The sequence below is a fragment of the Mya arenaria genome, chromosome 16 (assembly GCF_026914265.1).
Source record: "Mya arenaria isolate MELC-2E11 chromosome 16, ASM2691426v1".
Lineage (NCBI taxonomy): Eukaryota > Metazoa > Mollusca > Bivalvia > Myida > Myidae > Mya > Mya arenaria.
In genome coordinates this window covers 41,535,483-41,607,571 of record NC_069137.1, presented here as the reverse complement: position 1 = coordinate 41,607,571, position 72,089 = coordinate 41,535,483, and the positions used below count along the sequence as shown (strand labels likewise).

General features: G+C 33.9%; 1 protein-coding gene and 1 long non-coding RNA gene across 2 annotated transcripts; one reads left to right on the top strand and one right to left on the bottom strand.

Moving 5' to 3' along the window:
- Nucleotides 1-14,750: 14,750 nt before the first annotated feature.
- Nucleotides 14,751-24,235, bottom strand: LOC128221852 (procathepsin L-like). Its single transcript, XM_052930474.1, has 9 exons — nucleotides 24,188-24,235; nucleotides 22,248-22,387; nucleotides 21,169-21,274; nucleotides 20,243-20,401; nucleotides 19,471-19,594; nucleotides 18,440-18,540; nucleotides 16,961-17,121; nucleotides 16,061-16,171; nucleotides 14,751-14,989 (listed from the first exon to the last, which is right to left on the bottom strand). Exons 2-9 carry the CDS (start codon nucleotides 22,382-22,384, stop codon nucleotides 14,890-14,892), a joined length of 999 nt encoding a protein of 332 aa, XP_052786434.1. The 5' UTR covers nucleotides 22,385-22,387; nucleotides 24,188-24,235; the 3' UTR covers nucleotides 14,751-14,889.
- Nucleotides 24,236-28,718: 4,483 nt separating this feature from the next.
- LOC128222494 (uncharacterized) lies at nucleotides 28,719-38,232 on the top strand. Its single transcript, XR_008259157.1, has 3 exons — nucleotides 28,719-28,828; nucleotides 35,025-35,180; nucleotides 36,198-38,232. It is a non-coding gene; the product is annotated as an uncharacterized LOC128222494 (long non-coding RNA).
- Nucleotides 38,233-72,089: the final 33,857 nt, after the last annotated feature.

Here is a 72,089-nt window from a genome sequence, read left to right as displayed (position 1 = left end):
AGACTGAAGACAAAACGAATATTTTTCTCGTTGACTTTTCTCTCATGATAATAACCAGATATGGGCCTTCTTCCTTCACCGCTCCCGGTTGTGTAATGATTAAGATGTTTTGAGTCGTTGTTAGATCTGATTTAATCTATTTGGCTGTATACCTTATTCAATGGTGAAATTAAGCTTACTGCTTAGGCTGCTAATTTGAACTTTGCATTGTACGGGAGATGTCACTTTGTCAATCTATAACGCAAACCTTACAATTTCTTCCAGGAGAGCATGATAATAAAGAATATGGTTTCCCCGTGGTTTGTTGAGATTTATCAGTTACAAACAGTGAAATTTTTTCACTGTTTTGAAATTTTAGCTCTCTTTCAATTCAACGTTCAAACGTAAGCGCACACAGTGCTAGGGTACAATTCTACGAAATGGCGTTACGTTTGTTTTTTACAATTTGGCAGATTTTTTCTGAAGAACCACGATTATAAGTCATTTCATATAATCTTAACACATATAAAAAACTAAACAGAAGAAAAATATGTTTGTGTCATTGTCAGATTTCATTAGATTCCACCGAATAACACCAAAAGTGTTATTTTACGAGTAGCGTTATATCCCATATATTTTACCATTTGGGACCAGAACGTATTCCATATAGCTAACATTGCAGCATACAGTATTATGAACATCGTTTTAAAATTGCAGAAAACCCTGATTACACATTAAAGTTTAATTAAATATAAAACTATTTCCCAGGGAAATATAGCGCAATGATGTTCTATTATCCAGAATATATAAAGCTTCGTTTATGTCTTAAATTGAATTAATGCTTTGTTTATGTTTGTAATCAACACAACATTATTTTATTATTTTCTGGCACGAGGCTTTCGGGAAATAAAAGGCTCGAATTTTGTCCTCTTTGCTAAGTTCCTGGTGGATTTTTTTAAGTAATAATCCCTTTTTTAAACTACAATTGTTATATAGCCAATACATTTAAGATTGCTATTTCAGAATTGTATAGCTCAGTTTATAAAATTACCAGTGCATACCCACTAAAAAATCTCTAGTTCAATGACGCACTTGAATTTATATCAATTGTCAGAAAGAAATTAGATGCATTTTAGTATCAACAAAAAACATACATGGTAGGGCACGTTGATTATCCTGCGCTTTCATAATTGCAATAAGGTTCACCGAGTGAGAACCAGAGAAGTGATTTTGCACGAGTGGCGTGATAACCTCTATGCCTTACCATTTTAGACCAGTATTTGACAACCATGAATTCATCAAGCTATTTTCTTAGCATGCAAAACCATGATCATTGTTTTCAAATCGCAGCTTAATTGCCTATAAATTAAACTGTATTAAAAATCCTAGGAAAGGTAGCGCAATGATATTCTCCGAGTTTTATTTTCCAGAATGAATTGGGCTTTTTTTGTGTCTATAAATGAATTACCGCTTGGAACATGTTTGTAATCAACAAATCGTTTTTTTATCATTGTCAGGCATGGGGCCCTCGAGCAACAAGAAGCTCGAATTTGGTCCTGTTAAATAAGTTCCTGGTGGTTTCTTTCTAGTAAAACTCCCTTTTTATTAAACAACCCAGGAAGCAGTTTTAGATACATTATTGCATTAACAAAGGCCACACACGTTAATGGTAGGGCATGTTGATTATCGTGCGCTTGAACAATTGGAATAAGGTTCACCGAGTGAGCACCAGAGAAGTTACTTTACACGAGTGGCGTGATAACCTCTATGTCCTACCATTTTGGACCAGTATTTGACAACCTCGAATGCATAGAACTATTATCTTAGCATGCAAAACCATGATCATCGTTTTCAAATCGCCGTATAATTGACCATAAATTAAACTGTAATCAAATATAAAACTATTCCCCAGGAATAGTATCGCAATGATACCTTATTGGTTAATTACTTTTATGTATGTTTTTTTTTTGTGTATGGTCATTGATATCATTCGTGTTTTATTATCCAGAATTGATGGAGCTTCGTTTGCGTCAATAAATGAATAATCGATTGGAATATTTTTGTAATCAACTCAGCCTTTCTTTATTATTGTCTGGCACGGGGCCCTAGGGCAATATGAAGCTCGAATTTAGTTGTGTTAAAGAAGGTCATGGTGGCTCCTTTTAAGTAATTATTCCTATTATTAAACTGCAATAGTAATGCAACCAATACTTTTAACATTGATATTTCAGAATCTTATTGCTGAGTTATTAAAATTACAAATGCGTTACCCACAATAAAATAATAAGTCAAATGACGCACTTAAATTTATATCAAATGCCAGGAAGCTATTTTGTAAGATCCATTATTGCATGAACAAAAGCCATACATGGTAATGGTTTGGCATGTTGATTATCCTGCGTTTTAATAATTGCTATATAGTTCACCGAGTGAGCACCAGACGAGTTTTTCCACGAGTGGCGTAATGCCCTCTATATCTTACCAGACAGGAAATGTAAACAATATATTTAAAAGTTGGTATTAATCTACTCTTCTAGTTTATTGAAGATACCAAAATATATCTGTATACTGCTGTTAGTTTAGAAGTAAACCTCCACGTTTCTCATTTTGAATCAAGAAATCGATGATTGACAATGGTCGGACACGGGACCTGGTGGTTATTTGTTTACAGGAGTAAAGTCTTCGTTAGCAAAGCGAAACTAATATAAGGTTCACGTTTGCGTTGAATCAACTTGAATGTTTTTGAAGAGGACAGTGCCAGTAATATATATTATATAATATATTAAATGTATTATATGTCATAATTATTGACCAACCAAAGGTTGTATTTTCGTTTCATGGACTGTTTCAATGCAAAAACTCATGCCTATTGTAATGGATAAATGCACAATGCTTATTTTCATGGATGGCTTTTATTTCGTAGACCTCAGACTTATAAATACTACGAACAAGCTTGACTGAGTGTTTACGGAATAGTTCAGGGATATTAAAGCTAAGAATACACCAAAAGCATTACAAAATGATGATGATGATGATGATGATGATGATGATGATGATGATGATATGTATTTTAATCGGACCTTTATACTAAATATGATTCCGTTGCGTGTTAAAGATAACCGATTGCTTTTACTAACATTTGTACATATGAGTTGCCAAGCTTCTTGTAAGATGTTGGTTTAAGCTGTCGGTGTCAATGCCAAATCGAGTGTTATTACAACTGATTGGATTAATTGGGACCTTGCTTTATATACCAGAAATACAAGAGACATTCGTAGTGCTGTACCTGTAGTACATTTAAGTTACAACCGGCTCTCTTTTCGATGATGAACTTTTTGGCATTATGCAACAGGTATTGCGAGGCCCTCATTTTATTTTTTCAAATCGCCCGTGTGACATCAGCTATGTTTTTCGACGACGAGATAATCATATCACTATGACAATTTACAATATATATCAGAAACAATCGGCATAACCTGAGCAGGAAAGATTGAGGTTTCTGACAAGTGATTGTAGCCATTTGTTCGTGCTCAATCAATCCGAATTCCACCAGAAGCGAAAATTTGAATACTGCGACGAACACAATTATCTTACAGTTACAATCGACTCTGTAAAGTACATCCGCGTGACCTAATGCAGGACATGTTACGATATCTGTTGTTCTAAATCAATTCAAATTTCTCCAGAGGAGACAATCTCATTACAATTTCAATTTCAGTTACAAATGGAAATCTCTGATAATTATGTACAATTGCATGATTTCATGCAAACACGCTTGAAATCTTCCACAAATAAGACAAGTATAATGCTGTGACCACTTAAATCCTTCAATTCCAATGGAATACTTAGATGTGGAACTGACTGACATTATGCAAAAACGGTTCGTGAGTTTTTAGAAAGGATTGTGTATTGTCTAAATGACATGTCATTCAAACCCATCGCCTTCTTAAAAGTACTTGATATCGGAACTTTATTGATGGATGCTTGAACTTGAACTGATACACCCTTCGGATGGAATGTGCTTGGAGTCATACGTCTTGTGCTTACAAACTATAGTTAAATAAATAAATAAGTCAAATTTAAGTCAATTAATCATGTTTCACAATAAATAGAAAGCCCTGTCAGGCTGCTGCAAGCAAGTTTAACTTTGCATCAAAAAATATTTTCGCTGACAGTAAATAATAATCAATTTACCAATACAAGAGTAAAGTTTTAACGTATGAAATCATTTCTGGCATTCTTATATGGAACGTTTCCAAACTATTAAAATGAAACAAGGTGCAGTCTATTCTGCTGAAAGAGACCCGGCTTCCTTTTATTGCCTGAGTTTGATTACTAGTTTAATTATTTCTTCAAACAGTAAAAAACTTGTTTCAGAAATAATGTTTGAACAGTGCTTCATCAGGCACCGATTTTGCGAAAAGGTTGCTCAAGGTGTTTTAAGAAACTAAACTCTCAAAAAATGCCTTCATTTTAAGCAAAATATTGCCTTCCGACATAGTATATGTGACGTAATTTATCACGTGGTTTACATACACCGAGTCGATAATGCGCAAAAGGCTATACTCTGGTTAAAGTCATTATAATGACGACTTGAATTTGGCTTGATGTCTTCGAGGTTGTAGCAGATTCCTTTCCTCAACAGGAAAAGGTTCCATTGATTTGACTGATAATGCTAAACAAATCTTCGAACAAATATCTTGTCACAAATATCGAGCAGTAAATACTCGAATATGCAGGATACATTGAAGCGGATTAAAACGAAAGCAGAGCTTATAATGTTTCTCTCGGGGAAACTGATAAGCCTACTTTGATATTTGTTTTCATTCACATCGTACCCCAAGGTGAATAACACAACACCCTGATCATAATAGAATCAAGAACATACTGTTCATTTTGAATCTTTCACACGACATCTTCCTGTAATGATTTTAATAAAACGTCACTAGAATCCTTTACATTTAAGTCAAACTAATCTAATTAATTGCAAAATTTGATACACAAATAACTAGTGGTAAAATAAGTACATGTATATCAGTTTTATTCATATTTTTAAACTCAAAGAAGGTTATGTAATGATTTGCTACGATGGAACAGATACCTAGAATTAACCAAATCAGAAAGCGAAACCTTACTACATATCCTTTTTAATGTGACACTCTTATTCAAATTCAATACATACACATGTATAACAAATATAAATTTTGAGTGATAAACCTTTAACTACTTACTAAAAATGGCATTTATGGAACAAATTAATCACTGATAACAGTATTGTAACCGTGTTTTTAATAGCTAAAAACGCAAAAAATATTAAATGATTGGTGAGTGCTAAATTATTTACTGTTATCTACTATCGTCTCATAAGGTGGAAAAACCGTGTTGTCTGCACCCTTCTTTTAAACTAAACTCGGTATCCTTCATAAGAATCATTGTTTTCGAGATTTATTCATTCCTTTTTTATATATTAAAACAATTGTATTATTTGTGTTAATCTTTTTAGGCGTAGGAGGGCATCTTTAACTACCTTTACTCGCCAGTTGATTGTTCAAGTATTGCACTGATGGCCCCACGGGAGTTATTCCATCCGTTATCAATATACACTGGTGCACGTTAAAGAACCAGGCAAGCTCTAACCTGTGTTACATGATATCTTTGGACTATGCTCCAAAAACCTAAAATGACTAACAATCTTAATGGAGCATTCGCCGAATGGGCAAGGCCCGATTGTGAGTGTAAAAAGCTTACACACACACACACATCATGCGAAATATAAGAATTTCTCTCGATCATACATATAAAGAATATACAATGGAACGTATAATAATTGTTAAAAAGACGGGAGTTTCGCGGCGTAACACTAAATTTGAGGAAATATTTACTTCTGTAGTTTTTCTTTGTTTATTTGTTATTAAAGTAAGATTGAAATATCTTTCAAACAACACATTCCTGTATTTTAATTAACTTCATAAGAAACTTATTAGAATATGTAAGAATGCCTAAAGCTATGATTTTTATTAATGATAATATAATCAGTTAGAGCATCAATATAGATATTTATACTATCTTAATTGCCTATAGATTCTCGTTGATTTTACAATATATATGATAATAACGTTTTCAAGCTATTATGACGACATTTATACGTTGCATAACATAATTGTTATTATAATTAAAACTTAATTAAGAACTAGGTATGTGTAGATTCCAATTATTTTGGCCTTTATGATTGTCGGGTTTAGTCCTTTATCGACTGAAAAGAAATTTGCCGAAATTAATCTAGAATTTCAAAATGATACTCGTATTTAAAATCAATATAAGCACATGCATAAGAAACATAGATTTTGAACTGCCTCCGTAATAATGCATTTATAGAAATTATAAATTACTTTTAACAACATTTGTAACCGTGTGTTTAATGGATGAAAATGCACAAAAAGTATATGACTATTTGGTCCGTAAATATTTATAGTGATCAACTATCGTCTCAAAGACACATATCGTGTTTTATGCACCTTTCTTTCAAATTAAACACGGTATCTTTTATAAGATCCATTGTTTTCGATATTTATGCATCCTTTTTGATGCTGCGACAAAACGCACGTACATTTAAAGTACAGTCCAACCCCGTTGGCTCGAACTCTCAGGAACCGGCGAAAATACTTCGAGCCAAGCGGGAATGCTTACATTCAGTATAAAGAAGTCGATTCTTTCATCCAGTTCGACCCAACGAATAATTCGAGCCAAGCAAGTTTGAGCCATCGGTTTTGGATGTAAAGGACCGATTTCTATATACTGAATGTAAACTTTCCCGCTTGGCTCGATATTTCCGAGACTGGAAGTTATTTAGCCGGTCTCTAGGGCTTCGAGCCAACGGGCTTCGACTGTAGTGCAGAAAATGTGCTCGATTTAAACAAACATTTCAAGTATTTCAGAAAACAAAATTAATCGTAAATCGATGATAACAATTTAAAATGCAATATTTTTGAAGCTTTTCTGATGCCATGCTTTATTGAAGAAACATCTCATTTATCAGTTTTAATACAATGCCTATGTGGGGATTCTGCAGCTATATTTCAACTCGTTTTTGACTTATTCCAACTTTACAATTACTTCCATTTATCTTGTCATGTTGCTGCAAAATTATTTTCTGAAAAACAACTTTTATTGGTGTCCGTTTCGTTTTATGGCGTTGATCAATTATCAATTTTATCCTGTTACATTGCAAACAAATTGATCAAAGAAGGAAATGACTTTCACATTTTGCCTTATTTAGATAGTTGACCACGTGAAGTTCATCTACTGTCAGTTCGTAACGTCACCGCACTAACGGACTTCTTGTCACATTATATATATTAAATAATAAACATGGCCTACATTATATATTTAACTTCTTTTCAACAGAATGTAATTGAAACCGCTTTAATGGGGTGCCGTTTTGACTGAATATGTAAAAAATATAATTGATATGGCGCTATTTTAAATGAGGGATTTGTGGCCACGTAGCTATTAATTAAAATTAAACATTCATAAAGGCCCATATTATCTCATATCTTTACTAAAATCATATGCGTTTTAGGTAGTGATGTTTCGATGATCGATTATAATCGAAAATCGATTGTTTGGACCTGAAATCGGCGACAATCAATAGTATTTAGTTAAAAACGATTATCGAAAAAAAAAATTAAAAAAAAATAGTAAGTGTTCAGATGTTATCTTTAACAAAATGGCTACTGAAATCCACAATGGGCAAGAAATTGATTTTTTTTTTATACAACAACACTTAATAACTTATATTATATAAATTATAGACATAAGGTATATGCATATAATGATTAAGAGTTTAATACTGTACATGAATAAAACTACAAAAGTTTTTTTAAAGGTACTATCTAGTATTTTAAAAACCGATTGTACTATCGATAATCGGTTACTTTAGTGGTACCGATCATCGATAGTAAAATTGCAACCGATTCCCAACACTAGTTTTAGGTGTTTTATCAAATTTAAAGTCAAATGAGTTTAACATGATAATGCAATAAGATATTTTGCATGAACCTATATTGTGTGTCTTTAATCTTGAACGTTGTTTTTATTATCATTTTCAGATATTACACACTGGACCAGGAGTGTTTCCCTAAAATTCATTCTCGTTTACAAAACTACAGAATTTAGAAATTCATCTGTTGTGAGCCTATTTTTTTAAAAAGTATGCCATTAAATTGTTATGTTTTATTGTATTATAATTACACCTCAACTTCCATTCCTTAAATGAACTGCATTTCGGCAATTTCGTTTATCAATCGATGAATGCAACATCTTCGGATCGCAATTTATAACATAACAATATACATGTTATCGGACTCCACACGCTCTGACCAGCCCAATAGCGTACATACCCTGATAATGACATCAATCATGAAATGCATTCCTTAATTAGTACTTTTTATGGTATAGAATGAATTATATATTCATGTAATCTTTTGTGTATTAATCGTGAAACAATCTACAAAAAAACACACCTCAACTTCCATTCCTTAAATGTACCGCATTTGAACGCAGTTTGGGCGGTCAATGTACGCGTGGAGTCATTTGGACTCCATACACTTAGACCACCCCAACTGCGTTCATACCCCGATAATGACATCAATCCCGCAATCAATTCCTTAAATAAACACATACGCACAGATATAGAGACAACAACATTACGATTGTCTGGCTTTCTTTAAAAACTACTTTGAGGAAAATTTATTTCAGAAATTCATTGCTCAATTTCTAATATTGCCAAGGGATTAAAACAATAAAAGCCTTAATTTAAGGAAACTCGTCTGATTGTATATCAAATGTCAGGAAATCAATTTGTGTTTTAGATTCACGAAAGCGATAACAAAAATCCATACATATTAAGTTGTGCTGATCATCTAAAGTTTGAATTGACAATAATTTACTAGTTTAATCATGCAACGTCTAAAACGTCTACAATGATATTAACTTAATAACGTCGATCCCAGATGGCTCGAACTCGCTTGGCTCAAATTCATGTTGGCTCGAACTAGATATAAAAGACCGATTTCTTTACACTATGGGTAAACAATCCCGCTTGGCTCGAATTTTCTGAGGCTCGAAGTTTAGCCTATGGGGTTCGACTGTAGATATATAATTTCACAACGCGTTATCTTTTTGAAGATGTGATAAGGGCTTCCATCCCAGTAACCCATCTATTTTTTGTATAAGGTTTGTTTAACAATATTCAGCATTGTGTCAGGTCTTTTAGTGTGAAGTTTTAAGGAAAAAAATGTACAATTTCATGTTTCTGTTTGTTCATAATAGCGTTGTTTTGGGTAATGGTGTGTGCTTAACTTATGCCAATTTATTCAATGATTACAGTCGAAACTCTTTGGCTCTATATTTCAGGTACATGCAAAATACTTCGAGCCTGGCAAATATCGAGCCAAGCGGGAATAATTACATGGGGTAAAAGCAATATTTCCTTTACATCAAGTTCGAGTCAACGAGGAAATCGAGCCAAGCGATATCGAGCCAACGCGTTTCGACTGTATACATAGCTGTACAACACGTATCTTACCTTTATCGGCCATACTTATGGAAACTCAAATGCATCCCATACAGTTATCGTGGTACCATGCTAGATAGTAACAATCATTTTGAATTAACATGACCATACGTATATTCACAAATCCAGCACAAACCTTTATTGATTACAATAAAACTCTCAGTTTATTGATGACCTAAGCGAGGTAAACCTGCACAATGCAAGGAAATAACAAACCTTTTGAATTGGCATGACCATACGTAAATCCACAAATCCAGCACAAAACTTTATAGATCGCAATAAAACTCTCAGTTTACTGTTGACCTATGCGTGGAAAACCATGTAATCAAATATAAATTTATTTCCAAAGGAATGGGGTTTGTAGCACAATGTTCATCTTCTCGGATTGTCTCTCCACAATCAGACAGCTATCATCCAGAATCGATGGACCTTCATTTGTTTCGAGTAATTCCTTTAAATGAATTACCGCCGGGTGTCTGTTTGGAATCAAAACATAGTTATTTTGTTATGGTCTAGCACAGGACCCTAGAACTTTGAGCTATGGAAAGCTTGCAGAAGGACTTAATGAACAAAGCCAGCATTACCAGAGATGTACGGGATTTAATGGTATGCACGACTATTTTTTAAACCATTATAATAATGACGAAATAAAAATGGTCTTAATGTACAAGGCCAGAGTTACCGGACTTGTACGAACTCTGTGTACACGACTATTGTTTAAACCATTATAATAACGGAATAAAAAGAACTATACCAATATGTTTAATGCTTGAGCAATGCTTTATTAGGGTAATTTTGATGCTGAATGAATAAAATGAACATAGCGCACGAATGAGTTTACGTTAATTATTCAAGTTCGTCCGTCCCTTTTTCTGGTTTGATGGACTATCGTAAGTAGATACTCGGCGGACTGATCAAATGAATGGTAATGTCATTCGGAGCTCCTCGGCCATATTTATTGTTGTAATGTATATCTGCCTTAGCAGATACCTTTTTGATTCATTACATAAATATCTGGTTGTTTTTTGTGTATGGTCATTGTTTATTCAGGGTCCATAGTAATCTTCATTTGGTCGTATCGTCTGTGTCGTACACTAATCACAGATACACCGAACACCGTTAGCTCGAACTCGCTAAGCTCAATTTTTCTCTTTGGCTCGAACTGGATTTAGAAAACTGATTTTCAATGACTGAAGGTAGGCATTCCCCATTGGTTCGAGTTTTCCGAGGCTCTAGGAATGTTCGCCGGTCCCCGGGAGTACGAGCCAACGGGATTCGACTGTTATAGTATATGTTTTGCTGCAGCTCGTTTTCCAAATGTTTTGATGGAGCTTTATTAAGAGTAATTTGAAGACTAATTTGCACACACATTGTGAATAATTTCTCAACATTTACATACTCTCCAATCAAGTAACCTTAATTTGCAACAAACAAGAAAAACATACTTTACAATTTATTTACATTTTATCACAGATATTTGGATCAAGCATAAATTCAAATTCTTTTGTAAACCAAATTATATATAACACTCCCATTGCATATGATGTCATAAATATGATGAGACAAAATAACATCATATCTACACCGTCGGGAACGAGGCTTGTGTTGCGATTCCGCACATGTTCTTGTTGTTTCTTGCCATTTCGACATAGCCCATGTTTCCCCAAGATTCTCCCCAGCTGTAAAGAAATTAACAGACGTATTGTAAAATAATGATCATACACATACACCAAAGCATTACAATTGGCATTTATACATTATAGAACATATTCAATCAATTTTCGGTCTGATTCCATTAGTTTTCACCATAGTTGGGATTAGAAATATAATGAGAACTATTGTGATACGCCATAATTTCGAAGTCTCAAATATAAACCCTGTTAAAAACACATGACAAGAGCCAAAAATGTACTGGATATATAAACGTATATATATTAGCACCTTTACCCCGTAATCATTAAAAGCACATTTAAATATAATGTTTTAATGTACTAGTACATATATATATTATCTAATTATTCCCTATTTATTAATTCGTATCAAGTCAGTGTGGTGTTAGCTTTAAGTCGACATAAAATCTTTATGGTACCCTATTATACAGTTTTGACATATCACGTGGTTTGTGACTTCACATTTGGTTACTGCAGGAAGCAAAAAACATTTAGATTCAGTTAGGATTATCGCTATAAGTTTGTTATGTTCATATCAATTTTAACAATACATAGCACAGACTAAGTGTAAACAATGTGTCCTATCTTCGGTTGCTGAGAGATATGTTGAGCATTTTATAGTTTCATTAAAAGACGTGAGCAAATGCTCAGAATGTATAAATTAGTGTTTGTTATAGCGAAAAGCAAATTGTGTTACTGGTCCAAACAATGTACAAAAAACAATCTACAAAAAAACACACCTCAACTTCCATTCCTTAAATGTACCGCATTTGAACGCAGTTTGGGCGGTCAATGTACGCGTGGAGTCATTTGGACTCCATACACTTAGACCACCCCAACTGCGTTCATACCCCGATAATGACATCAATCCCGCAATCAATTCCTTAAATAAACACATACGCACAGATATAGAGACAACAACATTACGATTGTCTGGCTTTCTTTAAAAACTACTATGAGGAAAATTTATTTCAGAAATTCATTGCTCAATTTCTAATATTGCCAAGGGATTAAAACAATAAAAGCCTTAATTTAAGGAAACTCGTCTGATTGTATATCAAATGTCAGGAAATCAATTTGTGTTTTAGATTCACGAAAGCGATAACAAAAATCCATACATATTAAGTTGTGCTGATCATCTAAAGTTTGAATTGACAATAATTTACTAGTTTAATCATGCAACGTCTAAAACGTCTACAATGATATTAACTTAATAACGTCGATCCCAGATGGCTCGAACTCGCTTGGCTCAAATTCATGTTGGCTCGAACTAGATATAAAAGACCGATTTCTTTACACTATGGGTAAACAATCCCGCTTGGCTCGAATTTTCTGAGGCTCGAAGTTTAGCCTATGGGGTTCGACTGTAGATATATAATTTCACAACGCGTTATCTTTTTGAAGATGTGATAAGGGCTTCCATCCCAGTAACCCATCTATTTTTTGTATAAGGTTTGTTTAACAATATTCAGCATTGTGTCAGGTCTTTAAGTGTGAAGTTTTAAGGAAAAAAATGTACAATTTCATGTTTCTGTTTGTTCATAATAGCGTTGTTTTGGGTAATGGTGTGTGCTTAACTTATGCCAATTTATTCAATGATTACAGTCGAAACTCTTTGGCTCTATATTTCAGGTACATGCAAAATACTTCGAGCCTGGCAAATATCGAGCCAAGCGGGAATAATTACATGGGGTAAAAGCAATATTTCCTTTACATCAAGTTCGAGTCAACGAGGAAATCGAGCCAAGCGATATCGAGCCAACGCGTTTCGACTGTATACATAGCTGTACAACACGTATCTTACCTTTATCGGCCATACTTATGGAAACTCAAATGCATCCCATACAGTTATCGTGGTACCATGCTAGATAGTAACAATCATTTTGAATTAACATGACCATACGTATATTCACAAATCCAGCACAAACCTTTATTGATTACAATAAAACTCTCAGTTTATTGATGACCTAAGCGAGGTAAACCTGCACAATGCAAGGAAATAACAAACCTTTTGAATTGGCATGACCATACGTAAATCCACAAATCCAGCACAAAACTTTATAGATCGCAATAAAACTCTCAGTTTACTGTTGACCTATGCGTGGAAAACCATGTAATCAAATATAAATTTATTTCCAAAGGAATGGGGTTTGTAGCACAATGTTCATCTTCTCGGATTGTCTCTCCACAATCAGACAGCTATCATCCAGAATCGATGGACCTTCATTTGTTTCGAGTAATTCCTTTAAATGAATTACCGCCGGGTGTCTGTTTGGAATCAAAACATAGTTATTTTGTTATGGTCTAGCACAGGACCCTAGAACTTTGAGCTATGGAAAGCTTGCAGAAGGACTTAATGAACAAAGCCAGCATTACCAGAGATGTACGGGATTTAATGGTATGCACGACTATTTTTTAAACCATTATAATAATGACGAAATAAAAATGGTCTTAATGTACAAGGCCAGAGTTACCGGACTTGTACGAACTCTGTGTACACGACTATTGTTTAAACCATTATAATAACGGAATAAAAAGAACTATACCAATATGTTTAATGCTTGAGCAATGCTTTATTAGGGTAATTTTGATGCTGAATGAATAAAATGAACATAGCGCACGAATGAGTTTACGTTAATTATTCAAGTTCGTCCGTCCCTTTTTCTGGTTTGATGGACTATCGTAAGTAGATACTCGGCGGACTGATCAAATGAATGGTAATGTAATTCGGAGCTCCTCGGCCATTTTTATCGAAAACACCCTCGGATGAATGCCGGTACATGATTTGAAGTAGTTCGTAGCTATCTGAATTATATTATTAATTAAATGTAGTGTTTAAGAGTTGTATTTATTGATCTAAGTTTAACTTGATTGCCAGTGAAGTGTATTATTACAAACATAATTCAGATTCCAGAGAGTAAAGTAATAAAGTTTAACTGCTAAATAAAATAACTACGCGATCTACTTGCAGCAGACTTTTTGAGTATGTAAACCGTCCAAATACATCCGAGGTTGTTTTCGATAAATATGGCCGAGGAGTTCCGAATGTTGTAATGTATATCTGCCTTAGCAGATACCTTTTTGATTCATTACATAAATATCTGGTTGTTTTTTGTGTATGGTCATTGTTTATTCAGGGTCCATAGTAATCTTCATTTGGTCGTATCGTCTGTGTCGTACACTAATCACAGATACACCGAACACCGTTAGCTCGAACTCGCTAAGCTCAATTTTTCTCTTTGGCTCGAACTGGATTTAGAAAACTGATTTTCAATGACTGAAGGTAGGCATTCCCCATTGGTTCGAGTTTTCCGAGGCTCTAGGAATGTTCGCCGGTCCCCGGGAGTACGAGCCAACGGGATTCGACTGTTATAGTATATGTTTTGCTGCAGCTCGTTTTCCAAATGTTTTGATGGAGCTTTATTAAGAGTAATTTGAAGACTAATTTGCACACACATTGTGAATAATTTCTCAACATTTACATACTCTCCAATCAAGTAACCTTAATTTGCAACAAACAAGAAAAACATACTTTACAATTTATTTACATTTTATCACAGATATTTGGATCAAGCATAAATTCAAATTCTTTTGTAAACCAAATTATATATAACACTCCCATTGCATATGATGTCATAAATATGATGAGACAAAATAACATCATATCTACACCGTCGGGAACGAGGCTTGTGTTGCGATTCCGCACATGTTCTTGTTGTTTCTTGCCATTTCGACATAGCCCATGTTTCCCCAAGATTCTCCCCAGCTGTAAAGAAATTAACAGACGTATTGTAAAATAATGATCATACACATACACCAAAGCATTACAATTGGCATTTATACATTATAGAACATATTCAATCAATTTTCGGTCTGATTCCATTAGTTTTCACCATAGTTGGGATTAGAAATATAATGAGAACTATTGTGATACGCCATAATTTCGAAGTCTCAAATATAAACCCTGTTAAAAACACATGACAAGAGCCAAAAATGTACTGGATATATAAACGTATATATATTAGCACCTTTACCCCGTAATCATTAAAAGCACATTTAAATATAATGTTTTAATGTACTAGTACATATATATATTATCTAATTATTCCCTATTTATTAATTCGTATCAAGTCAGTGTGGTGTTAGCTTTAAGTCGACATAAAATCTTTATGGTACCCTATTATACAGTTTTGACATATCACGTGGTTTGTGACTTCACATTTGGTTACTGCAGGAAGCAAAAAACATTTAGATTCAGTTAGGATTATCGCTATAAGTTTGTTATGTTCATATCAATTTTAACAATACATAGCACAGACTAAGTGTAAACAATGTGTCCTATCTTCGGTTGCTGAGAGATATGTTGAGCATTTTATAGTTTCATTAAAAGACGTGAGCAAATGCTCAGAATGTATAAATTAGTGTTTGTTATAGCGAAAAGCAAATTGTGTTACTGGTCCAAAAAATGTATATATATATATATATATATATGTATTTACCATGTAACTTAAAAACGGAAGTCTCTGACTGCATATTATATTCATATGGCATAGACTACACACGAGGCTTATACAATTAAATAAATATGTAATATTTGTGGTTTGTTATTACGAAAAGCAGAAACAATTTTGTTATTGCGAAAAGCAATTTTGAGGGGAACAATGGCCAACCTCTCTCCTTCTTGCCATGAGCCACATTACAACATGTTTTCCAATAAATATTTCCAAAGACAGTAGATATTTACATAATAAGATATGGGCGTAATAAGAAAACAAAGCAAATGTGACGTCATAAACCACGGGGTATGTCCACTCTGTTTTCAATTATTTGATCTCACCTGTTCTTAACAAGCCAATAGTCGGAACTACCATCAGTGCCATATCCTACAGCCAGCACGCCATGATCAAGACGGACGGAGCTGCATTCTGGTTCCTTGTAAACTCCACGCCTGAAAATATCATCGAATAACTAACATCCGTATCATTCTTCTTACAAATGATAAGATGATGTAAGATAAGGTAAATTCAGTCTTTTTTTAATCTGAAATGCTTATTATATACAACCATAATCTGTGTAAAGCTTTAACAGACAACTTGTTTTAGAAATTGCCTATTGTGTAATTGAATTGCTCATTGGTGATTGGAATAACTCATTGCTAAATTAAATTTTCTCATTGTGTTATTTAATTTGCTAATTCCTTCTTATTTTTAATTGTTATTGAACTTTACTCATTGTGTTTATAAAATTTCTCATTATATTATTGAATTTACTTAAAGTGTTATCGAATTTGCTCATTGTGTTATTGAATTTGCTCATTGTGTTATAGAATTTGCTTATTGTGTTATTGAATTTGCCCATTGTGTTTTGAATTTGCCCATTGTGTTTTGAATATGCTGATTATGTTATTGAATTTGCTCATTGTGATATTGAAATTGCTCATTGTGTTATTGAATTTGTTCATTGTGTTATTGAATTTGCTCATTGTGTTATTGAATTTGTTCATTGTGTTATCGAATTTGCTCATTGCGTGATTGAAATTGCTCATTGTATTATTAAAGTTTGTCCTTGTTTGATTCGTATTCCTCATTTTGCAATTAAATTTACTCGTTGTGCAATTGTGCAATGTTAATAATTGTGTGCTTAAATTACTGATCCTGTAATTGAGATTATTCGTTTTAACAAAATAAGCTCAATATAAATGTTAAATGAAAACTGCATATTAAAACCGTCCACATACTTGTACAGCTGGAATGACCTATGTCCGGCATCAATAGCAACAGAGATTGGTCCCTCCATAGCAACGGCTTTCTGAAGGTTCGACTCACTCTCATGTTCAATATCCATGCAGCTAACCTCAGTGGCTCCAACGTTTGACTGCTCGAATTTGCATGGACCATTCTGATCGATGAAAAGGTAGCATAGGAATAGTTGGGGACAAGCTTTAGGTTGAGGTTAAACTTCTAGTTAATGCCAGTTTCAATGACTCTCCCAAGGCTGTAATTTATTTATAACGGAAAACATTTTGATAAATGAATGGTCTGCCTATTGATGAGGTTGTGTTCCCATAAAAATGTTTGATTCTGAATTAACACCTGTTTCACTGTCGTTTGTTCTGCAAGCTAATGTAACTTTCCATTATGCCATTGAAAAGGGTATGTGTTTCATTGTTGGCTTTAAAGGGTTGATCGCATTTTTTCTTGACTTTTTGCTGTTAAAACGCAGTAAGGCATGCGAGAAAATTCAATTAGAAAAATCATTAAAATTGAAAAGGCAGTAACCCCGACTTCTTGAATTGAGTATTTGTTCTAATGTTTCTTACAACTTCCGTTTTAATAAGAGAAAAGATAATTTTGTAACGTCGTATATCATTGGTAAAATGATGTCGCGCCAATCCAATCGTAGCATTATATTGAAATACACAAAGACGTTGTAAAGCGATTTTAATGTAGATACATATGTAAATATTTTACGAAATATATCGCTATCAAGATGAATATCCTGATATTCATTCTTAGGATTTTGACTCAGGTGACAGAAAGTCATGTCAAAAAAGATGCATCAATGAGAAAAGAAGTTTTTTAACACCAAACTTTATCGATATATTTTCATTTACATACAAAGGTTATAGTAAAGTGGCAAGACCGAATAATTAGTTCCTTCCAAATAAGTTAATACAAAATTATTCAGGCCTCATACGAGTATTTCAAGAAATCCATATGTCCTGAGCCGTAGTTTGTCAAAAGTAAAACTAATTAACTATACAAATAAAGTTACATGGCCGACGTACACACACACACACACACATACACACAAACAGACCACACGCATCAATATAGCTTTACCAAAAATGATGGGACGACTAACGCCTAGAAACGGCCAATGGGACACTCATACACGAGTCTACTGGGGGATTAAACTATTAAGCCAATTTAAAAACTGCAATTCCACAGATTTACCGTTTTAACAGTGTTTTTTTTCTGTTGTTTTTTTGGAAAAGCACATGTTTGGGTAAATAAAATTAAAAATATTCAATAAAAAATGGTTTATTTTTGCTAATTCTTTATTCGAGAATAGCTAAAAATATTGTATCCAAGCTGGACTTATATAATTCAGGCACTTAGGTTAGAAAACGGTTAGTTCAGTAACCGTTTTTTTCATGTTCTAAAACAGGTTCCTTGAACTGATTTTTTCTTGAACGTTTTCGCAAAACACGTACCTTTGGTTCATACGGGTAGGACATCTCTGTGTCGATTCCTTTGTTACTGATGACGTACGCGAAAGCCTGGTCCATCAAACCTCCTTGGCAGCCGTGGTTACCTTGAAACAGAATTGGTCTTATTATATTGGTATCAGTTTGACCTGAATGGTAATCGCTCATGTGTTTGGACCAACAATTGGTTTGGCCGGTAATGCGTCTGAAAACATTTTATCATTTCAGCTCAGTGGCATTAGGAATGAGGACAAGAAAACAGAATAAAAAAGTATTATGGTTTTACTGGGATGCAAAACCACGCCGGTAAAGCCTGGGAAATATAGAAAACCGACGCCTCAGCCTCAAAGCCGCCAAGGCTTTCATAAAGTGGTTGATATTTTGACCTCTTAAAAATACTTTGATAATATCACGTGAACATGTCAATCAATCAATCACGCAACATGAAAGCTGTAATTATGTTATTGTGTTGTCCGAGCTAATGCAAATTGTTTTCTTCAAAGGCGATTTTTGAGAAAAAGATGAAGGTTCCAACTTTTGGTATCTTTGTTTTAATACTCCTAATTCTTTGGCACAAGTACTAACACGTTTTTTTTTTATTTAATGATTTGTAAACAAAACAACTATTAATAAATAATAATTTCTTACATGCAGTAGTTGTATGCATATTTTCATATTTTTGTTCATAATACTAGTATTGTTTTTTTAGATATACATTTGGATTTAAAATACGAACTTTTTAAAGAAAAATCTCCTCAATAAAATTGAAGGGACGATTTGAAGATTCATCGAGCAGTGTGAGCAACGCAGGACAATAGTTGTTCAAATGATGTCAATGTTATTGGTGCACTCGTATATAATAACAACGATTATTTTATGATTGTTTAATTTTTTCTATGCGTTCTGCGTCGACCAGATTGCTGCCTTAGAACGTAGTAAATCTTCTTGTTGAAGTCGTTATACAATAAGAATCCAAAAAGGCGCGGAAAAGCAACCTTGTGAAACAAAATGACATTACAGTAGAAGTTATCTCAAACCGTAAGCCGCAGAGCAGTCCATGAGGTTCTTTTCTGAAAGGGAGACAAGGTTTTGTGTCTTCCGGAAATGCTGACCCTCCAGACTTCCTGTTGCTGAGAAAGACCAGCAAGAGCCGCACTGTCCCTGAATTCGAATAATTTAAAATTGGTTTTGTATTACACGATATAAAATATCAATAGACAGACAATGTTGCAATGGATAACAACTACATAAATGTATATTTTAATGTTAAATAGTGCCTTATTCGAATTTCTCTTCGATACTTTTTAATCCTCAACTTAAACTACAATATTAAGCAGATATTTGGATAAATGTGGTTTATAAAATGTAAAACAGCTCATACAATAACACCAGAAGGCGTGATGAAGTAATTCATATCTCAAACTGACTTGATCAGACAAGTTAAATTAAATTAGCAAGTACATGTATCTATCTAGCATATAGATTGGATAAGTGCGGTTTATCAAATGTAAAATGGCTCATACAATAGCACAAACACGCGTTCTCAAACTGTCTTTATCAGACAAGGATCAAAGTTGGCAAATTCATGGGCGCTCCGTGGATTAACACAATGAGGCCTACACTATTCTTAAAGTATATTCAGGTTTAACATCATCAGCCTTACTTCATCAATTAAAGTGTATCTGGCATGTACACGTATTTATTAATCAAAAACAAGTTCACTTCGTAAATAAGTAATACACAATGTAATAAATCAGCATTTATACAAAATGTACTTCGTTAATTAACAATACCAAATGTTCCCAGTACCTGGTTCTTGATAGGTGTGACATAGCCGTCCTTCCTCCAATCAACCATATCCGGGAGATCAGATATTTCAATATTGTTGGGTGCCATATATTTACCGCACTTTGAGACGCTAGAGGAGGTGTTGAATCCATTCATAAGGGCTTTGAACTCTTCAATACCCTAAAATTTAGCACATGACATAGGGTTTAAAAGACTATTTAAAGTGGTTAGAAGCTAGAGAAGGCGTTGAATCCATTCATAATAGTATCGAACTCTTCAATGCTTTAAAATATAGTACATGACATGAGGTTCAAAAAGTGGTTAGAAACTAGAGGTGGTGTTGAATCCATTCATAATGGCCTTCAACTCTTACATACCCTAACATATGGCACATGACATGTGGTTAAAATTATTTAAAGTGGTTAGAAGCTAGATGAGGTGTTAAATCCATTAATTATTGCCTTCAACTCTCTAATGCCTTATAATATAGTACATGAAATGAGATTAAAAAAAAAACTATTTAAAGTTGTAGGTGTGGGAACCATGCTAAAAATATAGCACATGCAATTGAAGTAAAAAGTACTATTTAAAGTAGTTGATGAGAAGCTAGAGGCTATGTCAATTTCATTCTTTATAGCCTTGAACTCTTCAATGCACAAAAACATAGCACATTACAAAAGGTAAAAAAGCTATTGAAAATGGACTTGTTTAACGCTAGATGGTGATTTTCTATTTACGGATTTATGTATTTTTTTTTTTTTTGCTTTTTACATTATATTCTCGGTTAATGAAACCTCTTAGTCGTATCATAATTTGCTATTGACATGCAGAATCAAAATCACTAAAGCTGAACGTCATAATCCTTGGCCATTGGTGTGTTTTTGCAAGAATATTAGGCCTTTGTATTATGGTTTAGTGAAGCTTTTAAAATATATTGCCAGTCTTACCATATCAGCGTACTCGTTCATACCGAGCCAGAATGTGTGCATACCACGGTCAGCTTCCAAGTTGTGGGACTGGACGTAGTCAAGGTTGTCCTCCCAGACCATGCGTCTATGAATATGAGATGATGATATCAAATATGCGTGGATCAGAAGACGACAAAAAGTATCAGATTAATTATCAAATTAAGTTATGTTATGGTTAAGAACGTATGTTCATCACAGTCAGACTGACTGTATGTAGCAAAGGATGTCATCGAAGAACAAATACAAAGTATATGATGTTGTGTTTTTCAATAAAATTTCATTTTGTAGTTTAGATTAGCTTAACATTATTTAATATTCATTCGAAACCAGACAGGTTTTACTCTATAAAGCGGAGTTATCTTTAACGATTACGCTTCATATATTTACAAGCGTTATTGCTCATGTCAGATAGCATACTGATGTAAACTACAAATATCAAAATGGGCATGCTTTGACATGCTAATTTTTAAAGGGTTCAAATCTGTAAACTGTTGATTTTTGTTGTATTGGTTTTAGTTTGCTTGACTTGTTTTTGTTTTGTCTAAAACATTAGTGCACTTATGATCCGTTTTAATCTTATACAAAGGCATGACTTCTAACGATCTTGCAGCACGTACGACTTAGTGTCCTACCATAAAGTTTTGTTGTCCTGGAATAAACAACCTGTGTTTCTCTTACTCAGCGGAGATATCGATCGAAATACACCGGCCATTATCCGACATATATGACCTCGGAAATAATACGGCGTCCATATTAAAACATGTTGTATATGAATTCAACCGTACAAGGACATATTTAATGTTCAAGGGAGAAAAAAAGGAAACTTATACCCGTCATGAAATATTATTTTTTTTAATTCGTCTTTAAGTGACGAATCAAAATATTTCATTCCATGCATTGTTAAGGAAATCAAATGGGTCACCTTAAAGATATAATAATTAAGGTTATCGCCCGCGGCCTCATCAACATTTCGAACTTATTTAAGGTAACGAAGTCAATCACGAAGATGCAAATGCAGAATATTACTAGCCATGGGACATAAGCTTTCATGATCTTACCTTAGTCCCTCCTCCTCAGCGGAGATAAACTTCTTGTTGTATACCCCCTTGAATGCTTCCCATTCCCCGTTAAGGGCAGAGTCGAAGGGTGCAGCCACCGCGGCGACAACCAGACAGGCAACAATAAACGCTCGCATTATCTGAAATAAACGATTGATTATAATAATAGATCTGCAAGTCCGCCTAATAAGATGTTTTTATACAAACTATCTTGGATTAAATCGTCACTGCAGATCATTTAAAAGATTAAGATGAACAATGCTATCACCACAACTGCCATATGACAGGCAGTCTTAGAGTACTAAAAATATATTTTAGCTTTCCAAAACATGTGGTGTTTTTAAGGGATATTATAAATTGGGGCAATCACGACAATCGAAACCGGGCAGGCAGTTATAAAGACTCGCATATTAGCAAGGCGTATGTATTCTGTTTTAAAGGTTGGTATTAAATGACCACTGTGGTGACAACCATGCAGGCAAGATAACACAACATACGATGTCTTAAAAAGGATAGTAAAAAGGAAGACAACAAATCAATTCGTACACATGCTTAATGATATAGATTTAGCTCTTATAATACAACAAATGTCTGCAGCCATTTGTATAAATTTGTCTTTCGTTTAGTCAAAGTTTGATTGATTGTTCAATATTTAGCTGATATATATTATTAACCAATCCAATGATGATTAATTTAAAAATTGCCAGATATATAAATATTTCATATTATAGACTGTCTAGTTATTTTTTACAAAGTAAAGGTGATGTTAAAAGCTCTTTCCAACAAAATGAGATTCGAGCAACGAGTATAGTGTTTATATGTACGGGACGAATCAACAATATGAGAAAGGTAGCACGTAATCTCAAAATGCATACTAGCCACATTTTTTTACAGTTGTTTTGTTTGTAACATTTTTAGATTTTAAAATGAGGCAAGGTTCTTTGCATATTTGAATATCTGTACATACGACTTTATTCGAAAATATGACTGAAACTTTAAGTTGACTGGAGACCATACCGGTACAGTATCAGTATCTTGACATATGATAACAATATTTATTCACTGATAACGAAGTCGAGTAAAGACGCTCAAGCTATTCTGATATATCATGGCTTTGTTTAAATATTAGACGGTTGTTATCTGTTTAAACTGATTGTACTCAATTTATTTGTGATACGAGGCCGACGGCCCAGACCATAATGTACAGAAAACAAATCAAGACAGATTAATTGATCATATCATTATTCAGCCACATAACTTTATGATTGTAAATTGAGAGGTTGCTGATCTTGTTTACACACAAACGTGTACTTGGTAGGTATTTAGAACGCAAACAGTTTCAACCTAACTTAATTGTATACATAGTATAGTAATCACGTATAATTAAATGTAATAATAAATAATTAGAATAAGTAAATATATTTTTCGTATTTTAAAATATGTTTTGTTTTTTATCGTCAACAATGATGAAGCGTTTCCACAACAGAGTGATATACAAATTGATTCAAATTTATGACAGTGTAGTATGTACATTTCCCATTGTTTGAAGTAATAGTATAAGATACATTTGTACATAGTTCTATCAGTGTTCTGTAAATTTGTTTCATTAAATACATATCATTATATCTTGTCATAATTCGTGATGCAGCTGTAAACACTATATTTCAAAATGAATGCAAACTGTACAAGGGCTTGATTGGATAATTATTCAACCCCATATATTGACGATGCCATTTATTGACGAATACTTTAAGAATTACTGCAACGCCAAAGTCAACAATGATTTAAAAGTAAAACGATTAAGAGTTCGAGGCAATAAATTTATTAATTTGAAAAGGAAAATAACAATTTAAATCAGTATTACATAAACGAGTAACATGATATATAATTTTTTTTTTGAATAAACATGACAAAATCTAAATTCACTAAAATTGTCATACCTTCAGTTCAATATATCCCAATCCAACTGTAGTATATTGTGGTGACGATAGCTTTTATATCTATCAAGTTATTATCTTATCCGTCAGCATCCAAATATGAGCTAAAGGGACAATCATAATCATTGATATGTTTCAATTATACCATATAAACTGAATGGGAGCGAACAGTTTAAACACGGAAAGTATGAAGAACAGTCCATGCAACGCATGGCTACAAAGCATGGGTGCAAGTTGCAGTTGAATGTGAAAGACGCTCTAATCTTATATTTGAGAACTCGCTGATACTCGCATAAATCACATTCCTCGTGCTCTCGTTCATGTCAATCTTACTTTGTAAAATGCACTACTACTACTACTACTACTACTACTACTACTACTACTACTACTACTACTACTACTACTACTACTACTACTACTACTACTACTACTACTACTACTACTACTACTACTACTACTACTACTACTACTACTACTACTACTACTACTACTACTTCTGCTACTGCTACTGCTACTGCTACTGCTACTGCTTATGCAGCTGCTGCTGCTGCTGCTGCTGCTGCTGCTGCCGCCGCCGCCGCCACCACCACCACCACCACCACCACCACCACTACTACTACCATACTACTACTACTACTACTACTACTACTACTACTGCTACTGCTACTGCTACTGCTACTGCTACTGCTACTGCTACTGCTACTTCTACTACTACTACTACTACTACTACTACTACTTCTACTACTACTACTACTACTACTACTACTACTACTACTACTACTACTACTACTACTACTACTACTACTACTACTACTACTACTACTACTACTACTACTACTACTACTTCTACTACTACTACTACTACTACAACTACTACTACTACTACTACTACTACTACTACTACTACTACTACTACTACTACTACTACTACCGCCGCCGCCGCCGCCGCCGCCGCCGCCGCCGCCGCCGCTACTACTACTACTACTTCTACTACTATATTAATAATGGTGTCGTTGTTCGTGCTTATTGTTTTGCTGCGTGGACAAAGCGGTATTCAATTTTCACAGATTTAAAAGGCTATTTTAAATTAATTGCCTCAATGTGGTGGCATCATCTCCGGATACCCACGACTGGCCCCAAAAATACGCTTTGTATACATTAATCAATAATCATTAGTGCAGGACAAATGTGTGTCCCATTTTATGTATGTTAAACGCTTTATGATCAATCACCGAAAAAGCTTTGTATTGCCATTGAAATGTATTTTGAGTCTGAGATTATATCCATTTGTTTGGACTTCCATTAGTATTGTTTAGAAAATTGCTATAAGAGACGATGCACAATACTCTCCCTTTGGTAAAATAACTGTCGGAAAATGCATTAAAAATGGGAAAAAAAGTGTTGTGCTGTTCTTCAATGTTTCTTGTTTGTAAATTTTTGTTTTATGTTCCATGTCTTTGGCGTTTGCCCAGTGGCATTAAACGGGTTTATGTTTAATCTTGTTGTTACTTGTTTCTGTTGCTTTTCACATAACTATTAGTATTCAACTGTACCTTTAAGTCATGTCATGTTAAAATCATATGGCATATATCATATGGTATTGTTCACATGATGTACCAATTAAGAACATAATGGCTTATAAAATAGGCCATGAATGGGACGTTTTGTTATGCACCAGTTACTAGCTGATAATTGCATAGTCCACATATAATCCAAATGATAATATTTCACGCATAAGCCGCATTGATAATGTTCTAAAGAAATCAAACCCAAGGAGTAAATCGTCCATTTAAAAAAGAAATGGAACCTTTGTAGGAATTTCGGCAAGTTTGGTTAGAAATGTTTCTGGTCACAAATAAATTCAAGAGCATTTAATATTTTTAAAATAATAACGTTATCGTTAACAATGTTGTTAACTTTAAGTTTTGAACAATCGGCCCTTTGATTTTTATTACCAATTATCGCGCTTTGCTGTGTCTCTAGATCAGCATCTTTTAACATTTTGTGAATCTGCAGGACTGGTACCCATAAAACAACTCAAAGGGACTAGAATAAGAGGAAATATCCACAAAACATCTCAAACAGACTAGAATAAAAGGCGATATCCATTAAACATCTCAAAGGGACTTGAATAAGGGCCGGTATCCATTAAACATCTCAAAGGGACTTGAATAAGGGCCGGTATCCATTAAACATCTAAAAGGGACTAGAATAAGGGCCGGTATCCATTAAACATCTCAAAGGGACTTGAATAAGGGCCGGTACCCATTAAACATCTCAAAGGGACTAGAATAAGGGTCGGTATCCATTAAACATCTCAAATGGACTTGAATAAGGGCCGGTATCCATAAAACATCTCAAAGGGACTTGAATAAGGGCCGGTACCCATTAAACATCTCAAAGGGACTTGAATAAGGGCCGGTACCCATTAAACATCTCAAAGGGACTTGAATAAGGGCCGGTATCCATTAAACATCTCAAAGGGACTTGAATAAGAGCCGGTATCCATTAAACATCTCAAAAGGACTTGAATAAGGGCCGGTATCCATTAAACATCTAAAAGGGACTAGAATAAGGGCCGGTATCCATTAAACATCTCAAAGGGACTTTAATAAGGGCCGGTATCCATTAAACATCTCAAAGGGACTTGAATAAGGGCCGGTATCCATTAAACATCTCAAAGGGACTTGAATAAGGGCCGGTATCCATTAAACATCTCAAAGGGACTTGAATAAGGGCCGGTACCCATTAAACATCTAAAAGGGACTAGAATAAGGGCCGGTATCAATTAAACATTTAAAAGGGACTTGAATAAGGGCCGGTATCCATTAAACATCTCAAAGGGACTTGAATAAGGGCCGGTATCCATTAAACATCTCAAAGGGACTTGAATAAGGGCCGGTATCCATTAAACATCTCAAAGGGACTTGAATAAGGGCCGGTATCCATTAAACATCTCAAATGGACTTGAATAAGGGCCGGTACCCATTAAACATCTCAAAGGGACTAGAATAAGGGCCGGTATCCATTAAACATCTCAAAGGGACTTGAATAAGAGCCGGTATCCATTAAACATCTCAAAGGGACTAGAATAAGAGCCGGTATCCATTAAACATCTCAAAGGGACTTGAATAAGGGCCGGTACCCATTAAACATCTCAAAGGGACTAGAATAAGGGCCGGTATCCATTAAACATCTCAAAGGGACTAGAATAAGAGGTGATATCCGTAAAACACCTTAAAGGGACTAGAATAAGGGGTGATTTCCATTAAACAGCTTAAATGGACTAGAAATGGGGCGATTTCCATAACACATCTCAAAGGGACAAGAATAAGGGGCGATATCCATAAAACATCTCAAAGGGACTACAATAAATGGCGATGTCCATAACACATCTCACAGGGACGAGAATAAGGGGCGATATCCATAAAACATCTCAAAGGGACTACCATAAATGGCGATGTCCATAACACATCTCACAGGGACGAGAATAAGGGGCGATATCCATTAAACATTTAAAAGGGAGTAGAATAAGGGCCGCTATCCATTAAACATCTCAAAGTGACTAGAATTAGGAGCGATATCCATTAAACATTTAAAAGGGAGTAGAATAAGGGCCGCTATCCATTAAACATCTCAAAGCGACTAGAATAAGGGGCGATATCAATAAAACATCTCTCAGGGACTAGAATAAGGGGCGATATCCATAAAACATCTCTCAGGGACTAGAATAAGGGGCGATGTCCATTAAACATCGCAAAGGTACTAGAACATGGGCCGTTATCCATGAAACATCTCAAAGGGACTAGAATAAGGGGCGATATCCATAAAACATCTCTCAGGGACTAGAATAAGGGGCGATGTCCATTAAACATCGCAAAGGTACTAGAACATGGGCCGTTATCCATAAAAACATCTCAAAGGGACTAGAATAAGGGACGATATCCATAAAACATCTCTCAGGGACTAGAATAAGGGGCGATTTCCATTAAACATCGCAAAGGTACTAGAACATGGGCCGTTATCCATGAAACATCTCAAAGGGACTAGAATAAGGGGCGATATCCATAAAACATATCAAAGGGACTAGAATAAAAGCAATATCCATAAAAAATCTTAAAGGGACTAGAATAAGGGGCGATATCCATAAAACATCTCAAAGTCACAAGAATAGGGGCCGGTATCCATAAAACACCTCAAAGGGGCTAAAAAAGGCCCGATATCCATAAGACATCTCAAAAGGACTAGAATAAGAGGGGATATCCATTAAACCTCTCAAAGAGACTAGAATAAAAGCCGGTATCCAATAAACATCAAAAGGGACTAGAATAAGGGGCGTTATCCATAAAACATCTGAAAGGGACTAAAATAGAAATTTCAATGCGTTATTATGTTTAACTCATTTGAATTATTAATCAGAACAATATTACAAATCATATTGTTTTTATCATTGAACTCATCAAGCTGTTCATTTGTAAAGACTCAAATACTCATGCATGGAATGAATACGCGCTTTGTTGAAAATAGATATCGGTTTTGATTGCCCGTTTTATAGAAGTTTTAATTAAGTTTAAAGTTTATTTTTGACGAATAAAGACATGGATTTTAAATACTTAGTTTGTTTGTTTTTCACAACTTGCACAGGTAATTAGTACGCTTTTAGTATTTGTTTCTATCCATGTTTACTTAAATATTTTTTTTTATTTTATCTTAAAACGTATGTGAGGACAGCGATTAAAACGCTGTAGTAATATATAATAACTGATGCTGTTTTCAGTGAATTATCAAATATATTACATCGTGTGAGCACCAGAAATTAAAGTTTCGTATTTGAACTTTCGGTTTTCACGGTAAGAAGTCATTTGGAAGCCGACTGAAACATACATTTTAGTTTCTGCATGAATAAAACCTTTTAAAATGGTGTTATTTGTACTGAAATGCAAAGGCGTGCTTAGTTTAGGATTTTATCAAGACGTTTAACAAAAAAATATATTAAGAAGTATTTTTCGAAACTGTATACGCGCAGATGTTTAATGTTGACAATGAAGAAGGTAAACAATTTAAAGCTGCACTCTCACATATTTACCGATTTGACAACTTTTTTTTGTCTTGGAATGTGCCATTTTTTGGGTAAATATCAGTTAACCAGTGATATAAGACTGCTGATACAAGATCAGATCGCAGATGTTATATGTTATGGCTTAATGCGTTACTAACGGTTTAAGAGAAATGAAAAAAAAATAAACATCAATATTTTGAACATAAATATACAAAACTGCTATCTGATTTTTGTCAGCAGACTTAAATCACAGGTTCCCATGCATTTTCGCATAACTTGTCTCGTTCCAAGCCCAAAAAAAATAATAGAAAATGAAGTTTTCATAACATTTAATTTGTGAGATTGCAGCTTTAAAACAGAGAGTTCAGTCGAAATATATTTGACTGTTTTCTAAATGATATAACGCATTAACTTCTTTAATTAAACAGACTTTTGCTATGTTCATTAAGGCAGGTACTGATCAATTGTTATATAGGGTAGAGAAAAAATGATAATGAATGCAGATATCTATCGACAACTTTTATACAGGAAAAATATAAATGATAACGAACGCGGATACTTATCAACATTTATACAGGGTAGAATTAAATGATATTGCCATCGGATACTTATCAACATTTATACAGGGTGAAATTAAATGATAATGCTATCGGATACTTATCAACACTTATACTGGGTAGATTTAAAGGACATTGCAAGCGGATACTTATCGACATGTATACAGGGTAGAATTAAATGATAATGCAAGCGGATACTTATCAACATTTATACATTGTAGAATTAAATGATATTGCAAGCGGATACTTATCAACATTTATACAGTGTAGAATTAAATGATAATGCAATCGGATACTTATCAACATTTATACAGGGAGGAATTAAATGATGTTGCCATCGGATACTTATCAACATTTATACAGGGTAGAATTAAAGGACATTGCCAGCGGATATTTATCGACATATATACAGGGTACAATTAAATGATAATGCAATCGGATAATTATCAACATTTAAACAGGGTAGAATTAAATGATATTGCAAGCGGATACTTATCAACATTTATACAGGGAAGAATTAAAGGACATTGCCAGCGGATACTTATCCACATTTATACAGGTTAGAATGAAATGGTAATGCAATCGGATACTTATCAACACTTATACAGGGTAGAATTAAATGATAATGCAATCGGATACTTATCAACATTTATACAGGGTAGAATTAAATGATAATGCAATCGGATAATTATCAATATTTAAACAGGGTAGAAATAAGTGATAATGCAGTCGGATACTTATCAAAATTTATACAGGGAGGAATTAAAGGAAATTGCCAGCGGATACTTATCAACATTTATACAGGGTAGAATTAAATGATAATGCAATCGGATACTTATCCATATTTATACAGGGTAGAATTAAATGATATTGCCATCGGATACTTATCAACATTTATACAGGGTGAAATTAAATGATAATGCTATCGGATACTTATCAACACTTATACAGGGTAGAATTAAAGGACATTGCCAGCGGATACTTATCGACATGTATACAGGGTAGAATTAAATGATAATGCAATCGGATACTTATCAACATTTATACATTGTAGAATTAAATGATATTAAAAGCGGATACTTATCAACATTTATACAGTGTAGAATTAAATGATAATGCAATCGGATACTTATCAACATTTATACAGGGAGGAATTAAATGATATTACCATCGGATACTTATCAACATTTATACAGGGTAGAATTAAATGATAATGCAATCGGATACTTATCAACATTTATACAGGGTAGAATTAAAGGACATTGCCAGCGGATATTTATCGACATATATACAGGGTACAATTAAATGATAATGCAATCGGATAATTATCAACATTTAAACAGGGTAGAATTAAATGATATTGCAAGCGGATACTTATCAACATTTATACAGGGTAGAATTAAAGGACATTGCCAGCGGATACTTATCCACATTTATACAGGTTAGAATGAAATGATAATGCATTCGGATACTCATCAACATTTATACAGAGTAGAATTAAATGGTAATGCAATCGGATACTTATCAACATTTATACAGGGTAGAATTAAATGATAATGCAATCGGATACTTATCAACATTTATACAGGGTAGAATTAAATGATGATGCAATCGGATAATTATCAATATTTAAACAGGGTAGAATTAAGTGATAATGCAATCGGATACTTATCAAAATTTATACAGGGAGGAATTAAAGGAAATTGCCAGCGGATACTTATCAACATTTATACAGGGTAGAATTAAATGATAATGCAATCGGATACTTATCCATATTTATACAGGGTAGAATTAAATGATATTGCCATCGGATACTTATCAACATTTATACAGGGTGAAATTAAATGATAATGCTATCGGATACTTATCAACACTTATACAGGGTAGAATTAAAGGACATTGCCAGCGGATACTTATCGACATGTATACAGGGTAGAATTAAATGATAATGCAATCGGATACTTATCAACATTTATACATTGTAGAATTAAATGATATTGAAAGCGGATACTTATCAACATTTATACAGTGTAGAATTAAATGATAATGCAATCGGATACTTATCAACATTTATACAGGGAGGAATTAAATGATATTGCCATCGGATACTTATCAACATTTATACAGGGTAGAATTAAATGATAATGCAATCGGATACTTATCAACATTTATACAGGGTAGAATTAAAGGACATTGCCAGCGGATATTTATCGACATTTAGACAGGGTAGAATTAAATGATATTGCAAGCGGATACTCATCAACATTTATACAGGGTAGAATTAAAGGACATTGCGAGCGGATACTTATCGACATTTATACAGGTTAGAATGAAATGATAATGCAATCGGATACTTATCAACATTTATACATTGTAGGATTAAATGATAATGCAATCGGATACTTATCAACATTTAAACAGGGTAGAATTAAATGATATTGCAAGCGGATACTTATCAACATTTTTACAGTGAGGAATTAAAGGAAATCCAGCGGTTACTTATCGAAATTTATACAGGGTATAATTAAATGATAATGCAATCGGATACTTATCAATATTTAAACAGGGTAGAAAATAAATGATATTACACGCGGATACTTATCAACATATACAGGGTAGAATAAAATTACATTGCAAGCGGATATTGATCAATATTTATACAGGGTAGAATTAAATAATAATGCTAGCGGATACTTATCAGCATTTATACAGGGTAGAATTAAATGATATTGAAATCGGATACTTACCAACGTGTATACAGGGTTAAAATAAATGCTAATGAAGCAGGACTTTTCAACCTTTATAACATTTTCCTGCTTTAAATATTGTCAGTGTCGATCATTTTCATATTCATTAGCAAGATATTGATAATTTTTAGTCTCAGGAAAAAGTTTTAATAACAGGTAATATGAATCCCCGAATAGGAAATAGACATTATTATATAGTGTGCGATAATTTTGTTATTTTTATAGACCATGAATACTATATACCTGATTTGACATCGTCTAGATTAACTGATGACAAGGTTTATAATGAGTACGATTAAAAATTGATTGACGTTTGTAAATCATGTTCTTTGTGAATAGCCAACAGTAGAATAGGTCAAAATACTTCGACATTCTCGTTCATGAGTCACTTGGGCTCTATCGTTATATATAGTCTCTAACAGAACGATGGAACTTTTACGTGTATTGACACATTTAATGTCGATGTGTTTAGTGAGTGGTGTGATCATTGCTCACTGTCATTTGTTATCCAAAACAATAGTGTTGTATGTTTTGTTGAGCCTTCATCTGAGCGCGTATAAGAGTACAGTGGGGTGACGCATTTACAAAAAAATAATCGCTGTTGGTTATTTGGCAAGCTGACTGACTTTAATAACGTGTTACAAAGATTTGATTTATATAGTGCCGAAAGTATTGAACATAGTGTTCATGATTTTATATGTTTAAAAAGGGGCGCTGCATTTTAAAACGTTTGGTTCGACCAAGCGTGCCGTGAGGCCAAATTGTTGGGCAAAAATGCCTTATATGTCTTTAATTGTAATAAGAATGTTAATAACAGATCAAATATAATTTGACATGAAATAGCCTACAAGCGTGTAGTCAAACGTATACGAAGAGTCTACGAAAACAGTAAAATAAAGGAAATTGAAAGGTTGAGGCATTCTAAGCCACCAGATTTTTGAAACTATTTTAACATAACATACCTTGTGCAAATAGCAATTTTTTTTATGAATGATTTCTACAATTATTCTTCATCATTGCAAAATTATATAACTTCAGCTAAAAACCATGAAGCAGGCTGTTTTAGCAATTGTAGGTTCGAGGAACGAGATAATCCTACTACTTCTGAAGAAATAAAAAGGTAGTTAAATCACACCAGAGGGGTAAAGCTTTTGGTAATGACCAATTGTTTAATGAGTATTTTATCGAGGCAGATAATATTATGTCGTCTCATTTAGTTGATTTATTTAATGATATTCTTAACTCTGAACAATTTATATTGGGGTGGTTGAAAGACATGATTGTTCCTGTATTCAAAAAGAACGATCCGAATAACCAAGTAATTGCTGTAGAATTACATTAGTAAGTTGTTTTGCAAAGATTTCTACCGGAAAATTAAATAAAAGAGTGACTGACTTGATAGAAAATAAGAACATACTAAGCGATTCTCAATTTTGTGTTTCGTAGAGGGTCGGTCTAATTCAGATGTTATAATTATATTAAATGCAATTGTGCAAAAACTGTAACATGATAAGAAACTATTGTACTGCTCTTTTATTGAGATAGCTTTATAAAGCAGGAGTAGGTTGGAAAATGCTTAGAATTGTTAAGAAAATGTCTGCCATGGGAAATCATGTGTTAAAATGAAGCTCGTTTTCTGATTACTTTGATTGTGCTGTCGGCCTTAAACAAGGGGAAGTAATGTCCCCGATTTTATTTGCCCTTTTCGTCGATGATGTTGAGCTATCTTTACTAGATATGCCTGTAAGCGGACTTACCTTAGATGATATTACTGTTATACTGATGACATTGGCGGACGACATTGTGGTTTAAGGCAAAACTGTTGATGAATAACAAAATAGCTTACATTTGTTGCATGTTTGTTGTTTGTAATGGGGACTAGAAGATAACATAGAAATGATGAAGATACTGGTATTTTGGAAAAAGGGCATTTTATGTGAAAATGAAAAATGAACATATGACAATGCATATCTTGAAACTGTTGATGATTTTAATTACCTTGGAAAATATTTTATCTAAACCGGCGGATATTTTGTTCTAAACCAAGAATCTATAGAAGAGAAAGGTCTGAAGGTTCTTTATGAAATTATAAATAACAAAGCATAACAACTTTAAGCCTAGCGTTCTATGTCCATTGTTTGACGCTTTCGTCGGGGCCACGTTGAGTCATGGGTCAGCAACATGGGGATCTTCAAATTCAAAAGGGTTCGAGCGTATTCACCTTACATTTTGTAAATACACGCTTGATGTTAAAAAACAATTTATGCAAGATGGCCTATCTGCGAAATAATAGGTAGATACCCTCTTTACGTTAACAGATTTGCTAGTTCTTTTTATATATAAAGTTTCGCTTTTTTATAGCAATATATCCTCACCATAAAACAATGGCTTACCTGAAAGCATACCGTAAAATAATTTTACATGAAACAAAACTATGCACATCAAATTGTGACTAATTGTGTATTATTTATTTTCAGTGTCAGAGGTTCTGTCCTTGACCTGTTACCAATGCAATTCGATAACCACGCCGAACTGTAGGGACCCATTCAGCTCGAAAAGAGTAAATACCTCGGGTTGCATCGGCGTTTGCTCGAAACTAAAAATCAACGATGAACACTTTTTAATTGGGGGCGGTATGTATGTCCCATGATAGTTTTATTTTTTAAATATAATTGACCTACTTGGGGTCACCCAGCATGTTTCAATAAGGATATTTTACCAGTTACGTCATCTGGGTCTTTCGTCTTGTGACGTTGGGTGTAACACGTTAAGCGTCTCGTAGGCTTTTATTAAATATGTGGTGTCTTCAACTTCCTACTTCTAGCCAAAGGAGGCTGGTGACTGTACAAAGGCGGTACCGTTACGATCATAGCATAAAATGTCAGTTTTGTATGTTATAAAGATAAATAGACAAGTAAAAACCTTCTCAATATTTAAATTCAACAATTCATTTAAATACCAGCCAACCACCACCCGTGGTTCCAGGCATACTTTTAATACCAAGATCAGGCAGTAATTCTTCAGAACTAGAAAACCGAATCATTGAAATGTCCATAACAATCATCATTTGTATAGCAAAATTTATTAATTGACTTAAAATAACCTTTTCCAACGTTTTTTTTTCCACACGGAAAGCTTCAACGTCGTGGTTCTGTATACTATAGTGTATGCCATATTAGCATTAGCATTAGCCACATTACACATCCAATGAGTTTTGACTGAGATTTCAACGACCTGTATAAATTATGAGATGTTGCAGGCAGGTAATCTTTTGGCTAGCTTTATTATAGAAACTCTTCAATTTGTTCATAGTAAGAATTAAACAACTATTGACCAAGGTTTATACAATCGGCTGCTGCTGTTTGAACCTGTATTCTGTCTGTATTCCCGACGTCCCATTTCCCATCCCGAAGCTGGAACCAGAAAAAAAAAAACATTCATAAGTGCTTACTTAAATTTCTCAAGGGCTGGGTTGAGACTCAAACTAGGAGAATACCACAAACAATAACTGACTGAAATATAACCCTTACGTATGACACAATAAATTTCTATATTTACTTTTTATTGTGGCATCAGTATGTGCTATGAAGATCATTTAGTAACATCCGTTTCCAAACATAGTCTGACATTTTAACTTTTTGTACTTGCAGAAATAGTTAGGGATTGCCTACCAACCAGCTTCGTATATGGCGGTGATACTTGCGAACAGGCTTCCGCCTTCGGTTACTCCGGGGAACTCTGCATGTGTAACGCCAACCTTTGCAATGCAGCAGGCTTGACATCAGCTACCTGGAGTAGTATTGCCATAACAGCCATTTTCTTCACCAATCTCATTGTTTACTGGACGTAAATCTAAGCGTGAAGGAAAACAGATTTGCGAAATTTTAATATTGTTCTGCTGTGAAAATTATAACAAAACATATACTCGGCCAGGAAAGGATTGTGACCTGAGATCTTATATTTTTCTAGGTTTATGTCGCATCAAAAGAGGTTTTTAGCGATTAGTCTGCTCCAAATTAAAAAGAGTTTCAAGTAAATGCCATAATTATCGTTATGTCTAAAGCAAAAAGGGGTTAACATGGAAAAGTGAAAAAGTTCGTCGATTTGTTAGAGCTGGCGCGTTTCGGTTAAATACGTCAAAACGTGTCGGCTCGATATCGGTTGGCTCGATTTCCTCGTTGCCTTGGAATTATGTTAAAGGATCGATTTGTATTAACTCTTTGTAAGAGCTCCCGCTTTGTTCGATATTCGCGAGGCTCAAAGTATTTTGGCCGGTCCCTGCGATATCGAGTCAACGGGGTTTCTCTGTATGTTCAACTGAAATTTGATCTCCAAATAGTCTTACAAAATGATAAAATCGTGAAAAGTCGCTTTGCAGCTGATATTTTGTAGTAATGTACTAGTTGTGGCTTTGTTGACAGACACTACCCGTATCAAATAAAACGCATTGTCGCATGACTTTTTCTTTTGCCGAGTATATCTTCTTTTGACATTTTTTATTGAATTGATATTTTTTACTTGTCTCATTATTTTTTTCTCTTTTTTTCATGAAATATTTTCATGTGCGATTCTTGTTTGGTTGCATAAATTTTATTATAATAAATGCTCTTTAGAGGATATACTTTGATTGTTTTCCATGATTATGTGTGCAAGCTTGTCTGAGAGTATTATTATTGGTATTTATTTAATATTTTTACAGAAAAACACATTTAATGACAGTATATTTTTATCCAACCTGCACTTGATTCAACTATAATTCAAACGTTGTATAAGCCGTTTGTGTCTCAGAAACAGATGCATTTTCTTTAACTATGAGTGTTGTCAACCGTGATGTTTTATGACCATTTGCCATATAATCACCATAGCCATCGGCCATTTTGCAGAATATAAGGATATTTTATGTCATACCAGTGACTCTTTATGTTAACTTTATTGTAAGTTAAGTAGCTCATAAGTAAGCTAGGGTAAAGTGTTACTTGTCTCATGATAAATCGTGTGTTTATGAGCTATGGACTTTGATTACAACTGTGCTTAACCTATATACTATGTAGACATATGTGAGGTTATGGTTAAAACTCCCAGTGGACTGTTATTCCAGTGAGCTAATGTCTCACTGACATTCCCAGGGCGGTAGTCCAATCAATTATCAGTAAATCTAATGTGGTGCGTTGGCTAGATGTGCGATTTTTGCATGTTTGTATCTCTCTAAGCAGTGTTAACATTGTGTTTAGTGACTTTTGCACTTTTTCTGTTGGTTTGATTTAGTTAAGTTTGAAAAAATTTAATAATTTAATTTTAAATAAATGTCATATCAATTCAGACGGTTTTCATTTTGTACGTTAGTTAACAAGGAAGTTAAATGTACTGTAAGAGTTATCTGGCCTTACGTGGCAAAATGTAAACACAAAGAAGAAGAAATATTATTACCGTTAACGCATCGACGACGACAAAGGTGGACAAAAGTTTATTGTATTTTATTATTTCAACGATGTGCAACAAACTGAGTACATTAGAAAGATCCGTTTTTCTTGATATGTCATGCATTTTAAAGAGAATATAAGCAATATGTATGTCTCTTACCTTTATATTTGAAATACTGCATATTGTTTTATATGTGTGTTTGTACTTTGTTCAATGTTCTAGTGAGATTTGATAAGGTTGAATAAATACCCAGACAAGTATTAAATAAAATGCGTTCGAATGCTTTCCAGCCTAATAAATGGACTTAGTATATATATTGTCCAATACATTTTACTTTGGAATCCTAGTTTTATTACAAACCCAATTCACATGCCAAATTATACTGTTTGATCAGTTTTTACTGCATGATGCTGTTTTTGCAGGTGTGTTACTTTACACTTTGCAAATACAATGATTTGCCATAAATGAAATGCTATTTCAGTAACTGTGCCTCTTTATGTAAATATAATTATATAGATAACAGATGAAAGCATTCGATTTATATTGGTAATCAATATTCAGAGTACCATTTAGAGAAACATATTTTAGCGTACCATTTCATTAATAAAAATACAAGCTTAGAAGACATAAAACAACTTAACAATTCACAGTATTAACTATGTATAGTATATTCATAGGAAGTACCATTAAGCATCATTAGTACGTTTAGAACATTTGAAAATGTTGTTGGTTTTTCGTTGAAGTCTCCATTAAACATCAGTATTATACCAAAAATAATCCTTGACATAAAATATTCTTCTCCATCGCCCTTTTCCGGACGAATTGCCACAAGGTAACGGCTTATAATATAGAACATGCAATATTAGCGACAATACACATTTGTACTTCAACGTTCTTGGGCTATATATATCTTTTCGGTCCTTATAAGATGATTACAACCTCAAAAAGACACCTTTCGATTGGTTCATAGTAAGAAAAAGAAAATTATTGACCAATCAATTTATATCCCAACTTTTCCAAACCAAATAGTCATCAAGGTTTATACAATCGGCTGCCTCTGTTTAAACCTGTATTCTGCCTGTATTTCTGACGTCCCTTTTCCTATCCTGGAGCCGAAACCGGAAGGAGTGTCTCAAGGGCTGGGTCTACTCAAACTAAGATAATACCACCAGCAATTACTGTCTGAAATAAATGATATTCATTACGTATGACACAACATATTTCTATACTTGTATTGTGGCATCAATATGACTTGTATTTAATGCTACGACGATCATTTAGTAACATCCATTTCCAAACACAGTCAGACTCTTTGGCAGCGTATATATAACTATTTCTACTTGCATATGTCGTGAGAGATTGCCTCACAAGCGGCTTCGTATATAACGGAGATAACTGCAAACAGGCTTCCGCGCTTGGCTACCAAGGCAAAGTATGCTTGTGCAATTCCGATCTTTGCAATGGAGCCGGCTCGACATTATCTACCTGGAGTAGTGTTGCCCTAACAGCCATTTTGTTCTCCAATTGCATTGTATACTGGATGTAAAGATTACTGAGACAAAAAAAAAACAGAATTGCGAACTTTTAGTAGTGCCCTGCTGTGAACATCTTAACAGAGCATTATACTCTCGACAAGTTTTGCGACTTGTTAAAAAGCTGAAAATTAAGTGTTGTTCAATTTTGATTTTCGTTTGTTTTAAATTTCATGATGAACGATTCTTAGCATTTGCTACCAATTAAAACAGGTTTAAGTAAATAACATAATATTCGGATTCAATTAGGCAATTTTGGGTAAGCATTAAAAAGTTACAAACAAGTTCTCTCCAAATTTAAGATACACGTAAAGCAAACTAATGTCAACAATACTTTGAAGGTTTAAAAACGACAATAACACAATGTTTTCAAAGCGTTAATGATATAAAACACAAAATCATACTGTTCTCAATGCTTAATAATTTAACAACATAAATAACACAATGTTCTCATGGTTTAATGAGTTTTAAACAACAATTACACAGTGCTTTTTATTTAAAGGCTTAATTAAGGAATGAATTGCAGGGTTGATGTAATTAACGGGGTATGAACGCAATTGGGCTGTTCAAAGTGTGTGGAGTCGGAAGGACTCCCCGCGTACCTTTACCATCCCGATTGCGTTCATATCCACGATAATGACATCAACCTCGCAATTCATTCCTTATATTTACACCAATAGTTCATTATTTCTTTCAAGAACTGTTAAAAGCATACTTCATTTCATTTAAGGAAACCTTTCAGTAATCCTTCTTACCCATTCTGTAAATAGAACGACCCGACTGCAACCGGAAACATTTTTTTAAATGACGTCACAATAACGCGGGAAAAGATCACCCACTTGAACGTAAAATTTTGAAACACTTATGGCAACAATACAGTAAAAATATAATAAATTATTACTTTCTAAAATGTTGATTTATATTTTACGGGACCTGCTGACACAATACAAACAATAACAAGATCAATGCTTTACATGTATATTGTTATGCGCTGAATTGAGATCCGAACAAATGCGAAGATGTTGCGTTCATCGATTGATAAACGCAATTGCCGAAAGGCAGTTCATTTAAGGAATGAAAGTTGGGGTGTAAATATTGATTTAACAACGAGTATAACACAGAAGACTTAATGCTTCCACAACAACAATCACACAAAGTTTTCAAAGCTAAATGATTTATACAACAATAACACAAAGCTCTCAAAGCTTAATGACTTATCAACAGAAATGACACAATGATATAAAGGCTTTATGATTTAACAACAACAATTACACACTCCTCTCAATACTAAATGCTTTAACATATACATATATATATATATGGATATTAAGGAAATTGTTATTTAACGGATATGTAAACAGACTGATAAAGTTAAATATGTCTTTAAATTGCGCTTGAATAGTAATGGTTTCTACGCTAAATTACTTGACATTGGTTGATCGTTAGTCATATGGCAAAGAGCGGTAGTGCATGTTCTGAGCGGCACTTACTTACAAGATGGTATCTTCTTCTAATTGTTTGGTGTAAATAGATCTTGAATACACGTAAGCCTATTGTTAACAAATCTCAATCAACCTCTTGGACAAAATATATATCGAGTGATTCGGGTTCGATCGAATAGTTGTTAGATTGAGCGGTTTGGTATTATATAACGCGTAAAATCAAAATAACCATATAACCATCATGGAATCTTGAAAAAATGATTTGCTGTTTATATGTCGAAGTAACGTTTTGAGACTTTTCACGCAAGACCCTTTCACCTGAACTCTTGAGTATTTACAAGTTTGCCGGTTTTTAAATGTATAACATATTGTTTCCCTTTTGAAATATCGATATTTACACGCGTTGTCGCATGACTTTTATTACCTTCTAAAAACATATTTGACATTTAATCAACCTTTTGATAATGTATACATGTATTCTCATTTTTTTTTAACTTCAACAATTAAGCAGTGTTTAAATTACAATCGAACCCCGTTGGCTCGAACTCGCTTGGCTCGAACTCCTTGTATGCTCGAAATGTATGTAAAGGACCGATTTCTTTAAAAGAAGGTAAACATTCCCGCTTAGCTCGAACTTTTGGTGGCTCGAAGTATTTTTGCTTGTCCCTAGGAGCTCGAGACAACTGGGTTCGACTTAATTTAAAGTTATTCTACTGACATTCTCAATGCAGTTATTACATGTACTATTAGTAAGAATATTTTGATGCGTGGGTGGACTTTGTGTGGTGTGTATATGTTAATGTGATATTTGTACGTTTGTGTTTCTCATGCAATTTTATTGGGGTCGTTTCTTTATGCCTCTAAAGAGTATGAATATTTGCTGACCTTTTGGCTTCGATGTATTTTTGTGTACTGTTTGACAAATATACATTTAGATGTGTTAAAATATAAAAGTTAAACAATTGAGAAGTAATTTGGTAGTCGAGTGTACTGCCGTTAAACGTTGTAAACTGTAAATTCCATTGAAAGAATTATGCCAATAACGTTAACGTTTCGTTGACGACCGATGCAGATGTATCGATGTCAGTTCCTTCTGGGAACCTTCTGCCGGGAACCTTCTGCCGGGACCCTTCTTCCAGGAACCTTCTGTCTGGAACCATCTGCCGGGAACCTTCTACCGGGAACTTTCTGCCGGGAACAACCTTCTACCGGGAACCTTCTGCCGGGAATCATCTGCCGGGAACCTTCTGCCGGGAACCTTCTGCCGGGCCCGGAACCTTTTGCCGGGAACCTTCTGACGGGGACCTTCTGCCAGGAACCTTCTGCCGGAACAACATTCTGCCGGTTCTGCCGGGAACCTTCTACCGGGAAATGTCTGCCGGAAACCTTCTGTTCTACAATGGATCGTTCAAACTAAACTGTTTTAGCTCGATTGTGCAGACGTTTTTTTTAGAGGTATGTAATAGGAAAGCACCCTTTTTGGTGATCGAACCCAACATACACTTCTCCACTCTCACAACTAAATATAACGTGGCCATAACATAACGGACTGTTGGATTATATGAAAATATAAGCTTCGCCTAGTTTCTACATTCATGTCGTAAATATATTTTAGCAGAGAAAAAGAATAATTATATAAGATACAAGAAATATGTGATAAAGCCATTTTCTGTAGTTCTGCATCAGAGGTCCGTAAAGGTTTCTGGCCCGACTTGATCACATGACAAAATACACGACTTGTACTATTATGTTCTAATAACACTGTTTTTGCAACCGTCAATTTCATATACAATAGTTTGAACATTACTTTTAGGTTTTAGTGAATTAAAAAAAACACTTAATTATTGCTCTAACGCTTTAATTCTTATTTATACATGTACATATACTGTTTTATCACTTTAAGCCATAATGCATATATTTTTGCTTGCAGTATGTTTAATAGTCCATTTGTTTCAAATATGATTTTATAACATTCAATATTGACTATTCGAGGCTACCCGTAAATGCAAATTCCTTTATATCTCATGCTTTAAAGGTTAATAATTAGATTTAAAAATATATATTACATGCAAATTATACTATTTGCTTAATTCGTTTCAATATTACTAGTATTAGGAACATGAAGCTGGACAACGATTAGTTTACGTCGGGTTGGAATAAAATTGAGTTATTTCCCTTGAAATGTCATATGGTTCAAAATGTTTAATATTTGCTTGTGCACATCAGCTTGAGTAAACGTACTTGGCCATAATGAATTTATCTCATTCAATTCACTTTTAACGTCAGCCGTTTATCTTTTTGGTAGAAATGATGTAAGTGCATTTCAGAAAATAACAGCAATATTATTTCTTTATTTAAATTAAAGCTGACCGAGTGTTTTGACAACTTTTTTATTACTTGTCTTTGAACGAGCCAATTTTAGCGGGAATCTATAAAAAAAAACAATTAAAAAAGACTGCTGACAAAAATTATATTGCAGATTTTCATATTTTAGTCCGAAAATTGATGTTTTATGCATTTTTCTCAAACCGTAAGTAACGTTTTAAGAAATAATACATTAGATTTTGAACGGATATATGAACACCTGCGATCTGATCTTTTGTCAGCAGTCTTATATCATTGGTTTGCAGATATTAGCGCAAAAATGCTCTTCCAAAGACAAAAATAAAAAAGTTATAAAACGGTAAATCTGTGAGAGTGTAGATTTAAGTTGATTGACTGTTATAAATAATAATTTCGCGTGAAGAATTTATTATTTTGATTTACACCATAATGGTGTTACAGTAATAGTAATTTACATAAAACGGAGATACCAAAACAAAAAAATACTTTGGTTATAAAGCAATGTCATAATCTTGTATCAAAATGCCTATATAAAATATCTCAGTGAAAAAAGTTCAAACTTTACATCTTGTAAATGTACCAAACTTTACCCGTTGGATGATTTGTATAAATGCTGGACGGCCTACCTTAACTGTTCCTACCCTGATAAAATCAAGCAATTTGGAATCAGAACATGATAAATAAAACGCGTAACGACGTAGCATCAATGACGTAGATGTCATTATATCTAATGTTTACTAGAATATTTTGTCAGCATTACAGATGAACATGACAACATTTTTTTTATAAATAAACAGTCAACGCAATTCCGTTGTCTCTGAAACTTGCTACATATCATTTTGTCGACACTATGGCATCCCTTTCTTTGACCTGGATTTTACTATGTGCCTTCTTTATTTCAAAATAATTAAGACATAGAAAGTTACTAACATTATCATACTTTAACAAAATATTTGTCTACATACTTATGTTGTTATAGTATCTCTTAATATCGCATATCACTATACAATACACTCTCAAATAACAAAAGATATTCATGTTTTGGCAAATAACATGTTATATATCATTTATTGATATTAATATGTGTGATTATATGTTTCTATATTTTGTCGAGAAACTGTTAAATAACATGTTTATGACAATACACATTTCTGTCTGTCTGTACATAACCGTTCTGCTTATAACATGTATAAAAATGTAATTCATTAGTTGATTTCTTATTGGCCCAAAGTTCGAAGACCAATACCTAATTTAAAAAAAAAAATATTAATTGATTATTATCTATTCTACAACATTTTAGAAAAACAGTTCTACTACCTTAATAATTATTGGTGCATATATCTGTTTTCAAGACTTGACTTAGCTGTTGTTAACAGGCGTCCTTTAGAGTGATATTGCACAGATTTATGAAATAATTCGTTTGTTTACAACAGTATTAGAAAGCATATCTTTTCTGGAGTATATCGTTTGCCAAAAATTAAAAATTGTTTCCAACTTCGCCATCCATTGTGTCGGTTTTCGAAGCGAAAGTGTTTAACAGCTTAGTATATTCAAAATATGTTTTATGTTTTTCAAAACACTCGGTAAAACGGAACACAAAAAGGTTGCCTTTTATTATTTTACAGCATTCTCATTAAGAGCTTGTTTCAACAAACAAGGGAAATGGTCCATTCCTCTTATGACAGTATAGTAGCCATTTAAACCGCAAAAACTCATATTGGCCGAATTTGGTCGCTGTTTTGCGAACTTTGGCATATATCGTCAATTGTCAATTGTTTATTACTTCGAATGTACTTGTACCCCGTCAATTGTGTGGTAATTAATTAACAATAAGGTGTTTATCTTACGAGCGAGTACATGCTTAAGGCTAGTGACCTTATGAAATCAGGTATAATAAATTTAAATTTATCAAAACTACATTGTAGATTAGATCATCAGATGTTTAGTATTGTTGAAGTGTTATTATCATTTCAAAGGTGTATCTTTTCTATTTTTAAAATGAATTGACGATCCCATTCAGATTAACATCTTTATACACCCAAATAACCTTTAGATCACAGCCTGTTTCGTCGAATATTTAGGTTGACATTTCATATCTCGTCTTTGTATCTATCAGCAAAGGGCAACACATACATGATGTATTGAGTTAGGCAATAATGAAACATTGGGTTATCTTTATATCATCACCGACATGTCACTAAGAGTAAATAAGTTGATATTATTATCACAATATTTCATTATTTTCACATTGTTATCTTGGTCACAATATCTTCATAATATGATTTCGCCGATTGTTCATTTTGATTGTAAACGGAAACTTATTTCACAAGCCAAAATTCAACTAGCTGGTGGCAAGAAAAGATGATGGATATTCGCAAGGGTCGAACTAGTGAAAATCGTCAAGTCAAGCATATAGTCGATTCAACAATGCACCATTTGTAAATAAACATATAGTACCATTTGTATGAAATAACACAACATATATATTTATCATCCAAAACTCGATTTCGGCACATTTCAAAATCGAATAATATTATTTTTGTAATATTTCTTTGATAATCATCTTTCAGGGCTTTTCTAACTTAAATTCAATTTAAAATTTCCAACGTAAAGGGAATTTGTTAACGTATTATACTACATTCAGTATCATAGATTAGATAACATATAAGGTACAGTGACAACATGTACATATCCTAAAAATTATATGACCGTAGGTTGCATGATTAGTCATGAGATAACATCTCTACTTGTATTTAGTGTACATTTACTCTATACATAATATTATTTGATGATGTTTCATATAAGGCAACACAGAAGATATAAAAATAAGAGTAATATTGCTTAAATAATCAAATTGCTTATCGTCAGCAACATGTAATAATTATTTCGATGCTGGCCTGCAGTATCGAAACGGTAGAAATTACAATATATTTTGAAGGAGATTCGTTTAAACTTCAGATGTTGCGGACAGTTTCTACATCTCTTCTTTTCGATCGAAAGCACCAAATGACGTATCGTCTCAAAACGTTCATATATATAGCACAAACGTGACTTAAACTCGGTACAAACAATGGATATAAAATAAATAGTTAGTTTAAACTTATTTCTTTTTACAACGATTGTGAAACAAGTTAAAACAACATTATAATAATCACTCTTGTTAGCACGATGTTACGCAAGAGTGTGGTCTTGTGTTGTGAGGGACACCGGAGTACCCGGGGGAAACCCACTTGTCTGACTTGGGGACCACAAACCAAACTCACATGCGCCCAGGCTGGTGAGAATATAACCACTGCGCTAACCAGACAACCAAATCAAATCAAGATATTTTTAACACTATCTCATCACCGCATGTATTTAACGCTCCGGTCGCATTCAGCAAAACCTTTGCGATACCATATCAGCTTCGTTTTCACGTCACCGCCTATATAATTAAACATACATTTCTTAAAGAGGGACTGTCTGGTTGACAATTATGCGTACTTTTTTGGTTTCATTTGCTTCTCATCCTCTTAATTCCTTAGCATTGAGAGAGATTTCGATGTTTAGTTTGTCGCATACTGTGACGGCAACGGCATTCACTTTCTACTCGGTGTTTCAGCGTTTACTTCCTGAAGAGTTGATTCGCCGAAAGCGGTGGTTGCCGGAAGCAAATGGCCATACTTTCCGTACAAATTGTCTTAAAAAGACACAACAGTATATTCGAGCTTTTGCTTATGATGCCTGATCATCCATGTCAGTTTGAAGCAAATTGAGTTGAAAATGAGTTAAAAGAAAAGCGCCACACTCGTTGCCAGTGTAGTCTACGATACAAAGCAAGTATACAAAGGGTAATAATTCCCATCGACGCGCATATATTACCAGACCATTTCCTCCCCATAACAGCAATGGTGCCCAGCTACAATATAGCCGGCAACAGAATAATTATGGAGTGTATACTTAAATGTCTCCCCTATGTTTCCTACATATCAATTTAAATTAAAACTAGAAGCGGTTCATACACTTGTAGATGTTTTTTCATAAGTAGTTGAAACAATTCTGCATATTCATTCATTTATTCAGTTTATTCGGTGACGTTATCATTTCGGGGTAGTCGCCATTTATAATATGTACAAGGTCTGAGCGTCCTTATGTTCATATCGAAACGATATTTAACGATTTTAACCATCTTTTTTGTCTTGTGATGCAGTGTGAATCATAAAAGTGTTTATTATTATTTAATCCTTTGTGCTGTTAACTTTCTAAATATAGAAAAAGGAGGCCGGAGTATTTCATTGACGGGTTCAAGGCAGTACCTCAATTCTAAAGAAACTTTCATAAAACATCGTTTTTTTCTCTGCTATAGACATTTGTAATCGAGTAAACGTTAACGGCGGTAAACACTTATTTACGTGTCGTTAATGGCTGGCTTTTTTCATATGCACCACAAAGCTCCATATTTGTCTTACATAACAAGGAAATGATTGCAAGTTTTAATTCCATTTTGAACAGCCCCTCAGAGACAAAAGGTATCCATTATTAATGAAATATTTCCAAAATGTAATAAAAAACATTTAAAATCGCCAGTCAACAAAAACCCATGGTAACATACATGCCTTTAACTAGGTTTACGATTTGCTGCAAGGTTTCTTCAAAAATAACGAATCAATTTGTTTAGATTAAACTCAACTTTAATCATTTAACTCTTTGCCAATGTGGCTCTTATATATAATGTATGTGTTACCTGTAAAGCAAATGCAATAGTGAGTCACATTCATATAAACGATTTCGGAAAGTCATACGAAGTTCGCAATTAAATGTAAGAGCGCTAAAATGAGTAGTGTATTAAACATATAAATATGAGTGTAACGATATCTATTGCAGAAAACAAACAACTGGTCCAATGAATGGTATTTTGAAAATATTGACATGAAGCGGTTTCTTTATAAGGTGGGATCCCTTTAAATATGATCAAGAACGATCAAAGAGGAAACAAGTGGGAGTGAAGAGGAGGCAGTGATGAGTGATGCAGGGAGGGTTGAAAAGGCCGCAGATATGAGTATAATGAAGCAGGAAAGAATGAAGATGGGGAATGGGGAGGAAAGATTATGCAGGGAAGAGTAAAGAGGATACGGGAAGGGGTGAATATGAGGCAGCGGGGAGTGCAGAGGGGATGGAATGAGTAAAGAGGAGGCAGGGAGGAGAAATGAGGAGGCAGGGAGGAGTAAAGAGAAGGCAGGGAGGATCGAAAAGGAGACACGGGGAGTGAAATGAGAAAAAGGGGGGGGGGGGGTAAAGAGAAGGCATGGAGGGGTGAAGAGGCGGCAGGGAGGAGAAAGCGGAGAGAAGTGAAGAGGGGGAAGGGAGAAGCGAAGAGGAGGCAGGGATGAGTAAAGAGGGGGTAGGATGAGCGAAAAGAGGGGAGGAAGGAGCGAAGAGGAGACAGTGATGAGTGAAGAGAGGTGGAAGGAGGAGTGAAGAGGGGGGAAAGAGGAGTGATGAAGGGAAAGGGAGGAATAAAGAGGAGATAGAAATGAGTACAGAGGAAGCAGAGAAGAGTGAAGAGAAGGCAGGAAGGAGTGAAAAGGGGACGGGAGGAGTTACGGGGAGGCAGAAAGCAGTGAAGAGGAGGCAGGGATTAGTGAGGAGGGGGAGGGAGGAGTAAAGAGGAGACGGGGAGGAGTGAAGATGGGGCAGGGAGGAGTAAACAGGGAGCAGAGAGGAGTTAAGAGGGGGCAGGCAGGAGTGAAGTGGGGACAAAGAGGAGTAAAACGGAGAAGGAAGGAGTGCAGAGGTGGCCGGGATGAGAAAAGAGGGGGAAGGGAGGAGTTAAGAGGAGGCAGTGAACAGTAAACAGGAAGAAGGGACGAGTAAAGAGGGGGCAGGGAGGAGCGAAGAGAAAGAAAGGAAGAGTGAAGAGGAGCTACGGTGTAGTGTGTCTAAGTATGGAGTGGTGAGTGTATGCAATATGGAGTGAAGAAAATGCAACGAAGAGTGAATGTAGGCAACATGGAGTGACGACTGGCAAGGATAAGTGCATGAAGGCAGGATTGAGTAAAGAGGAGGCAGAGAACAGTGCAGAGGAATTATGGAGAAATGCAGTGGAGGCAAAATGCAGTGAAGATACGACAGGGAGGTGTCACAGTGTAGGCAGGGTTGAGTGACTGAGAGCAACGAGGAATGATTGTACAAAGGGTTAAGTGGTGTGGATACAGGAAGGAGTAACGATGAGGAGGAGTGCGTTAAGGAAGAGTGGAGTGAAGTGGAAAAGGGTGAGCAAGTAGGCACTGTTTGGTAACGAGCATGATAAGAGGCTAGATGAGGAAACATTGGAAAACTGAAGTGATGTAAGTTGAAGTAGAGAGGAGATAGATGGAGCGAATGACATTTGGGAATGAGTGTATGCAGGGTGAGTGAAGAGCGGCAAGAAGGAGTTAGCGTATGCAAGGCGGAGTGATGAGTAGGCAGGAATAAATATGAATAAATATGAGGCAGGCTTGGACAAGAGGGGTTATAAAGGAATGAAGTGAGCGAGGAGGAGTGGGTTTAGTCATGGATGAGTGAGTAATGACGAGGTTGAGCGAATAAAAGGCAGGGTTGAGAGAATGTGATGCTGGGTGGAGAAAGGTAGAGTTATTGTATGCAAGGTGGAGTGGAGAGGGGGCAGGAAGGAGTAAAACAGCAAGTAAGAGTTATGCATACCAGGAAAAGTGAAGGAACAAAAAAAGAAGGGAAGATGCAAGTAGGAGAGAAGTAAAAACATAGGCAACTTAAAGGTCATGTTAGGATAAGTAAGTATTAATAATTTGATATTTTAAATCTTTTTGCTTGATCGTACAGTCATATGTTCAAAAAAGGACAAACCGATAGTTTAAAACACTTGTCGAGTTTATGAACTATTGTCTGCCCTCATTTCAACTGGAATACTAAGTATACTATAGCGTCGATCTCAAATGGGCTTTTTAGGTATTAATCGATTGAAAAAAATAAGCATTCGAACATTTTTTTATAATTATTCGTAGATTATTATATTCTTGCTTTATATGTAGCATTACTCGATTGACAAAGGAGATATGACACCAGTCTCTGTCTTCCAAGTATTTACTATCCATTTTCTATTTTTCATTAAGTTAGTTTTACCTTACTTTTATCCTACTGGTGTTTTTGTATGAAACATTACGTTTAGAGCTGTTCATATTTTTGTATTCTTCTTACTTGAACATGACTTAATCTTTCAAACGCAGTTAAAATGGTTGACATTTTAATCATCACATTTTTACCTTAGTTGACGTATAAATTTAGATTACATTAGCTAATCAATACGATATTCCGCTTTCTAGGACAGTGAAGATACCTTTATATACATTGTTCAACTTTAGATTGTATAAATATTACTGATAATGACGTAAGGGAACAACTATGTTTTATATAATTTGGATTTGTATCGATACACACCACTTTCAATCCAAAATACTGCTTCATCAATCATCAAGATGGGAAACGTTTTACCTTCTTTCAAAGTTCTTTCATCGGCAATCACAGGAAGCAAATATTCAAATGCAGGACCAAAGAGTCGAAACGGTAGGAACTATTTCATTTTTTTCAAGTATGCTTCGTAATATAGTATTTATTTGTTATGCATTTCTTTTAATCATTTTTGAGTACATGAAACTTTAAAATAGTTATATGTTTCGAATTAAAATGTGTCTTTTTTTACAATGACAGTGAATCACTAAAATACCATACAAAAGTACTGACAGGACTATCGCGACATTTAAATGTTAATGTTGATATAACATTTATAACAAAAATACCAATTCCTGAGTGTTAGAGATTATTGATTTTCTGTCTTTGGCCATGTCGAAATTGTAAGCCAAATATGCTATAAGGCTTTCTTTTGAGACCGTAAAACTTTGGCATTGATACACTTTAAAAGTATGGAAACATGCATTTTTGAATATACTAGTATCGTATTTTGTTTAGTAAAGTTTGTATTGTTTTTCGATTTTTTAGAGCGACAACTATTTTATCAAAAATGACTTAACATTGAGATTTATTTTCTTAAAGGCTGGTGCAAAATCATTTTATTAGTATCTATGAATACATTATTTCGTTTAACTCATTTGATTTTAATGATCAAAACAAACGTGATTTGTGTACAAAAAGAATTACAATATTCAGAAACCTTTTGGCGCCTTTTTATACTTTGGATAGTGTGGCCACGTAGCTTTTACTTGATAACACCATATATATATATATCACGCCCCCAACACAAATTAAGCAAAAGCATTGGTCCAAACCTGGTCACAGAGTGACCCCATATTTTTCCATATTGTGTCACAAAATGGCGTTTATTTTTCGATTCCGATGAACTTTCCGATGAATAAATGAAGCTTTAAAACATGTAAACATGTCGTTGACTATATATATATATATGTTACGGGGTTAGTAGTTGACCCGATATGGGATATAAGGGGCGCAGGAACTCATATTCAGGTTCGAGCATTGCTCTTACCCGATATGATTTCCTTTGCTCCGTATATCCCATCAGGTCAGATACTAAACCCGTTACATATAATAAAGGCTAAAGACTCATAATTGTTCATCTTACCAAATATCACCTGGGCGTTTTGTCAGAAAAAGTCAAATATGATATATTAATTCGTTACAAAATTGCATTCACCTTTCTTATGCGCCTTAAAAGCATCGTCTTATTTAAACACTTTAATTGCTGAGCCTGAGGCTACTCAAAGATATTTTTGGCAGATTCTTTTTTCGACAGATCGAGTAAAAACAGATAAATTATCTCCTCTTTCTTTGTCCTAAACCTTTGGTACATTTTGAACGTTTTTTTTTATATTTGCCATGTCTATAAATAAAAAAATATAATTGAAGAAGCTTTGAGAAGGAGACTAAAGTCGTTTGTCAAACTACTCGTAACAGTTGGCCTGCATACAAAACAGCCGCACGTCATCTGAAGGGTATATTGTCTCGATCAGCAATTTTATTTGAGAAGGACTTGCATAAACAACAGATGTTGGTTAAAGCGCAACAAGAATTATCGCGTCAAAACGTATATATCTACTGTACCAAAGATGATGCAAAATTGTTGAAAAGTAAAATGGAGATCAATGAAATAACATATGGCACTGACCAAACACCACTGATTGTTCTACAAGCATCATCTGATATTAAAACGTTTGGCAGTACAAAAGGAAGCGAAGCACAGAGTTGGTCTATTCATCTTAAATATCCTCCCAGAGAGGATTTATTCAAAGAAGGGATACTTGAAGACAATATTTGGTCGGCGTTTAACGATATTCTTGAACGGTATGCCTTCCATGTTGCATCCGACTTCCTCAAGGATATTAACACTTGTACAGACAGTCTCGTTGATGAAGGTAGACCATTTATTTACGATATTTAAATATCTATTACTATTGCATTTTTGCATTATCTATAATAATTATTTATCTTTTTATACTTTTTGTTCATATTCATTTTTCCGTTTTCTTTTGATCTTAATTTTAAAGAAGTTACAACGTTCTATATGTATGCAATAATTAGTATGTGTTTCAGTATTTTGCTTTAATTTCTTCAGCAGTATATAAGAACTAGACAAATATTTTGTTTACAGATATACATTTTATTTTGCAATGTTTCACGACGCATTCAAGAGAGGCGTTATGGCCTAATTCAGGAAATTGAGGCTCTTTACCAGAGAAGTTTAATCCCAGAGGATGAGAAAGTAGTTTTTGCTCAGGGACCGATGCTGAATGTTTCGCACGAGGTAGTTTTGATTTTATTTCAAATTAAAACCAACTCTTTTCGTTTACATTTTGACTTATCATGGTCATTATGAACCTAACATTTGGAGTTTGAACGTTAGTATATCCTCATCAATATACATTAATGCTAATGTATACGATATTTATTTTCTAGGTTCTAATGGATCTTCACGACATACCTGGCGTCATTTCAACAGAGGTTCGAACGAACGAACTAATTATTGACATTAGTGCATCCATGCACAACGCCAAAGGCTTATCGGCTCAAATAGATGCATGTCTTCAACGCAATTCAAAGAAGGTTGAGTATAGAATACAAACTGTCAGTTTGAAGCCTTATTCTAGTTATACGTGCGGCCAAAAAGTGTCTGCCGCTGACGGCATAAAGTTTGGTACTCTTGGTGGGTTTTTTGAGAGCAAAGGAAACCGCATCCATGCCGTTCTTTCTAAACATGTTGTTGAACAATTACCATCGGAAATGCTAATTTTAAACAACGAAGAAATTTGTGAGATCCCAGCAGTTATGAACAATTCTCTAAATATTGCCATTGCAAATGTGTAGGTGGAATTTAACGCTCAATGTCAAACACTGTTTCCCAACGAAGACTTCAAGTTTGTCCCCGGAAAGTTATGGTTAAAAGGAGTTACGTCTTTAGTCGGGCTTGACGTTTTTATTTGGGGTGCCACTTCAAGGCCCGGTTATGGACTTATTAAAACAACAGTCTGTTTCGAGAAAGAGGATCACTTTATAATAACTGATTCTACTGTCAATCCGTTTTGTAAGGAGGGCGACATAGGTGCGATTGTATGTGCAGAACCGCGAGAAGGAGGCTATATCTATATAGTAGCTATGGTTATATGTGCACATATAAAGACGAATGATACACCTTCACAGTACTTGGCTTTGCCATTGAAAGAAGGTCTTGAGAAATTACGCGAGGAGTATAGTTTTGATTTTTCTATCTTAGGTGGATCCGAAATCTAATATGCATGTTGTTTGTCAGAAAAAGTTGACTATGTATCGTCTACTTCTGTATCGAACTTAATCACCGTTTACATTTAATGTGCACTAGTCCTCCCGAATAAGATTTGCCATATTTAATACAATTGTTTAAATTTTCCAAAAAGGATTAATTAATGAAAAAAACAATGGATCCCATGAAGGTTACTGTGTTTATTTTGAAAGAAAGTTGCAGAAAACACGGAATTTCTACTTTATGAGACAATACTAGATCACAGTAAATCTTTGTTCCGTTTTCAGCTGTTAATACACGGTTGATAGCTTGTTATTAATTAATATTTTCCATAAATGCATTATTTAGGTAGTAGTTAAAAGTTTATCACTCAGAATTTATGTTTGTTATACATGTTTATGTATTGATTTTGAATAAGAGTGTCACCTAAATATTCATAACTTGTTTGTTATTATAAGCGCAATAAACGTACAACTATGTAAAATGTTCATTTGCATTTTTGTTTACTGTTCCATCTTGGCAAATCCAGTATTTTTAAAATTATATCACATTCCTCTGATCGAGGCAGTCCTAGTGACCATCTTTAAATGACTGACTATATCTCGTAATAATGACGCACTAATTAGATACTTTTAATCTGAAATGGGATAGTAAGACAGTAAAGCTTTTTAACGAGAAAGTTAGTCGTTACATCAAGAGAAAAAACTGTCATAACGAGATACTTAGTCGTAACAAAGGTAAACTACCTAACCAAATTGTTATAACCAGATAATTTGTCGTTATGGTTACAAGCTTAGTCGTTATAGCAAAATACTATTGCGTTAAACACGAACTGTAAAGAAGAATTTATGTATAAAAACATTTGTAAAAAATGGCTCTTTCAAAGACAAAACATAAAAAAGTTGTAAAACGGTAAATCTGTGAGAGTGTAGATTTAAGTTGATTGACTGTTATAAATAATAAATTCGCGTGAATAATTTATTATTTTGATTTACACCATAATGGTGCTACAGTAATAGTATATTACATAAAACGTAGATACCAAAACAAAAAAAAATACTTTGATAATAAAGCAATGTCATTATCTTGTATCAAAATGCCTATATGAAATATCTCAGTGAAAAAAGTTCAAACTTTACATCTTGTAAATGTACCAAACTTTACCCGTTGGATGTTTTGTATAAATGATGGACGGCCTACCTTACCTGTTCCTACCCTGATAAAATCAAGCAATTTGGAATCAGAACATGATAAATAATACGCATAACGACGTAGCATCAATGACGTATATGCCATGATATCTAATGTTTACTAAAATATCTTTGTCAGCATTACAGATGAACATGACAACCTTTTTTTTTTATAAATAAACAGTCGACGCAATTCCGTTGTCTCTGAAACTTGCTACATATCATTTTGTCGACACTATGACATCCCTTTCTTTGACCTGGATTTTACTATGTGCCTTCTTCATTTCAAAATAATTAAGACATATAAAGTTACTAACATTATCATACTTTAACAAAATATTTGTCTACATACTTATGTTGTTATAGTATCTCTTAATATCGCATATCACTATACAATACACTCTCAAACAACAAATGATATTCATGTTTTGGCAAATAACATGTTGTATATCATTTATTGATATTAATATGTGTGATTATATGTTTCTATGTTTTGTCGAGAAACTGTTAAATAACATGTTTACGACAATACACATTTCTGTCTGACTGTACATAACCGTTCTGCTTATAAAATGTAATTTATTAGTTGATTTTATATTGGCCCAAAGTGCGAAGACCAATACCTAATTGATTATTATGTATTCTACATCATTTTGGTTAAACAATTATACTACCTTTAGTAATAATTGGTGCATATATCTCTTTTCTAGACTTGACTTAGCTGTTGTTAACAGGCGTCCTTTAGAGTGATATTGCACAGGTTTATGAAATAATTCGTTTGTTTTGAACAGTATTAGAAAGCATATATTTTCGGGATTATTTTGTAAATCGTTTGCCAAAAATTCAAAATTGTTTTCAACTTCTCCGTCCATTGTGTCGGTTTCCGAAGTGAAAGTGTTTAACAGCCTAATATATTCAAAATATGTTTTAAATATTGCACGCTTTTTCAAAACAGTCGGTAAAACGGAAAACAAAAAGGTTGCCTTTTAATATTTTTACAGCATTCTCATTCAGGGCGAGCTTCAACAAACAATGAACTTATATCGTCAACTGTCAAGTGTTTATTACTACGATTGTACTTGTACCCGGTCAATCGTGTGGTAATTGATAAATAATAAGGTGTTTATCTTACGAGCGAGTACATGCTTAAGTTTTGTGACTTCATTAAATCTAGTATCATTTCGAAAGGTATCATAAATTTCTCAAAAAGACATTGTAGATTAAATCATCTGGTCCGAATAACTCGAAACTTTTTCAGCCTATTTGGCTTATTTAGCTTATTTCATTAGCCAAACTTTTACTTTAAAATACTTTGATTATTTAAATGGATATGAATGGTGTTTAATATACATATCTAATTTATTATAACTCTTAAAGAAGTAAATGAAACGCAAATTAAACTAAAAAAATAGCGAGCTTAGCTTATCCCGGTTAATATTAGGGACTTAAGAAGTTTCGAGATTTGGAGCCAGATGTTTAGTATTGTTCAAGTGCCAGATGTTAAGTATTGTTCAAGTGTTAAAATCATTGTTAAAGGTGTTTCCATTTTAGTTTTTAAAGTGCATTGACGATCCCATTCAGATTAACATCTTAAAACTTAAGAAATATTACACACCACTGAGGGTCATATGACATTATAAGGACCGGCCAGTCAGCCACCAAAGGTGTATATGGATCGAGGCGTTAGCCGAGGTCCATTCACCTACGGGGGCTGACTGCCCGGTCCTTATAATACCATATGACCCGAAGCGGTGTGTTATATTTCTTATATTATACCGAACACTTTTCATTACAAAACAATATTTTTATAGCGATTTAAATGTGTTTTATTTTACAAACCTGATAATGTTTACTTTCGACAATTTTTCGCCGTTGTGAAAATAGCAAGCTGCACTAACCAATCGTATGACGTCAGCGGTCCATATTACATTTTTGGCGAGGTCCGGACCGGCCAAAAATATAATATGGACCGCTGACGTCATAAAACTGGATTTTCATCAAAATACAGTGATAAACGAACCGATCGAGATTATATATATATAAAGAAGGGACACATTTATGTGAGGTATAATACACGCAATTAACCTATAGATCTCAGCCTGTTTGGTCAAATATTTAGGTCGACATTTCATATCTCGTCTTTGTGTCTATCAGCAAAAGGCATCACATAAATGTATTAAGGTAGGAAATAATGAAACGCATGTATTTTTGTTATCTCGATATATAAACATCGACTTGTCGCTTTGTGTAAATAAGCTAACATTGTTATCGAATTATTTTCTTGGTTACACTAGCATGGTACTATGATTTCGCAGGTTACAAGTTTTGTTTTTAAACAGAAACTTATTTAACAAGACAACATTCAACTAGCTGGCGGCAAGAAACGATGATGGATATTCGACCAGGGTCGAAAAATTGAAAATCGCCAAGTCAAGCATATAGTCGATTCAACAACGCACCAATTTGTAAATAAACATATAGAAACATTTGTATGAACTAACACAACACACATGCAAATAATCCGTGTGGTTGGTAACATTTGGTTGAACTATTTTTTGTTTTTTTTTTGTTGTTTTTTTCAAAACAATTGAAACTATTTATCTTTATATTTGTTCTAGTCTGTCAAATAAAAATAATGATAATATTCTACTCATTAACACTAAAATAGACAACAGCTAATTGGATTTCGCACGACCTCATAATCTTTTAATTTAACTGTGCAATTTGCAAATGTCAAACGATTTATTCAAACGTTTTTGGTAATTTACTGTATTTTCCACCCTTTTCGATCACTTCTTGCATTATTTAAGTTGATTATATTAATCATCCAAAACTCGATTTCGGGGCATTTCGAAACCGAATTATTTATTTTACGTAATTTTTTTTGGATAATCAGCTTTCAGAGCTTTTCTGCCGTATATTCTCTTTAAAAATAAACGCAAAGGGAATTAGTATTATAGATTATATGACATAATTTCTTATGATACACTGACACTATGTATATCCTATAAGTAATATGACAGTATTACAGTTAATTTGTCAGCTAAGAATACCCGCTGGTTGATTAAATGTTGGTTTGATTATAGATAAGAAATAGATTGATGAATCATCACATTACACCATAACATTACGTTTTTAGTGTGTATAATTACTTTAATATTTAACTTATAAAATTAGTTTGAATATTCGTGTTGTAAGAACAAGTAGAAAAGTCTGACTTTAGAATAGCATCATTTGAATGCTTGAGTGTTAAAAAGCTAATCACCGTTTTTGTTTTGGAAACATATTTGAAGACAGGTATCTTCATACGCAGTCTTTAAGGTCGCTTTTTGGCATGATTTATATTATGCATTTTAATGCTGAACTTCGGTATCAAAACAGTAGAAACTAGTTCATATACTATATGATAGCATGTTGTATAACTATAGACTAAGTATTTAATATTGAGAACTCTTAAAATTTTATAGATATTATTTTACGATTGCGAATCAATTTATAATACAATGATAGTAAAGCGTCCACAAATATGATGAAATTGATTTAACTATTCAGTTGCAGTATACTTCATTATCCTTGATTTATATTTAGTTTACTCAAAATGGTAAGCTTCGAATATTGTTTAAAATTAAAAACTATTTTTATATAACTAGATTTAATTATACGATTGCGTTTGCTCACTTGTATTATAGACAATTAAACGTCCAAGAATCATTTAATCTGGGTCTTTTTAGTGTTTTCTTGCTGGAAGGTTTACGGTCCTCGATGAACAAAATGTTTAAGCAAAGACACCTGCATTTATGACCGATACTATTATAGCGATATGTATTTATTTTATAACGCGTTATATAAAGTGAATGATAGTTTTTGTTTGTTTGTTTTTTGAAAGTTTTAAATTGGCCGATTGCATTTTGGAGCGCAGACTATAATTAATTAAATTCTTTCTTAACGATAAGGATATTTTACACTGATATTTTTCTAGCTGGTAGATGCTTTTTAAATGTAGAACATGACGATTTTCAAAGACTAGTTTAGAGAGCTTTTTCGGAATTTGTATTGAGGCATGACAGAACCATGTTTTTCTCCTTCTGTATTTCTGATTTGCATTTTTACAATCGTTCTAACAATCGCTGTCAAGGTTGAAGCTACATGTTTTTTGTTGTTAAATAATTGTTTAATATTTATATATCAATAGATGGCTTTCAAATCATTGTTTGTATTCTAATCGAGCTGGGAAGTTCGGGTGTGATATTACCTCAGGCATTATGAATTCCATTTAGGCACATGCTCTGTTCTTTATAATGCATTAGAATTGTTTACTTATAGATGAGCACAACCTAGATGCAAAGAAAATCGAAGAGGTAAATAAGAGCCTAAAAGAAAAAAAATAGATATAAAGTTTGCTTTGAACAAACATCAAGAATGGAGTTCAATTCATGCCGACCTAGAGTTTGTTGTGAGGAATGTTCATTACATCATATCATAATTAAATGTCCTGTGTGTAGGACAGTGATCCTGCATATTCTGATTGTTCGATTTGCGGATTCAGACATGAGCGAATATAACGATGTCTTATATAGACGTGCGTTGCACCATGCTGTGACGGATCATATAGAAGACGGACATGGCGCTGTTGTTTATTTGCGCATTGGTGGAGATGAAACTTTGCCTGAACCAGATCTCCCTTCGCCAAGAATTTGACGTGTTGAATATGAACAATGGAACTCAAATCAGTAAAAGCCATGTACAATATATATTTATCTCAGTCACTTTCGATATTAATGTGTTTTTAAACACGGTTTGTAATTCTTCCACAGTAATAATTTTACGGTCATCAAAATGACCGAACGGATCGTATTTTCCTAGTTTAAGTATAAACATTCAAAGCATGTACTTTCAAAATTCCTCACTCATCGATTAAAAATAAATTCCAATAGTTAAACATGGAAGTTGGCATACCAGTTTCAAAATTGAGTTAAGCTTTACAAAACTGAACTATGACGATGCGCAACCTTATCAATGTTATTAATTTGCATTTTATAAAACTTAGCATTCTTCTACTGTGTGCAATGCATAATCATGGTTTCTCATATGTATTAGTTTCAATTATCCAAACGCCACTACCAAAAGTGCTGTTTCTCGAATGGAAATTAATGGGACTAGGAAACAAATGAAAGCGAGAAAGCAATTGTGTTGTGTCTAAATGTGTAAAATCATGTGTCGAGGCTCCTTAAGCATGAACCTTTAGTTAAAAGGACCTGCTCACTGACTTTTTGATGCAACCATTATTTCGAACTTTTTGTCATCTTTTGTTGTTTTTCTATTAAGAAAACCGGAACAGTCATTGACAGGTTCTCAATTGAACAGTAGTTTGTAAAGTCAATCGCAAAGTAATGCAATTTTCAATTTACCAAATATTTGACCAGTTTTATGGCGGTTGTGGTGTCGGTAATATATTGGCGTTTTGTTCACTTGCAATGTGTTACCATGTTTTATGATCAACATAGCCGGCTGTCTGATTTTAAAAGGCCTTCGTGTTTGTTACTTCAGTCCAGACATATTTGTAACGAGAATAAAATATGAAAACAAGGTGTTGCATTGTGTGAATGTTTTTGTTGATGTTGTTGTTTTTTTGGTAAAATGTTTTGCGATTGTTTAATTGATTTGCGGTTTGTTCGTCAAACAAAATGTCCAGAACGCTCAAAATTATTTTCCATACACTGTTTCTAAACATCGATGGAATTAAATGATGTATTTAGCAAATAAAAGATGAAAGTCATAAGGTCTAATTGAGACGGTTTGTTATAACTGATATTTGCCTTCAGCATTTGCCACACCTAAGTTGCATAAACTAGTATTAATATAATATAATTTCCAAATTATTCGTGGGTCGCGATTAAAATTTTACTGTAAGTCATTAATCATACTCGCATTGTTTACAAGTGTCATGTCACATACAAGTATCAATACAATATTAATCATTTACGTCTCGTTTTACAAGTCCCTTCACCTTAATTAGGTCCGTATTATAAATATTAGCCCTTAGACGATATGTTTAATATGTATTGCCTAATAGACATTAAACTTAAATCTTAATAATTCTTAAACATTTTCATAAACAACCGAGGTATGATTAAATGTAATTGTTACACAATCCTCAAGCACGGAGTCGGCTCGGATTTAATAAGTTAGGTGTTTTTGTTATAATATTAATACAATTAAACAGTCCAGCGCGGTGGGGATGTCGGTGGAGTGAGACTATGAATTGTTCTTGCAAGGTTTTGCATATCAATCCAATGCAATCCTAGTAAGAGCTACCATGGTTCTTTAACGAGTAACCCTCTATAGGATCACGGTTATTTATGACCCGAAGTTAGGATAACTATCAACGGTTTAATGTTATGAAAAGCTTTTTTTGTGCATACAACACATTAAATATCAAACAATAATGCTGCGGCGCGGTTACTCACTAATGTACACTTTATTTACACCTTCCAAAGTGAAAACTGTTTAAACAAAAAGGCATTAACGGCCTTGACCGTTTCATGGCTTACTGCAAAGTTTAATTGATTTCTAAAAAAATGTTAACCAAATGTTTATGTATTAAGTGTCTTATACGCCACAAAAAAGGCTGTTTGAAGGTGCAGAAGCCAAAATAGCTGTTATGAAAGAGCCACTCCAAGTTTCAAAGGCCTTTATGAAGACGTTAATAGGGATCTCGGGGCAACAAATTCTTATCATTCCACTTCAAACGAGGCTTTTTAATACATATTATCGTTACATTAGCAGGGTTTCTTTTTAAAACATGTCAAACAAATAAATAACTTGTCAATGGTCAGATCTTTGCTCTATGATCTCATTATTCAAATTATGATATGCTTATTGAAATTGAATAAACAAACATGCTTGAAAGTTAACACTCGGTTAAACTTCATATACTTTGAAAATATAGATACAATGCGTATACATTGCTTAATTAAATGAGTCTGTTAATGTTATTTAAAGGAGAAATATTACTCTAGCAAACTATATTACTTTGACATACATTTATTATAATGGAAATCATCTCAAAAATATTTTTGAAAAATGAAATGAAATGTTCTTGCATTTTTATGATGATCAGTTTAATGTATGATTTTATCAAAGATGTTTTTACTTTACGTTTTTTTACTTACTATCTAAGATTTACAACAGACTCAATAAATTCGTAAAAATATCCTTTTCACTAATAATATTACTGATAAAGTTGGACAACAATTTATTTACCGTCGGATTGCGAAGGGGAATGTATGGAGTGTGACAACGGGAAATGTATGAAGAGTGACGACGTTGAATGTGTGGAGAGTGACGACGAGGAATGTATGGAATGTGACAAAGGGAATCTATCAAGAATGACGACGGGGATTGTATGAAGAGTGACGACGAGGTTTGTATGGAAAGTGACAACGGGGAATGTATGAAGAGTGACGACATGAAATGTACTGAATGTGACGACGAAAAATGTATGAAGAGTGATGACAGGAAATGTATTGAGTGAGACGACAGAAAATGTATCGAGAGAGGCGACAGGAAATGAATGAAGAGTGACAACGGGATAAAAATAAGGAGGGTGAAAGGTATGAAGAGTGACGACGGAGAATATATGGAGAGTTACGGCGGGAATATATAAAGAATGACGACGGGAAAGGTATTTATGCGATAGGAAATGTATAGAGACTGACGACAGGAAATCTATGAAGAGTGACGACGGCAAATTTATAGAGATTAACAACGGGAAATGTTAGAAAAGTGACGACGGGAAAGGTATGAAGAGTGTCGTCGGGAAATGTATGAATATAGACGACGGGACATGTATGAAGAGTGTCGTCGGGAAATGTATGAATATAGACGACGGGACATGTATGAAGACTGACGTCGGGTAATATATGAACAGTGATACCGGGAAAATGTTTGGAGAATGACGACTTGAAGTAAATGGAGTGTGACGACGAGGGTTGTATGGAGTGAGACGACAGGATATGTATTAAGAACGACGACGAAAATGTCTGAAAAGTGATGATGAGAAATGTATGAAGAGTGAAGACTAGAAATTAACTAGAGTTACGACCAGATATGTATGAAAATTGGCGACGGGAAATGTATAGATTGAGACGACGAGAATTGACAACGGTTAATATATAAAGACTGGCGGTGAGAAATGTATGGATATTAATGATGAGCAATGTTAATAGGGTGACGAAGGAAGATGCATGGAGGGTGAAAAATGAAAATGTATATAGGGTAACGACGGGAAGTGTATAGAGAGTGTCGACGGAAAATGTATGGAGGGTAACGACGGGAAAGGTATAAAGAGTGTCGACGTGAATTGTATTAAGAATGACGACGTTGCATGGAGTAAGCAGGTGGGAAATTCATGTAGGGTGAGACCTTACAACCTAAAACAGACTCTTATACATACATAGTGTGTTTTGGTTGATTTATAACTAGTACTCATAGCATGGTTTATCTATTTGAGATTGAAAAAATAACGTCTAAATTTAGTTGTTAATATAATATTGACATGCAATATTGTTGTGTTTTATTTCTAAGATAATTTTAATGTGGCTTTCAAAGAATGTGGGAATACATGTAAATAGCATCTTCTTTCGAGTAGGAATATTTTAATATACAATAATATAATATATTGTATAAATAGTTAAGAGCTGTGAGATATTTTCACATAATGAAAGAAGTTATACTCCTGTCATATTAAAATTGATTTTTCTATATAAGAACCTGCCTTATCAGTTTAACTTAACCTGACCTGATATAAGGCAAGACATATTGAAAAAGAGAGATAAACGTATGTTTGAGGTTTTGGGAAAATAGTGAAAGATATATTTCTAAAACCACTCAAAAATTGGCAATTTTACAGCATGGAGACTGTATTAATGTCAGGTGAGCGGACAAATTCAAAACAATATGCCGATTGTAATGAGGCAAAACATTGCTTTAAATAATTATATTTTTTTCGGACCGCGAGGTAATAAATGGAGGGAAAGTATTTAAGTTATTTTCAAACAAAAACAAAGACAGTTTCTTTAATCTTGAAAAAAAATCAGTAGTTTTCTGCGTGAATGGTGCACTAGTATAGCAATGGAGTATTGCATGTAATATGGATTTCGCGTGTTGTGAAGTCATTCGTGTACGTGGTTATTTTAAAGAGCGGTATTCCTTTATTAACCAGATGTTCTTTATTTATCTGTCTTAGTTATAAAAGTTAAGAGAATACCATAGAAGTGCGTCAATATTGATTTTGATATGGAAAACTACAGAAACAGGCTCAAACGCAAAAGACACAGAACACAAGAACAAAACAAAATCACAAACAAGAAACATGGAACAACAGCACAAAACTTCACAAACAACACAGTGCATATAAACTATATAAACAAAACTAGGTTTGTTTATCAAGGATTGTTAGGTAGCGCCTTGGATCGGTCAGTAAAATGTCAATTTACGTGGGGTTTCATCCAGTTTACACAACCTCACTGTTATCCCAACAATCCATAATAAAGTAATAATAAATTCTGGTAAATCTTATCAAAGTATGCATTAACTAGAGGAATCTTAACAATTAAACAAATAGTAATAAACTAATTGTTGAACCCAAAGTATTTGAATGATTTGGGATCCCACTTACATGTAGTTAGTTATAGTTTGAAACTATGAACATCACACACAATCTGTCTAAGTGAATAAATTTTTCTTTCAAAGGATTGGGTCGAATGCAATTGTAACTGCCCGGCAAATAAAGATGTTTTTCTATATTTCTTGTTGAACATAACAGAGAGGGGTCTGAAAAGTATATTATCCAATTAAATTACCATCATAGTAAATGTGTGACATCTGGTAACATCATACTGTTCGGTATCAGGAAAGGGTAAAATAAATTTACAACACTACATTGAACATAAAATCAAGACGTGTTTGTCTTATGACATTATAAATTATCTTATAAATTGACATTTTAAACACGACCATTGAAAAAGACACTAATGAAAACTAATCTTGTTTCTAAATTGTTTCTATCTATAATTGTTGCAAGAACCAGTTGCTCGAGTACGGTACTTTTTCTCGGTATTTGTAGTTATTTGGGCCGTGAGTCGTTACTTGAGGTTGTATAGGCCACCGCCAAGCAAATAATATCATGTTTCACTACCTGATATATATATCAGACTCGTACAGAGCGGGTGAGACCATTTCGACAAGGATCAGACATTAGAGGTCAGCATCCAGATAAACAATGACGTGACCGAACGAGTATGAAGTCAGAGAAACAATATATTTATATTACAATGTGAAAATTGTGGCATATAAAATCGATGCTCGTTGGTCCACTTCAGAAAAGCTTTGGCTCATCAGGATGGGATGCAAACGTGTAACGTCTCACCCTGGATCGAAAGAGTCTCGCCCGCTTTGGATGAGCTCCCACAGTACGACATGAATTAACTAAAATGAGCTATATTATATTATTCGCAGGGCTATTGTGTCGTGTATCCTGAAATACTTCAATGACAAATCACGCCCCGCATTTCCTTAAGCATCGAGCAAAGTATCGTACTCGAGAACGCGTGCACGAAAGACAATATTACGTTCATTATCAAATTGCAACAATTTGGTTCTTGCAACAATTGCAAATAAACAAATTAGTAACGTAAAACGTTTCATTTAAATACCTTGTTTAATATCAGTCATGTAATTTCAGTAATTCCATAACATAATTCAAAATGTCAGAACTCAGAACTATGTAGGTGTGTTCATTCATTTAACTATTTCGACTGAAACAAATTGATGTGTTGTCACCAAGCTTCAAACATTGAAAGTGATGGTAAATTAATTGGACGAGATATTATAGTCTTGGTCAAAAACGCTGATGGTATATATAGGCATAAAGTAGAAACCTAATGACCGGTTAAGGGAAATAACTGAATCAAAGTTTATATTCGACGTAAACTCACCATCGTCGAATTTTACCCTCTGAATGGTACCATGCAGTGAAATTGATCAAACAATGTAAGTTGGTATATGCATTGTGTTTGTAAAATACTGAAGGTCCGAAAGTTAAACAAGTATTGGACAATAATATATCATGAGTCTGGTCTGGCTGGAATCCATTACGCTTCTAAATACGCTTTCTTTATGCTTCTAGAAAGCTCTCGGATAATTCAAACTTAAACAAGAGTTTTCAAAAAATCCTAATATTAATGTTATTTGACAATGTTTTCAAAAGTAGCCATCCTATCCTAACTTGTATGTGAATTACTTTTTTTATTTGATACGGGTAACAAACCGACAAACCGACAACTTTTCATAATTTCAACATATGAACTGCATACGGAAGACGACCTTTTACGATTTGATTATTTTAAAAGATTTGTTTGAATATCGAATTTCTTTTGAACATAATAAAGGTACAAACTATTTAACACGTTGACGAATAGTGTCGTCATATGTCGATATCATAAAATGCAAATAGCCCGATTGTTTTTTAATTACAACACACAGAGGAACATTTTGTGGATTTTCAATGTTAACCACTTTGTGCTAAAGAGATAAAGATAAGTCTGTCATTAAATTGAATTTCCTTTCAATTTGAAGCTGTTTGATAGGCAAAAATCTCCTTTTTGTAATGCAATGAAAATATTGGATATATTTACCTTGACCTATTTTCAAGTTATGTACCATGTCACACTGTTTCGTTAAGATTTTCACAGCAGGACAAAACTAAAATTGCTCAAATCTGTTTTGTTTCACGCTGAGATTTACATCCAGTATACAATTTGATTGAAGAACAAAATGGCTGTTATGGTCCACGTTGCTGATGTCGAGACGGCTGCATTGCAAAGGTTGGCGTTACACAAGCACGACTCCTCGGACCACTCGGCGGTGGATGCCTGTAGGCAAGAATCACCGTCAGATACAGAGTCTTCTGGGATGCAATACCTCGCGATTCCTGCAAGTAAAAAAAGTTATTTACCAGACCACATAAATGGTAAAAGCTTTGGAAAAACTAGTGAAAATAAACAAACAAAAACATATAAATTTGGCACGATCAAATGTTTAATAAACTTTCCCTCATGAATGTCCAAATTGAAATGTCCAATGTTGCAACCAGCCAAATTTACAAATAAATACCGGATGCTCATACTCCGTTCCTTATAATGCATTCGAATTGTTTTCTTGCAGATGAGCATAGCCGATATGTCAAAAACATCGAACAGGGAAAATAGGAGCCTAAAGGAAATGACGAGATGTAAAGTTTGCTTTGAACAGACATCCAGAATGCTGTTTCTACCATGTGCACACATCGTTTGTTGTGAGGAATGTGCATTACATCCTTCCATGGCCAAATGTCCTGTATGCAGGACAGTGATTATGCATAGCATCCGAGTTTTGTTTGCAGACAATTCAGATACGAGCAAAATCAAAGTTGTCTGCATGAGATATAAATTAAACCAGACTATGACGGATAGAATTGAAGACGAAAATGGTTCTGTTGTATATTGGAGCCTCAGTGGAGATGAAACTTTGCCTGAACCTAATCTTCCTTCTACGAGAATTTGACGTGTTGTTCTTGAACTTTGAAACTCAAATTAGTATTATCCTCATATAGTTGATATATATATATATCTACAGCACCGTTTGTTTCAAATTCAAACATCTAAATTTTAAGGACATTACTTTTATACAACCTAACATAATTGGATGAAACCCTTCAATCATGTACAAAATAACTTATTCCAGGAAAAGAAAAATATTGCAAAGCCCATTCAAATAATTAAGCGTTACAAAAACATAAATATTTTCAATTGCCCAAAGCACGATATATACTAAATATTTGTATAGAGCTAAGTTATTTGAATGCTAAGCCGGATAAAGTGTATTAATTTGCAATTAATACAGCTTAACATTCAATTAAAGTGTGCAAAGCATATTCACGAGCATACGAATGCATTTTCTAAAATTACAAGACACCATCATCGAGATGTTTTATTGATTCCTTAAATGTCAAGAAATTGATATATGAAAAGAAAAACAAGAAAGCATTTTCAATGTTTCTATGCCCTCAATCATGTTTTAGGCTTCTACAGCATGCATTTTTTTAAATGGACTAACTCAAAGACATTTTGCTGGCACCATTTTTTTTGAGCATTGTCTTACTGAGATATATTTTACCAACCTCCTAATAAGAGTGAGGTTGTGCACGCAAACTGGTCTAAACCCCTAGTAAATTTACATTTTACTGGCCGTTCAAAGGCGGTACCTAAAATCCTTGATAAACTTAGCTAGTTTTAATAAATAGTATGTATGCACTGTGCTGATTGTGGAGTTTTGTGATGTTCTATCATGTTCCTTGATTATGATTTTATGTTAAATGTTTATGGCGTTTACCCAGTGCCATTAAACAGGGTTTATGTTTTAAGTGTTTAGACATAAATACGATAATTATTAAGCGCTCTCTGACGTCAAGCTTTTCCAATAATTCTTAGGTGATAGGTGGCGCTGTTTTTAGCGCCAATTTCATGCCGCCAGCCGAGGAGCGGTTATCGTTTATAGTTTAAATTTTGATTTAGAAGTACTTTATTTCACCTATCATTTTTGGCAATTAAAAAAGAATTAATTGTCCCGTCACCTTTGTTAAAACTGGCAAGTGTTACCCTTGTACATTAGCTTCTTAATAAAATGAGGTCGTTGTCATGGGGAAATAGGCATATATATTCCATTGAAATAATGTATCATGTTATAAGACCGGCAAAGGTCGCTCTTCGATTGTCAGGTGTCTTAGTGGTATTAACTCCAGTCCAAACAACCTGGCCAGGAGGATACATTGTTTCATGCATGAACATTTCCAATTCGATTGTTTTGGGTTTCTGTTAGAGTTATCATTTAAAATCCGTGATAATGCTAAGAGCAATAGTCAATATATTTTTTTCTCAGAAAGCGTCTACATACATAAATATTATTTTCATGTTTTTAAAGAATAATAATAAATCGTTCTAAAACAGTTTGTTCTAGCATATGACTGACATGATATGATTTTAATTTTTTTTAAACAGTGTGTATAATATTACTAGCCTGGCTTTGTGATTTCTTTCTTTTTCTTTATAACAATTGTATTGGTTTGGGACACGTTTTAGCCCAGAAATAATGTTTGTCTTGAATTACTCAAATTGAAATACAGAACATTGCGGTTAGAATGTTTGACCCATGATTAAGAGACTGTTTGATTAGGATAGAAATGTATTCTGATAAATTGCCCATTTTCCGAAAATCATTTTTTTTCAATTCTTAATATTGCTTTGAACACAACATATCGTTTTATGAAAAATATTTACAATGGGATTTCGAAATAATGGTTTTACATGGTGCTTGATAAAATGGCACAGGTGAAAATAGGTCCTGGTCATTAATAAAAGTCAAGGTTTTTTTTTGCCAGATCAAAGATTCTGTCGAATCGACACAATATTTAAGAATTATTTGAAAACGTGTATGCAAAAGAAATAAGAGTTCATATTTAAACCTTTTGTGTTTTATTATTGTTAACATTCAAGCGTTTTGTTTTCATGGTTACATGAAATATATTTGTCCAAAGTCTCACTCTACTCCCCTTTAGCGAGTTCCTTCAATAATTCATGCATTTTTTCAAAGCAAAAGCTAGGATTTTGCCATTTGTTTTTACCTCAGTAAGTTTTAGCATAGGTTAAAGATATAGCACTTTCCTTAATACAAAGAAAGTTTCGGGGAACTTTATTTTTTATATATACTTTTATCATTATTTAGATGTCTTGGTCAAAAAAATCCAAACTATACACTCAATAGTCAAGTCCTGTGTTTTCATCATGATAAATTGAAAAGTGACATTATATTTTGTTTTCGTCATTGATTTATAAATTTACCCAACGCTCTACAGAGTTTTTTTTTTCTTAACGGACTGAAATCTTGATCATAAATAAAGCTCTTTAAAGCTTTTGATAATGTTTACCATTGAAACAAGTTGCTGTTTCTTTAAAGTCACACATTAAAGAGTGATGAAAACTGCATATTTTCTTTTTCTTTTTAAAGCATTTTCAGGATGGACTTGATTGACTTCAATAATAAAAAGGTATGTGATTAAGGCACAGGTAAATAAATTATAAGCCGTTGTTAATGGATTCATTTCATTAATTGATATGTGGTACACAACTCGACCATACGATTAACTGTATCATTGACGTTAAACACATGAAAAAAACATGACAACTATTGCATACGTCATTAAAGCTATTTACCACATGGTATCCCAATACATTACGCCATTATTTATATGGTTTCTCACATGATATGTGGTTGAAATGTCATCACCTGTGTTAAACGTGGGAGTTTGGATTGCTAGGAAGTCAAAGGTGGACACGTAACACTCAAACGGATAACGTTATGTTGTGTATCACATGACATGAAGATTAAACGAAATAATTCATCAGTGTATCACATAATAGTTAATGTGCTTACGGTATCAAAATTGTAGATTGTATAATAAACAACTCAATTATGTCAGGACCTTGTGTATCACGAGATCTTTAGTCGCCTTCAATATAATCATCATTGATTTTCATCATATGCTATTCCTTGTTTCCAGTCTAATATAGCCATCGCGAATGTTTTAACTTCACATGTATAATATATAATTGCTCTATTTATATTGGTCAGAAAATAAATAACTCTGCATACTTGTAGACAAAAACAATGATAAAAATAATTGTTTGATTGATAATATTTCCCAGTTTCAAAATGCCAAAATATCGCTTATATATTTATCTGCACTTCAGTCATATGTTTTCAATTTGATTATATAAGTCAAATGAGTTCAATGAATCATGCATTAAAAATACAATTAGTTGCATCGACCCGAATAAGATAAAATTGCATGAGCTTAAAAAGCGCGAAGGATTAGTTATAATAGAGGTAACTTTTCGGGTATTATAAGATTACACGTCCCCATTATCATATTACTAGATATTCAAAGACTGTGTTAGCGATCTTTATTTAATTCAAGGTGTCCTGTATTCTCCAAAGCTGTTTATGTACAGTGACATATATATATAACCAAATGTTAATATAATGTCCCTTGTACTGGTATAACTGTGGCTTGGAAGTCATCCGAAATAAATAATGTCTAAAAGGGAAGCCTGGCCATCAATTTGTTGTCAACAAGGAACAAGCAGAACAAAAGTATATGCCTTACCCATAGACGTTAGTTATATCCATTTTCACTGATTTGTAAAACAGCAGTCTTAATGTCTTTTCTTTTTTATGCGTTTCACTACTGTACCGCTGCGTTATGTCAACTTATTTTTATCCTAAATGTTTGCCTAGATTTAGGGTACAACAATCGTTTGATATCTAATCAGCCATCCGATCTATATTAGACGTATTAGTCACATCCACAGTTGTTAATCATTATTGTGTGTGTACTCAACGACCGGTTAAACTACTCTAAGTTCAGAAATAAAATAAAACCAGCGTGAAAAGAAGAGAATTTATAGCTGTTTTTTTTCCAGAACGGTGTAGTGGAGGACCCAAATCTAAGGACTAATGGCCGACAAGTAAACATTTTCTGTCACAGAAACCTACAAATAAATCAGATAACCCAATAATACTAATAGACAACATAGTGAAAATGGTTTCTGATCAAAATCTGGTGGCCAATAAAATGAACTCGTTTACATTAATATTTCTGAACATATTAGAATATCTGGAACTCAGGTTAAAGGTAAACACCCTAGTCTTGACAAAATAAAGGAAAATTGCCAAATGTCACCTGACTTTCACTTTACCCCGGTCACCGATAAAGATA

Excerpts from the sequence above, each read along its gene's own strand:
- LOC128221852 (XM_052930474.1), bottom strand. The coding sequence starts at position 22,384 with ATGCGAGCGTTTATTGTTGCCTGTCTGGTTGTCGCCGCGGTGGCTGCA. Across the intron at positions 20,402-21,168 it reads TGAACGAGTACGCTGATATG|GGTATTGAAGAGTTCAAAGC; the intron begins GTAAGACTGGCA and ends GCTAAATTTTAG. Across the intron at positions 19,595-20,242 it reads TCACACCTATCAAGAACCAG|GGACAGTGCGGCTCTTGCTG; the intron begins GTACTGGGAACA and ends ATTCGAATTCAG.